The sequence below is a fragment of the Talpa occidentalis genome, unplaced genomic scaffold (genome assembly GCF_014898055.3).
Source record: "Talpa occidentalis isolate TD23 unplaced genomic scaffold, MPIMG_talOcc4v2.1 talOcc4.4, whole genome shotgun sequence".
Lineage (NCBI taxonomy): Eukaryota > Metazoa > Chordata > Mammalia > Eulipotyphla > Talpidae > Talpa > Talpa occidentalis.
The window spans coordinates 101,264,549-101,336,637 of NW_023604295.1; positions in this window are offsets into that span (position 1 = coordinate 101,264,549).

Here is a 72,089-nt window from a genome sequence, read left to right on the forward strand (position 1 = left end):
GGTGGCAGGCCAGATTTGGCCCAAAGGTCATAGTTCATGACCCCTGGTCAAAATAGTCAATAAACAGTGATGTTCCCCCTCTGTTTTCAAGGCTATGTTCCTTCAGATATCTGCCTCTAAATAGCTCTGAAACCTTATATGGGTCATGGTTGCTATATGGGTCATGCATACCCTTAAGAACCTTCCTTCAGACTACAAAAGCTGACATCACTTCTACCGGAAAGGAGGAGCCAGGAAAGGCTTCTCCATGTTGGGTGGGTGCTGAATGTACTCAGGGCACTCAGACCCAGCCAGCAAAGTACAGGACTGCAGCCCATTGTGCTCAGAACTCACCTGAGCTTCTGTGGGAGCACCTCCCTTCCAGGTGCAAGCCTTCCTCTCCATCCCCACTCCCTGTCTTTTGTCCCACTACATAATGATTCTGACCTCTGACATCTCCAGGGTCTGCTGTTTAAAAATGTGGTACTCTAATTCATCCATTGTTGAAATTCTGGAAAGAAAAATAAATAACTTAAGGCACATGGTGGATTCATCTAGGAAAGCCCTGGGAGACAAGGGGCAGAGAGACAGCAGTGGAAATGGGAAAATAGTCCCATGGAATTATTTATCTCTTTGCTCCTCTTCCTGAGAGGGCTGGGGTGGGGATGGGAGGCCTGGACAGCAGGTTTGGGGAAGCTCTGAGACAGACCAGATGTGGGTTGACCTCATGCTTGTTTCTAGCTCCAGCTGTCTAGGATGTTTAACATTCCTGATGTTTAGATTTATATAATGCTGTTCCCCTGCAGAGTTCAAGGCATTCGGTGTGATTTATTGGAAAAATGCTGCGTTAATTGTTGGGGGATCTGGGACTTCATCCTGGTTCTGCTGGGTATTTGAGGTTGGGCTGCATGAGTGTTCTGAACATGCGCTGAAGATGCTGTAAGAGCAGTGTGGTGTCTGGAAAGCTTGTGAAAACCTCTGCTAAGCCAAATTAAACAAATTACTGCATAACCTCTCACAGCCCTTAAAATGTGAATGGCCGCGTGTCACCACCACAATCATATTCCTGTGATATTGTCTCCCACCCTATCCTGCATGTACTTTTCCTCTTCCAAGGTTTTAGTAGCTCAGCACAACAGGGTGAGCTACTCTCTCAGTGTACATTTGGACTGTCCTCTTCCTCCTCTCTCCTCTATGGATGGGATGACAGGTCTGAGTAAGGTGCTCTGCCCTTTTGTGGGTGAACTCTGGTGCTCACCATCCTCAGGCCTTCACCATGAATTCCAGCTTACTTGGTATCTCTGGACTTTATTTCTTGCTGGACCCTAGATCTGTGAAGAACAGGCACTGTGTAAACCTTCCACTGTTTCAACGGCGACATGCTTAAGCACAGTCCATCCTCTGCTCCCTTCCTCTCCATCTCTCCATCTTCTCCTGGGACTCAGTCACAGGCCCATCCACTTCATCCCACATGTCTGCTTCTGTCAGGTGAGCCCCTTGTTTCTAGACTTTCTAGCACATGACTGTTAAAATTCTTGTGAAAAATCCTCACAAAATTTCTTCAAAATATACACTCTCTACCCTTTGCCTATGGAAGTGCAGGCTTTATGCTCAGTCTCGCCTGGTCCAGGACTCTCATCAGCTGAAACTCTGCATGCCCCCCAGACTGAGGTAAGACCGCTTCAGTGTAGGACTTTAAACTCATTGGAAACCCCTCTTCACTGGGGGGTTCATGTGAGTGTTGCTTTTTCTTTGACTTTCCCCAGTAGGTTAGCACCACCCCAAATTGGACACATCCATTGTCACTCCGTGCTCACAGCCCCTATCTGCCTGACTAGGGTGGGTACTTGGGGGAAGGGCACAGATCTCTCATGTCTGCTATGGCGCCTAGTAAGGACAGGGCTCATCTTAGTCATTCAGTACATATTTTGAGGTTGATTTTTTTTTTACATGGCTAAATAGCAGCAAGAGCTGCAAAATAGGTAACATACAACAGCATACAGGGCACAAGAAATTGCTGGGCAAAGTACTGCCTGTGCCCTTAAGAAGAGTGCTGTAATAAAGTTTATCAGAGAAACAAAACCAATGTTATCTATCTATCTATCTATCTATCTATCTATCTATCTATCTATCTATCTATCTATCTATCTATCTATCTATCCATCCATCCATCCATCTTTTTTATCTATCTATCAACCTATCATCTACATAGAAAGATTAATTTTAAGGGATTGGCTTATGCCATTGTGGAGGCTGGCAAGCCTGAAATCTACAGGACAGGTCTGCAGGCTAGAAGTTCCCATAAGGACTGATGTAGTCTTGAATCCGACTTCGGCAGGGCAGCAGGCTGGAATCTCAGGCAAGGTTTCTATGTTTCAGTCTTTTTTTTTTTTTAAGATTTGTTTATTTATGCATACAAGAGATGGGGTACAGGCCAGAGGTGCTGGGGGTGAGAGGATTCACCAGAGACAGAGTGGGGAACAGAACAGGCAGAGCGACTGACACACACTGCTGAGGGGAGCAGCAGGCAAGACAGGAGAGGTCTGCTGCGCCATGTGGGTTGCTCCCTGGCTGGCTGGGGATCGAACTCATGCTGCAGAGGCTGCAGACAGCTACAGAGACTGCAGACAGCTTCACAGGCTGCATACAGCTTCACAGGCTGTGTCTTAACCCCTTGAGCCACCAGGGAGGCCACTATGTTTCAGTCTTGAGGAAAATTTCTTTTCAGGCAACCTTTGTCTTTGCTCTTAGGGCCTTTACTGGTTGGATGAGGCCCACCCACATTAAGACAGATAACCTGTTTCATTCAAACTCTGCTGATTTACATGTTAATCTTTATCTAAACTAAACCATCATAGCATCACTTAAACTGGCATTTCACCAAACAATTGGGATCATAGTTAAGATGACACATAGAATGAATTATTACAGGTACTTTTGAGAGTCTACCTGCTAGGCTAGTCCAAACTTCAGAACACCCACAGTGTAGCAGATGAGGGCTCGAGGCCGCCTGCCTGCCACCCTGAGGAGCATGGCATTGGCTTGAACTGATACCCCTGATAAATGATGTGCCTTTGTTTCTTTGTCCATAAAAGATGACAACTAAGTTTCCTTTAGTTTTAACATTCTACCCTGAGCATCAAGTATTCCCCACATCTATAACATGGGAATAGTAATAACTAACACTTCACTGAAGTTGACCATGTGCCCAGTACTGTTCAACATATTTTTTTGTGAAATAACTAACTTAATCTTCTCAACAATCCTATGAGATAGCCATTTTTGTCCCCATTTTATAGACTAGAAAACTGAAGCATCACTCTCTAAGTAACATTGGCCAAGGTTACATAGCTAGTCAGTGGTAGAACCTGGCTTTGAATCCACACAGTTTGGATCCAGAGTCTGAACTCTAAACTCCACATGTTGTTCTCCCTCCAGACCACCTCCTAATTCTGGGGTGTAGAATGAATGGGGTAATGGGTCTGTAAGCACTTTCTTTTTTGTTTTTTTTTTAATAGAGGCATGTTTTATTTATTTGTTTGTTTGTTTGTTTTTGTTTATACATGCACTTGGTACAGTCAGAAGCGCGGGAAGGTGAGAGAATTCACCAGAGCCAGAGCGGGGAGCAGAGCAGGCAGAAAGACCGAAGCACACTGCTGAGGGGAGCAGCGGGCAGCAGGAGAGGTCTGCGCGCCATGTGGGACCCTCCTCCGGTGGCCGGGGAGCAGCCAGGGATCGAACCGGCGCCGCAGAGGTTGCCGGCAGCTTCGCAACCCAGCGCTCAACCACTGCGCCACCGGGGAGGCCAGGGTCTGTAAGCACTTTGTGCACACCGGAGACATATAGGTCCCTGGTATCATCACTATTAATGGTTTATTCCTTGGATAATGGCATGAGTAACCTCTCTGTGATGGAATCTTCCATCTGACAGCTGACTCAATTGATGTTCTGTGAATGCTGGGGTGGAGGAAAGAATAAAAGATGTGTGAACAAGCACTGCTTCATGAGATCTTAGTTTAGAACCCAATTTTCTGGTGAGTGTGGATGGAAGAAGTCAACCTTATGTCCATTCTCCTTTTTTTTGGTGAATAATCAGAGCATTTCCAAGCAGTTCATACTTGCCTGTTTATGCCCCCTTTTCAATTTCTTGCAAAAGGAAGCACTACGTGAGCTTTCTTTTTTCAATGTGGTGGTTCAGGCAGCAGGCCTCCCTAGCTTCAGGAGGTCCAGGTGCTGTGTGAGCTGCTACATGACAATGCGTGGACGTAGCACAGAGGGGAGATGAGAGAGCCGCTGTCCTTGAGGAGGTCTCCTGCAGTCACCTTCACAACTACAAGTTCACAATGAGGAACCCATTCATGGACCAGTAGACCCTCAGTTTCAGACCTTTTTTCTGGCCAAACGAGTGCTATTGATGCAAAGGACTATGGAGGCCAAGGCTAGGTTGAGGGAAATTTGAAGACCTCTGTTTAATGACTTTCTCTGCTTTGGTTTTACTGTCTGCTTTTTACTATTGTTCATATCCTTCCAGGCCTACAGCATACTCTAGGGAAAGAAGTTTCTGCAGGCCTGGTCTGTTGCTGATGTTCCAGCTCAGTCAGCCTTCACCATCTTTGCTTTCTTTCATTGATCTAGAAAGGCCTGAATATATTGCTATGACTGGGTGGAGAACTGAACACCAGGATACATTCTATGTTGTTTGTGTTCAGGGTAGACCTGTATGCAAGGAAGAATCAGTTCAAACTTCCAGAATGCAGAGTTTCTATGGCTTTTGGTTTTCTTATGGATCACTGGCTCCTAGCTGGCATGTGCTGGAAGCTTACTTATGCCCTGACTGACCTATTTTGTTGTTTTTCTTATTTCTCATTTCCCTTGGCATCCCTGACTGCTCCTCTCTGGCAGGCACTGTTAGTTATCTGCTCAACATCCACACTTTTCTTTCTCCTTACTGACAGATCCCCAATCAGGGCAGAGTAGCAATGTGTCTAGTTAGACACAGCCCTTGAAGTTAGGGGTGACTGTGGCACCCAGATCTAGTTAATGGAACATCAGCAGGTCTTCTGGCTGGGGGGTGTCAGGAAAGCTATTTTATTTCTGATCCATGGGCCAAACAATTCACCTTCTCCTTTGTCCTTCCCTTTCTTTCTGCCATGTTCAGAGAGGTGCCCATGAGGGAGAAAGGAAATCACTAGTTGAACTGGAGGAGCAGGAGCTGGGAGGAGCCTGGGTCCTTGAAAGCTTCCTAGAGCAGTTACAGCAGCATTGGGCTACCTCTGGGATCCATGTTGACATAAAACACGAAGAGAGTCCAAACACAAGAGGAGGGTTTCCATCACATGCAGCCAAAGGCAATCTGAACCAATACAACCTCTTAAGGAGGCATTTACGAAGAACTCTTATCTTTTTTGATCATAATGGTGATTCTTTGCCTGTCTGTCCTTGGCTAGCTCCTATTCTCTCTGCACTGTTCTCCCACCAGCCCTGACCAGGCCAAGCTCAGCAATCCTGACACCCTTGCAGGCAAGCTGGCTCTTAATATCATAGTCACTTTTCTGGACTTATGTATCTTACCCTAATTTGGGAGGTGATTTGCTGTGTTCTGAATGTGCAGGGAATGATTACATTCTGTGAAGGGAAATAGCAACTTAGTCACATGAATGGCAGATCCTCAGCACAGTTTACCTGGCTACCTTGATTTACCCATAATGGAAAAGCAAAGAGGAGAGTCTTTTTAAAATTTGCTAAACTTTGAGTTTTGAAGACATCTGTTCCATGTCATTCTCCAATGATTTGTTTACTTGGGCCATAAATCTGGCTGCCTTAGAACAGAAATGGCAATTTCCTAGTTCTTTTGACTCCCTGCTCCGTTCTACTCCTGATGGAAATCATGATGATCACATTATTCTTTGCTTTTTTTTTTTTTTTTTTTTGAGGCCAAAGCATTTGAGAATGCTCTAGGAATGTGGCTCATACAGGAAGCCATTCCCGTATCTCTGCACATGCAAAAAGGACAATTGAGCTCTAGTTTCTGAACATCTTCTAAAAGGTTTTGGACTCCTTTATGTCTGGAATGCAAGGGTGCTAACTAAGCCCTTGAGACTCCCAAAGCACTTCTGCGATAAGATGGAGGCAAAAGTTGTTTAGGCAGACCAAAGGGAATGAGGGATAATGACATTTTCTTTTCCAACTGCCTCTTTTAATCTTTGTATCTAATCCTCCTAAACCCCCAAATTAAAGTGTCTGTGTCTACCGTCCTGGAGGGAGATGAGTGAGGACTGGAGCAGAGGGGCGGCTCGTCAGAGACAGCACATTCTGAAGATCCTCGAAAGGAAAGTGTGACAGCAAACTTCTTGGAAGGGGACGGCAGAACTGTAATTAAATTTTCTGATCTTGTTAGCCAATTTCTTCACTCACTGCCCCTGAACCAGAGCACGGGGAGGGAGGAAGGACACTGTTGCCTCAGTGGCGGCTGGGAGGGAAATGAGCTTTTCACGGATTATTGGGTTAGTTCCACTTCTCCCACTTTTTAATTTATTTGTCTGCATGTTCTCCAGAGCTGAAAAGGCTCCAAGTCCTTTTCCATTTTCTTTTAATTAGATCTGATTTTGGAGTCTGGAAACTTGGGAGGGGCTCAGGTTACAATAGAAGGATGACAACAGTTGGAAAGTCCTTTTCTTCCTGTTAGATCTTTTTGAACCCTTTTTTTTCAGAATTTAAGATTCCCAGTGATGGGCTTCCCTCCCTCCCTCCCTCCCTCCCTCCCTTCTTCCTTCCTTCCTTCCTCTCTTTTCTCTCTCCCCTCTTACCTCCTCTCTTTTGTAGTAGTTTAGTACTGTTTGCATTGCTTATCACTTTATCCTATTTTGCCATCTTATAGTTGAAAATCATGAATTTCTGACAAATTAAAAAAAAAGAGTATGCATTTGTTTCCACACTTTTTATTTATATTCTTATTTGTTGTTGTTGTTGTTGTTGTTGATGAAGTACAGACCAGGAGAGTTGGTCGCGGTCCCTTTGAACACTGGCAATACTGTTAATGTATTCTCTTTTCTTTGAAACACAAAGAAAGAAAGAAAGAAAAAATGACCAGGAAAAAAAAAAATCAAATGAGGCCACAGTGGGTAACTTGGTTTGTCACTACAAATTATTAGTGCCTGTATCCCGGGGTTAACAGCATCTAAGGCCCTAGGTGAGAAAGTTGAACATGAAATATTCGGTGACTTGTGAAGTGGTGAGCACCCATTTCTTTGCTGCAACCTGGACGTACTGGATAGCAGCAGATTGTCTTTCAGCTTTGCGTGGGTGCCAAGATAATATGCCTGCCTGCTGTCCACTCAGGCCTCTTATGGGCTGTCTCACTGGAAAGAATTTCTGTTACAATTCACCCAGGGCAAGAGGCACAATCCAAAATTCTGCTTGGTAGGTTAGTCCTTATGATGCTACAGGCTTGTTTAGGACGATCTGACCTAGTTGGGGCCCCCCTGGTGGCGCAAGGGGTTAAGTCTCAGTACTATGAAGCTATGGGCAGGCACTGCAGCACTAGTTCAATCCCCGGCCAGAGAGCTAACTCACCTGGCGCAGCAGACCTCTCCTGTCTCACCCACTGATCCCTACAGCAGTGTATTTCAGTAGAGCTGCCTGTTCTGTTCCCCACTCTGCCTCTGGTCATCCTCTCACCTCCCCCACCACCTCCCATTGCACCTCTGGCCTGCACCCCAGCTCTTTTCTAGCATGGATAAATGATGGATAAATAAATAAAAATAAATCTTGAAAAAATAAGGATGGTCTGACTTAGCATTTAGGGTATACAAAATACACAAGAATTCTTTGGGAAGCCAGATTTAAGACTTAAAATCATTGGGCAGCCATTCTCCAGAGAAGTTGAAATTGAAGGTCCAAAAAGGCCTTTATAATACATCTGCACCCCTATGTTTATAGCAGCACTATTTACAATAGCTAAGCTATGGAAACAACCCAAATGCCCAAAAATAGATGACTGGATCAAGAAGATGTGGTACATATACACAATGGAATACTACTCAGCAATCAAAAAAGATAAACTCATGCAATTTGCAGCAAATGGATGGATCTGGAAGGGATCATGCTCAGTTAACTAAGCCAGAAAGTAAAAGAAAAATACCAGATGGTCTCACTCATAGCAGGAATTCAGAAAACCTAAATAAGGGACCAGGAAAAGACCAATTATAATAAAGTAAAAATAAAAATCAACAAGCAACTATAAACCAGAGACACACTACGGGGCGGGGGGTGGGATTAGGGTCAAAATAAGGAGGGGTGGGAATTTTATGGGGAATATAACCAAGATGAAAATGCATACATTGTGCAAAAATGAATAATGATGTTAAAAAAAAAGGCCTTTATAAAAATTTAGCTCTGAATCTACAGATCCAGCACTGGGCCTGATGGGTTGAAGGAAGAGATGTGATTTTCCCAGGGAGTCTGGAGGCATCACAGACGGCCTGAGGAAGACATTGCCTTTGACTTGGATCTTGAGGGATGAATGAAGTTGAAGTGATGAAACAGGAAAGTTCTTTCAGCAGAAAGAACTCTATAAACAGTGCCATGGGAGGAGAAAAATATGGTAGAAACACAAGCAATGGAAAGGAATTTCACTTGGGAAACATAAGGGCACCTGATGAGACATAGTCGGGAGAAGGACCGGGTAGGGGGATCAGAGCTGAGCCACAGGAAGCCCCACAGGTGTGACTGGCAACTGCACTTTGTAGAGCAGGAAATGTGAACACGGAAGGCTGGTGAGTAGGGAAGGATGGGAGCAGTCCTTATGGAGGAATAAACTTGTGAACTCCAGTTTCTTTGGAAAATGATGGTGTGAGTGAAATTTTTCTCAGACTCTTTTCTCTAAACTTCTAGTCAGCTACTACAGAAAGAGTAAAAAAAAAGGTTTAAAAATTCTGGCGTCCCTTGTTCTAAAAAAGCTCTCTGTTCTTTTCCCATACCCCAGGATGATGAGGGGTAGTTGAGAGAGAGAGAGAAAACAACAAAAATTTCTACAGAAAAATGAATTCTTAATTACTATTGTTGTTATCACCTTTGCTGATAAAAATGATGCTGCTTCGGTATTCTTGCTGAAAGAAATCAAAAGGTTTCATGGTATTGTGAAGTAAGCTTTTGGAGAGCTCTTAGAGTTAGAAAACAGTTGGAAATCAGACCTTCTGAAACTCCGATTCACAGAAACATCTGATGCAGCTTGGCGAAGATGAGCATGAAGTAACATTGGAGCACAAGCTGCATGCCGAGCTCCTCTCTGCTCCTCCCTCACCACAGCTGCCTCTGGTCTCCAGGGCACTGTAGGCTCTGTCTGTTCTCATCTGCCCTTACTTCCCCGAGAGGGAAAGAAAATGACAGAAAAACCTCTTCATCCCCACCTTGAATTACAGAATCATATCATTTTAAGGCTAAAAGGAAACTTAGAGAAAGCCTTCAGCTATTTTACAGATAATGAAATTTCCTATGAATTCCAACTGCACCAGGAAAACTGGGACAATGAGATCATCTATGGGGGTTATGTAACCAATGTATGAAGCAGGAGTAATGTCCAGATGTTATTAAAGATGGATCAACTTTCCCCAGAGTATTTTTCCATGAGATGCTCACCCCATCCCTCTACACCTCCGTGGTCACAAATGAGCACCAGGATTTGAATGGACTTGAGACTCTGACCTGGGCTGAGGTGGGAAGAACTTTGAGAGGGAGATGCCATAAGGCTGCTCTCAGGACTTAACTATGGTGAGGGCAAAGGAATTGAAGGACAGCCCCTCTTTTCTTAGAACCTAAACTCCTCCAGGTGTCCTCATTAGCCTTGACCCCAATTCTCTGCCTGCCCTGTACTTGGTTGCCCCTATGGACAAAGATCAGGGAGGAAACGACCAGAACTTTGTGTCAGATAAAACATGGCAATGGAGAGATGGCTACGCAGAATCCCAGGGCATCCTATCTATGGCTGCAGCCTTTACAACACCAGCCACAAAACAGCGGAGAAAAAACTCATTGAAACCAACATGTGATATTGACTATTGTGGCTATCAATCATTTATTACGGACATTAAGCCAAATGAAAGCACAAATAATGACAACAAAGATTTTTGAGCAAATATTAAACATGTAGTTTCTGATTTCAGAATTATATATTACAAAAGCAAGGCTCAAATACCCCAGAGCTAATAAAGACATATCAGGCTTTCATTAGAACAGATATTAGAATGAAAGTACACCTTCAATATATTTTTATATAGTGAAATATAGTATGAACAGTTCTTTCATTAGGAAAGGGAAATCAAATTTTAAAACCAATGTCGACTGAGAAGTTTTTTTACTGATCATCAATTCAGCACTCATTTCCAATATTAATAACTCAGCTAAGCACCTGGCAGGAGACTTTTCTCTCCTGAGTTAATAAATTTTCTGTGAGCTTCCTTTGATTGATTGCATCATAGTAAGTGTGACCACATGAGGAGTTAGTCTGGAAATAGGATTCTCTGAAGAAATGGTTAAAGAACAAGGCCTTGCTGAGAATGAGCAGGTTTGATTTTAGAAGTGTTTGAGACAATTCCAAGAAAAAAAAATTGATATAGGAAAAATGAAATTGTTGGCAATATTTAATAATTTAAATGGCCTCCAAATGATAACTCAGGGCAGGGCGCCATCTTCATACATTGTGAAGAATTTCAAGAAGGCCACACAACATTAAATCAAGTATGGGGAACTTCTGAGCATGGGGGGCACTGCACAGGTCATGTGTCCATGAAGCAGGGACCACAGTGGCGCCAAGTCATCCTTCAGTAGGTCCCTTTACTCTTTTTCCTGGTTACTACCAGCCCTTGGGTGCCAAAACTGCTGGGCACAAGGAGAAAGGAGGAGAAAACATAGGCAGAAAGCACATGTCAGTCCCTCCTGGTCATTCCTTGATCTGCTGTACATACAGGAGTCTCCTGTGACCCTGGTTCTTTTATTTCTTCTTGTAATCCCAAACTTTGAATGTCTATGGTGCCAGGTGTCATGAGAGGGACGGAAACACAGTGATGAACAAGGTGAGGTATTTGTTCTTGAGAAACTCCATCTGGCAATGAGAAAACTTTCATCTGAGAGAGACAAAATTGCATTACATGAAAGGGGTAGGAGAAGGTGAGGTGTCATTTCATACAGAGACAGAGAGCGTTCACTTGGTATCAGCTTATTATTTTTCAGTGAGAAAGCTCACATGGAGAGACAAGAACCTGTTGGTAAACGAGTCGATAGTTACTTCTGGTCTTGGATGGAAAGGGAAAGTGAATTCCTCTTAACTAGTCTAGATTATAGGAGCTTCAGAGGGAGTTAAAATCTGCTGAGGAATGGGTTTAGCATCTTTTGGGGTAAATACCTTGACTCTTAGCAGTTGTGCATGATGCCATTTGTGAGACAATGCCAAGGGGTCTGTGGGATGTTTTCCATGGGGCAGTTTCTTGGCAAGGTGGGTAGGCATAGGAGGGGATAGTTTTAGGTATTTAAGTCTATATAGAGAAATGACCCACAAAATGGATTTTATCAGAGCCTATGTTTATCAGACACATTCCAGAAGGAAAAATGAGTCTGCATAATATCTTGGATGATGGCTTTAGTTCCTGTTTGCTCCAGAATGCTTTCCTGAGGAGGGGATGTTTCTCCAAGTCCTCGAGGAATGAACTCATGGTTTCTGGCTTCAGAACACAGTGTTTTTTGCTTTGTATTTAATTGTGACAGACTTTTCCTTTCCCCTTCTGTGAATCTTAACTAGAACACAACAGATTTCTTTTGGATTTGGTGAAAACATTCTGATTTTCATCTTTTCTGTAAATATTTTGAAGGTGGGTAAAGACAATCTTTAGATGCTACTCTTGGAAATAGTTTTTTTTTCTCAAACTATGATTATAACATATCAAATTAGACTGTCTATAGGCAAAGATGTTGGCTTTGCTATCTGAATAATGTCAAATAAATAGCCCAAGTTGCAGGTTGGAAAATAGTGTACATGGTTGGTTTGCTGCATGACCAGGACTCAGTAAGGTTCTAGCAGAACTTTCCATCCACCAATGCATTTCAATATGATATGCATATTTAGTTTAGTCTTGGTCTTAGATGGACTTTTGGGTGAATTCATGTGTTTTTAGGTCACTGTCAGATAACAAAATGTCCCCTGGCTAGTGTTAGTCTGAAGAAAGAAATTGTTTCAAGATTAAAAATGTCCTACCCAGTGCCCTCTAAGCACTCCCAGATTTCTTTGGGTTGGGAAGCCTGGGTGGGGTTGGGGATGTCAACTGCTTCTTGTCTTTTTGGATTATTGGGTTGTTATTATGATTATTTAGACTGGTTCTTGATCACAATTCTATATTCCTTCCCTCTTCCATGTGCTCTTTCACTGCATTGGAATGACATGAGTGTAATTTGCACCCCTCTAATTTTGGACTTGGAGAATGGAACAGAAGTAGTTGTGACATGACAACTTGATAAATTCCTGAGTGGTTGGACTTGTTCTCTTGTCTTACTGGGATTGCAGGGAGAAGGTCATGTGTCAGGTAGACATTGTCCCTTCCACCAGACTCATTTAATGATAACTTAGCACATCTTACAAAAGCACTGGACTCATCTTCAGGAATGTGAGGATAACTGGTATTACAGGCTTTTCTTTCCCATCTTTGGAACCTCACGAGGAAGGGAGACTGAAAACAATTTCACTTTTACATCTTGATGTAAGGTTTTCTGCTGTGAAATTGAGAAGATGCATAGAGGCACAATCTGTAACACTTAACAGAGTGAAGCACATTGCACTGTGCCAGGCACATGGTAAATTCACAATAAGTAGAAACTTATTATGGTTACTAGTCAAAAATATTTCTGCAGGAATCAAATTACTCAAGAACTTCAAAATTACTGTTTGTGAGTAAAGACGTTTCCTAGCTTTGAAAACTATTCTGGGGCCTCCCTGGTGGTGCAAGGGGTTAAGCACAGCACCGCAGCCTCTGCAGTACCAGTTCGGAGTTTGATCCCGGGCCGGCCAGGGAGCTACCCACTTGGTGCAGCAGACCTCTCCAGTCTCACCCATTGCTCCCCTCAGCAGTGTATTTCAGTCAGTCTGCCTGTTCTGTTCCCCATTCTGTCTCTGATGAATCTTCTCCCCCTCTGCACCTCTGGCCTATACCCCATTTCTGTATGCATAAATAAATAAATCTTTTTTTTTAAAAAAGAAAACTATTCTGGGCATCTCAAATACTATTGATTTACATTTCTCACTAGATATTAATCCAGAGCTCAGGATTAAAGAGATGAAAGTTGTACAGCTTACCTGTAGTCATTGCTACTTCTGTAAATGTCTGTGATTCATCTGCAGCTCTTTATTTTCAGCACATTTATTTAGTGCCTGAGTTAGATATCTTACACTTGCCCCATCAGATCAACTCTCTACCCTTTTATTCTTGCTCTGGCCCCTGGGCAGCTGACCTGGATGGGTTACATCAACTGGATTCCCCAGTTGGCTGCCAGTTGGGTTCAGCTAATGGAGATTACAAACAGGGCATCAAAGGTAGGAGGAGAGAGGGATCTAGGTGTTAATTTCCTTTGCTTCCTCCCTACTGAACTTTAGTCTACTTTATCCCTCTACTAAAGACCTCAACTCCTGCCAGGCATTTCTCTTCATAGGGCTACTCTCCTTCTGTTCCATGACTACTCAGCTGTTAATAGGCACAGGTTACTGTATTATTTCTTATGATTTTTCTAGACCAGTTCTTCTCAGTCTTGGGTGCACATTAGAATCATCTGGGGACTTAAAAAAAATTCCATCAGATGTCCAGGCTGTGATCAGTACCAGTGCTGTGTTTCAGAAATATATTTCAAATCATATATGTAATAACTTTTTAGTGGCCATATTATTAAAAGTAAAAAGAAATAGATGAATTTTTTTTATTTCTGTCTATATATTTTACGTCATTATTCATTTTTGTACAGTTGCTTTCTCCTCTCAGGTGTAGTTCCCATAAAGTTTCTACCCCCTAGTCACCCATGAGCCATCACCATAGTCTCAAAGTCTCTTGTGCTCTTCCTGCTCCTGTTTTAATCCCTCTCCCTCCCCCCACCCCAATGCCTCCGATTTATAGTTGCCTGTTAATTTTGCCTTCCCCCCCTCCCCCATCCCTTATTTGGTTCCCATATATTCCTCCTATATGTGAAACCTTCTGATATTTTTCTTTTTCCTTCTGACTTATTTCACTGAGCATAATCTCCTCCAGTTCCATCCATGTTGCTTCAAATGGCTTGAGTTTATCTTTTTGATTGCTGAATAGCATTCCATTGTGTATATATACCACATTTTTTTTTTATAGAGGCATGTTTTATTTATTTATTTATTTATTTATTTATTTGTTTGTTTGTTTGTTTGTTTTTTGTTTATACATGCACTGGGCACAGTCAGAAGCACGGGAGGGTGAGAGAATTCACCAGAGCCAGAGCGGGGAGCAGAGCAAGAAGATGGACCGAAGTACACTGCTGAGGGGAGCAGCGGGTGGCAGGAGAGGTCTGCGTGCCATGTGGGACCCTCCTCTGGTGGCTGGGGAGCATCCAGGGATCGAACTGGTGCTACAGAGGCTGCGGGCAGCTTTGCAACCCAGCGCTCAACTGCTGCGCCACCGGGGAGGCCCTATACCACATTTTTTTTTTTGATCCAGTCACAGAAACAGATGAAAGTGATTTCTATAAAATATTTTATCTAACCTAGCAGGATCAAGATATTATCATTTCATTAAGAAGTCATTCTAAAAATTATTGATGTGCTATTTTATGTCCTTCTTTGGGGGGCTACTATGTCTTCAAAATCTGGTGCACATCTCATACTTAAAATACATCTCAAATCGGACTATCCATATAATGCAAATGCTCAGCAGCCACACATGGCTACCTTATTGGACAATGCATCTCTAGACAACTGGAATAGATTTTCTGGGGATGTGACCCAGAGAGCGGTAATATCTCCAAGACGTTTAATGTGTAGCAAGGTTGAGAATCACTGTCAGAAACCCTGCCCACATTTTTGTAACTGGTGCTTTACTAAACTCTCTTCAAATTGCTAAATTTGAGAAAGTCATTGATTTGGTGCTTTGTGCCCTGGCTGGGAATGTGGAGATGATTTAGGAAGAATTCTTGCCCTCTGGGAGCTTCCAGTGTTGAATAGAAGACATTACAGCATAGGGCCACCCTAGTGGCTCTTGGGTTAAAGCTCAGTGTTATGATCTCTATGGTCGCCTGTGTGTGATCCTGGGCAGAACTTTCCTGTCTCATCTGATGCTCCCCTTAGCAGTGTATTTCAGTAGATCCACCTATTCTGCTCTTCACTCTGTTTCTGGTGAATCCTCTCACCCCCTGCATCTCCATCCTACACCCCAGTTCTTCTACACAATTAAAAAAAAAAAAGACCACATGAGGAACAGGGCTGGATGACCCTACAGGTAGATCAAGTTCACCAGAGGAAGCAGCCACCCACTAAGGAGGAAATGTGAATTTTATTGGAATTTTTTTAAAGATTTATTTATTTATAAAGCATTGGGTATAGTCAGAAGCATGGGAGGGTGAGAGAATTCACCAGAGCCAGAGCGGGGAACAGAACAGGCAGACCGACGAAATACCCTGCTGAGGGGCAGGCGGCAGGAGAGGTCTGTACGACTTTATTGGAATTTTTTACATATTTATTTGGTGTGTACATGTGTATAGAGGGGGGATGGGTACCATAATGATTTTAGTGCCTAAGTCCTCTGAGAAAGAAGGAATACTACCAAATATGTTCTACGAAGCCAACATTACACTAATACCAAAACCAAACAAAGACAGCCCCCCCCCAAAAAAAAATTACAGGCCAATCTCCCTAATGAACACCAATGCAAAAATCCTCAACAAAATCCTTGCCAACAGAATCCAACAATGCATCAAAGGGATAATACACCACAATCAAGTGGGATTCATCCCAGGGGCACGAGGATGGTTCAACATATGAAAATCCATCAGTGTAATCCAACACATCAACAAAAAGAAAAGTAAAAACTGTATGATCATAGCAATAGATGCTGAGAAAGTGTTCGACAAAGTCCAACATCCATTTATGATGAAGGCACTTGAAATTCTTGGGATAGAAGGAACATACCTTAACATGATAAAAGCCATAGATGACAAACCCACAGCCAATATTATTCTCAATGGCGAAAGCTGAAGGCCTTTCCTTTAAGATCAGGAACAATACAAGGGTGTCCTCTCTCACCACTGCTCTTCAGTATAATGCTGGAAGTCCTAGCCAGGGAAATAACAAGAGAAAGACATGCAAGGAATCCAAACAGGGAAAGAAGAAGTAAAACTATCACTATTTGCAGACGATATGATAATATACATAGAGAACCCTAGAAGCTCCACAGAAAAACTACTCAAAATAAACCAGTTTACTAAAGTAGCAGGATACAAAATCAACACACAAAAATCAGTAGCCATCCTATACACAAACAATAAATATGAAGAAGAAGAAATTAAGAAAATTATCCCTTTTATTATTGAAACAAAATAATCAAATACTTGGGAATAAACCTAACAAAAGAGGTGAAGGAACTATACAGATTCAACACTATTCCAATAAAAATCTCAATGACATTCTTCAAAGAAATAGAAAAAGTACTGATGAAATTCATACGAAACAACAAAAAACCATGAATAACCAAAGTCCTACTGATGAAAACAAAAGAGAAAGGAGGTATCATACTTCCAAACTTCAAGCTATACTATAAAGCCATAATAATTAAAACAGTGTGGTACTGGAACAAAAACAGACACACAAACCAATGGAACCAAATAGAGAGCCCAGAAATAAAGACACACTTATATGGACGACTAATCCTTGACAAAGGAGCAAAGAATATGCAATGGAACATGGACAATTTGTTCAATAAATGGTGCTAGGAAAACTGGACCACCACATGCAAAAAAATGAAACTAGACCACTGCCTCTCACCATGCCCAAAAATCAACTCAAAATGGATAAAAGACCTGGACATAAGACCTGAAACAATAAAATATATGGAAGAAAACACAGATAAAACACTACAGAGCATACATCTCAGTAACATCTTTAAAGATTCATCACCCAAAGCAAAGAAAGTCAAGGAAACGATAAACACCTGGGATTACAACAAACTGAAAAGCTTCTGTACAGCAAAAGAGACATTAACCAAAACAGAGAGACACCCCACTGATTGGGAAAAATTTTTGCACTTCATACAACTGATAAGGGACTGATCACAAAGATATACAAAGAACTCACATGACTCAACAAAAACAAAGTAAACAATCCAGTCAAGAAATGGGCAGAAGAACTTTAAACACATTTCGTCAGAGAAGAAATACAAATGGCCTACAGGCATATGTAAAAATGTACACTGCTGAGGGGAGCAGCGGGCGTGGCAGGAGAGGTCTGTGTGCCATGTGGGACCCTCGCTGGGGGCTGGGGATTGAACCGGCACTGCAGAGGCTGAGGGCAGCTTTGCAGCCCAGCGCTCAACTGCTGTGCCACCAAGGAGGTCCAGTCTGGACTAATTTGAATATGGCATATCACATTCTCCTCCCAAAGTGATTGGTTCAGGGATAGGCAATAAGAAGAATGGAGATTTGACTGAAATAGTTACCAGTGGTGACTGAAGAAGTTCTGATACACCTTCTGGTTCTGATTTGTGTTCTCACATCTCTGTTTATAGGAAAAGAACACTGGCCAGTTGGCTACATGTTGTATGTAAGTGGATAGACTGGCATTTGGCTGGTAAGAACTGAGGCTCTTGTAAGTTGATTGGTGTCAGCCAGGCCCAGGATTACCTTTGCAGTGCTGACAAGATTAAGATTCTGGTCCAGTAACAGGCACAGACTCTGGGATATGAGAATTAAGACTCATGGTTGAATGACATGATGGGAGACCATGAGTTGCCTTCTCTACGGGTATCTTGAGAGGACATCATTACCTTGGAATATACAGATGGTCTGTAGACTGAGGCCAGACTACCTGTACCACGCTCACCAGGGGAGATATGTGGCAGATTGATAACAAAACTGTTCCGTATCTTCAGCCCTCCCCACACCCACGCCTCCTGCAGTGGGACTTTACAGCTCTTCCCATTAAGAGGGGGAGTCCATTCCCTTTCTCCCATGAATCTGGGCATGAGTGATGGCTGGCTTTGGCCAATGAGGTAGAGTCATTCTACCATTTCCACAGTGTGCCCTTTCCAAGTTTATATGACAAGGGGTCTTGCTTGCTTTAGGTCTCTCAGGTCAACCTGTTGGAGAAGAGAGACCACATAGATGGGATCCCAGTAGTCCCACATAAGCTCATCATAAAGCAGACTTCAGCCAACCAATCTATGAAAAGGGAGAGTCCACCTAGGTCAGCAACCCCCATACATGAGCAACAGAGGACCACGGATAGATGAATGAGCCCAACTGAGACCAAGAAACCTGCTCAACTGACCTGTAGTTTCCTGGGATATGAAAAGTGCTTACTGATTTAAGCCATAGGGTTTTGGGGGTGGTTTGTACATAGTAATAGCTAACTAATATTACTTGATAAAATCTCTCATTTTCAGGTCCTAGCTAAGATACTAATTCCATCACTCTGGCAGCAGGGTTTTGAATCTGTATTTTTAATATATTTCAATGTTGTTGCCCACACAGGCTCTGGAAACAATTATGAAAACTCCCCTTGACTGGTAGTTTGCAGGTGTTTTCCATATACAGGCTCCCAGGATTTTCATACAACCTCTCAGCAGTTTGTCTTAGGCAATGTTTTAAAACAATGGGTAAGCTCAGTAGTGGCACACTTCTCAGGTGAGGAGGTCCTGAGATGTGGGCAGGAAGGGGGCCCAGTTAATCTTTGCAGCTGCCATGGAAGACATTGAGGAAATAAAAATAAAATCAAGGTTTCTGGACACTCAATTTGAACTCTATAAAATGAAACACAGGCCCTTTGAGAGAGGTGATTGTTCTGGATTCAGCTGTACTCTGCTCAGAGAATGACCTTTGGGGACAGATATGTCAGAAGCTCAGGTTTCTGGTTTGAGACAGAGAACTCCCTGTAGCCAACCATTCCTGTAATTGAAGGTGAGCCTGCCCTGAGCACCCTAAGCTTGGTGGAGAAGGCCACTCAGTTTGGCCTTTGAGTGAGCTACCATCGACAGTATGTCTGCTGCCTGCATGTAGGCGGTGCTGATTCTATTTTGGCCCCTTCTATTTGGCCCAATGGCCAGGGAATGGAATGATGACATGGTTCCCCTTACCAAGTGCAGTGAGAAATAAGCAACAAGCTGAAACACTAGTCCACAGAGTCTCTCTGCCTAGCTCTCCAAGTGGCCTATTTCATCCTGAGACAGTTCTGGACGTGCAAAAGTTCTTTATGCATTTAAGGGTGAAATGCTACAAAAGGCGATCCATGAAACGTGCAAGAAAAAAGATTATCACTGTTATTTTAGCATTGATCTAGAAGCAACAGCCAATGCAATTATAAGAAAAAAGAAATAAGTATCAATACTAGAAAGGAGAAAACAAAATTATCATTATGTGCAGTTGATACTATCATATATAAGCCAAGAGAATTGATGCAGAAATGATTGGAAACAATAAAAGAATAATAAGGTGGCTAGTTATAAAATCAATACATAAAAATCAATAGTTTTTTATCTCTAACTTTTTATTGCAAAATGTATCATTTACACAGAAGTATATATAAATGTATACATATAATTAAAAAATTTATAAATATTAAGGAGTAACCAACATTCTGATCACGTCCCCTTCATCTCTGGTTACCTTGCTTTATTTACTTTACAGAGTTGCCAAAATTGTATATATCTCTACTATACTGTTAGTTTTGCTATTTTTGTTTCTTTCACTAATCACTAGGTTTCTGAATCATCCATGTTGATCATGTAGCCATAGTTTATTCATTTTCTTTCTTCTCTATATTTCACAATCCTTTCCCTGAAATTCTGAAAGTAAAAATCTTGACCTAATGTTTAGAGTGTTAATTGATACATTGTAGTGTAAAAATTCATAATTTACCTCCAGAAAATGTTATGTGTTTGAAGATATGTATATGTAAGTGCATATATATGTTTATACACATATATTTCATTGTCCTTATAAAATATGAAAAAGACTTCACTATGAGTGTTTTGTACAAGGATTATTATCTGTACTGTCATTTATTTATTTTTTTAATTAGATAATAAATTTTATTGTTATATTCCCCATACAATTGCAGCCCCCCCATTCTGACCCCAATCCCTCCCCTCCCGCCCCTGCCCCCTAAAAGTGTCTCTGGTTCATAGTTTTTTGTTGATTTTGATTTTCACTTTCTTATAGTTATTCATTTTCCTGGTCCCTTATTTAAGTTTTCTAGATTCCTGCTATGAGTGAGACCATCCGGTATTTTTCTTTTTCTTTTTGGCTTATTTCGCTGAGCATGATCCCTTCCAGCGCCATCCATGTTGCTGCAAATTGCATGTGTTTATCTTTTTTGAATGCTGAGTAATATTCCATGGTATATATGTACCACATCTTCTTGATCCAGTCATCTATTTTTGGGCATTTGGGTTGTTTCCAAAGCTTAGCTATTGTAAACAGTGCTGCTATAAACATAGGGGTGCAGGTGTTCTTTGGAATTGATGTTTCTGTGTCCTTTGGGTAAATACCTAGGAGTGGAATTGCTGGATCATATGGAAGCTCTATGTTTAGTAGGTCCAGAAATCTCCACACAGCTTTCCACAGTGGTTGGACCAGTTTGCACTCCCACCAACAGTGCAGAAGAGTTCCTTTTTCTCCACACCCTCGCCAACATTTGTTGTTGCTAGTTTTTTTAATATGTGCCGTTCTCACTGGTGTAAGATGGTATCTCATGGTAGTTTTGATTTGCATTTCCCTGATGACAAGTGATGTTGAACATTTTTTCATATGCCTGTTGGCCATTTGCATTTCCTCTTCAGAGAAGTTTCTTTTTAGCTCTTCTGCCCATTTTTTGACGGGATTATTTTCTTTCTTGTTGTTGAGTCTCATCAGCTCTTTGCAGATTTTTGTGATCAGTCCTTTATCATTAGTGTTGGGTGCAAAAATGTTCTCCCAGTTGGTGGGGTTTCTCTTTGTTTTTGTTATTGTCTCTTTTGCTGTGCAGAAGCTCTTTAATTTGATGTAGTCCCAGCTGTTTATCTTCGTCTTCACTATCACTGCTTTGGGTGATGTGTCTGTAAAGATGTCTTTGATGTGCAAATCACGTAGTGTTTCGCCTATATTTCCTTCTATATATTTTATGGTTTCAGGTCTTATGTCTAATTCTTTAATCCATTTTGAGTTGATTTTTGTGTATGGTGTGAGGTAGTGGTCAAGCTTCATTCTTTTGCATGTAGCGACCCAGTTTTCCCAGCAACATTTATTGAACAAACTTTCTTTGCTCCAATGCATATTCTTTGCTCCTTTGTCAAAGATTAGTTGACCATAAATCTGTGGGTTTATTTCTGGATTTTCTATTCGATTCCATTGGTCTGTATGTCTGTTCTTGTTCCAATACCATGCAGTTTTGATGATTATGGCTTTGTAGTATAGTTTGAAGTCTGGGAGTGTGATGCCTCCATTCCCTTCTTTTTTTTTCAGGAGAGCTTTGGCTATTCGGGGTTTTTTGTGATTCCATATGAATTTCATCAATAATGTTCTATTTCTTTGAAGAATGACATTGAAATTTTGATTGGAATAGCATTGAATCTGTATATTGCTTTTGGAAGGATGGCCATTTTAATAATGTTTATTCTTCCAATCCATGAGCAGGGGATATCTCTCCATTTCTTTGTGTCTTCTTCTATTTCTTTTAACAGTGTTTTATAGTTTTCTTTGTATAGGTCCTTTACCTCTTTTGTTAGATTTATTCCCAAATATTTGATTTTTTTTGTTTCAATAACGAAAGGGATGGTTTTTTTGATTTCTTCTTCTTCAGATTTATTGTTTGTGTATAGGAAGGCTACTGACTTTTGCATGTTGATTTTGTATCCTGCCACTTTACTGAACTGATTGATGAGTTGAATTAGCTTTTCTGTGGAGTTTTTGGGGTTCTCTATGTATAATATCATATCGTCTGCAAATAGTGATAGTTTGACTTCTTCTTTTCCTATTTGGATTCCTTGGATGTCTTTCTCTTGTCTTATTGCCCTGGCTAGGACTTCCAGTATTATATTGAAAAGCAGTGGTGAGAGTGGACATCCTTGTCTTGTTCCAGATCTTAATGGAATTGCTTTCAGCTTTTCACCATTGAGAATGATACTGGCTGTTGGCTTGTCATAGATGGCCTTTATGATGTTAAGGTATGTTCCTTGTATCCCAAGAATTTCAAGGGCTTTTATCATGAATGGGTGTTGCACTTTGTCGAAAGCTTTCTCAGCATCTATTGATATTATCATATGGTTTTTATATTTCTTTTTGTTGATGTGTTGGATAACGTTGATTGATTTTCGGATGTTAAACCATCCTTGTGTCCCTGGAATGAATCCTACTTGGTCGTGGTGAATTATCTTATGGATACATTGTTGGATTCTGATGGCTAAAATTTTATTGAGGATTTTTGCATCAGCGTTCATTAGGGAGATTGGCCTGTAGTTTTCCTTTTTTGCGTTGTCCTTGTTCGGTTTTGGTATTAGTGTAATGTTGGCTTCATAGAACGTGTTTGGTATTGTCCCTTCCTTCTCAATTTTTTGGAAGAGTTTGTGAAGGATAGGCACTAATTCGTCTCTGAATGTTTGGTAGAATTCATTTGTAAATCCATCAGGTCCTGGGCTTTTGTTTTTGGGGAGGTTTTTGATTACCATTTCAATTTCGCTAATTGTAATTGGTCTGTTTAGGTGTTCTATTTTTTCTTTATCTAGCTTTGGGTGATTGTAGAGTTGTAGGAATTTGTCCATCTCCTCTAGATTGTTAAACTTGTTTCCATATAACTGTTCATAGTAGTTACTGATTATTCTTTTGATTTCTGCTGTGTCCGTTGTGATTTCTCCTCTTTCATTGATGATCCTGTTTATTTGTGCTTTCTCCCTTTTTCCTTTGTGAGCCTGGCTAGGGGTTTGTCTATTCTATTGATTTTTTCAAAGAACCAGCTCTTGGTTTCATTGATCTTTTGGATTGTTTTTTTAGTTTCAATTTCATTTATTTCTGCTTTGGTTTTTATTATTTCTTTTCTTCTACTGGTTTTGAGTTTTTTTGTTGTTCTTTTTCTAGATCTTTGAGCTTCGAGATTAGGTTGTTTCTTTGAGTTCTTTCTTGTTTCTTGATGTGAGCTTCTATTGCTATATATTTTCCTCTTATTACTGCTTTTGCTGCATCCCATACATTTAGGATATTGGTGTCCTCCTTGTCGTTCAATTCAAAAAATTTTTAATTTCTTCTTTGATCTCCTTGTTAGTCCAGTGGTCTTCCAGTAGTGTGGTTTTTAATCTCCATGAGGTAGGAAAGTTCCTTGCCTTCTTTTTATGGTTTATTTCTAGTTTGATGCCTTCATGGTCAGAAAAGATGGTTGATATGATTTCAATCTTGGTGTATCTGTTGATGTTTGTCTTGTGCCCCAGTATGTGATCGATCCTGGAGAATGATCCGTGTGCGCTTGAGAAAAATGTGTACTCCGTTTTTTTGGGGTTTAGTGTTCTATAGATGTCTGTTAAGCCCAATTGCTCTAGGTCCTTATTTAGAGCTTTGTTTCTTTACTTATTTTTTGTCTTGTTGATCTATCCATTGTTGATAGTGGTGTGTTGAAGTCTCCCACTACGTATGTGTTTTCTCTGATGTCTGTTTTCAGAGAGGACAACAGTTGTCTGATATATTTTGGTGCTCCTTCGTTTGGTGAGTATATGTTAATGAGTGTTATTTCTTCTTGAAGTATTGTCCCCTTGATCATAATGTAGTGACCATTGGGGTCTCTTTTTGAGTTTGAAATCTGTTTTATCTGATATAAGTATAGCTGTTCCTGCTTTCTTTTTTGGTCCATTTGCTTGTAGGATTGTTTTCCATCCTTTAACTTTGAGCCTATTTTTATCTTTTGTAGCTAAATGTGTTTCCTGGAGACAGCAAAAGGTTGGGTTTTGTTTCTTAATCCAGGCTGCCACTCTGTGTCTTTTTATTGAAGAGTTTAGTCCATTTCATTTAGAGTTAATATTGATATGTTAACATCTGTATTTGCCATTGTGTTTGTCTTTCCTTTGATTTTATTTATTTATTCTTTTAATAACTTTTTTTTTTTTGGCCTTCTTTCATTGTTATTCGTCCCTCTGAGGTTCTGGCTTTAGGACTCCTTGTAGTATTTTTTGGAGTGGGGGTTTAGTTGCAATGAAATTCCGGAGTTTCTGTTTGTCTGGGAAAGTCCATATTCTTTCTTCAAAGAGGAAGGAGAGCTTTGCGGGATAGAGTATTCTTGGTTGGCATCTGTTTTCTTGGAGTCTGTTGACTATGTCCCTCCACTCTCTCCTTGCCCGTAGTGTTTCTTCGGAGAAGTCTGATGTCAGCCTGATTGGCTTTCCTTTGAATGTTATCTGTTTCTTCCCTCTTGCCAGCTTCAGTATTTTTTCCTTGTCCTGGATTCTTGGGAGCTTTACTATTATGTGTCTTGCTGTATTTTTCCTTTCGTCGTGGAAGTTTGGTGTTCTTCTTGCTTCTTGTATATCAATTTTCAGCTCCTCCTTCACATTTGGGAAGTTCTCTTCAATTATCTCTTTGAATATTTTCTCTGTTCCTACTTCTCTCTCCTCTCCTTCTGGTATTCCTATAACTCTTATATTTCCTTTCCTCATGGAGTCAGATAGTTCCCGAAGTCTTTCTTCAGTCTTTTTCCTTCGTACTTCTCTTTCCTTTTCTGTTTTGGTTCTTTTTATTTCTGTGTCTTCAAGAGTACTTATTCGTTCTTCCATTTCATCAATTCTGCTTTCATTGCTTTTCCCAGAATTCTTTAGTTCTTCCATTAATTCTTTGATCTCCTGCATTTCTTTTACTTCCCTCTTTAGGGACTCAATTTCATTCTTCTGATCGTTGATTATTTTTCCCTTATCATTGTTTTCCTTTATGACTTCTGTCAGTTTTTTAATCACGGCAATTTTAAATTCTCTTTCTGGAAGGCTCAGAATTTCTTCCAAGTTACTGTCGTTGCAATCTGGGGGCTGGTTTTCTTTTTGTGGTGTGCTTTTTCTCTGGAGAGTTGCTAGGTTGCGTGTGGTTCTTCTCCTCCCTACTGTCTGTTTTCTAATTTGCCGTATGCGTTGGGACACTGTGTTGTTGGGACTGGCCGGCATCTTGGGTGGGCTTCTTTGCTCCCCTCTGGTTCCTCCAGGAGTCATCTGTCAGTTTCAAGCAGTCTTTACTGGAGAAAGGTCCCTGTTCTAAAATGCCGATGTGGGGACACACTCCCCTGTGCGCCTGGTCTGCCCCGGCGGTAGGTTCCTGCTCCCCCTCTGGGCTTGGACTGCAGGCCAGAGGGGGTCTGGCGTGGGCGAACTTCCCCCGCTCACCTCTGGCTCCTGAGGAAGTCCTCTGCAGGTAGTCTTTACTGAAGAAATGTCCCTATTCTATAATGGTGATGTGGGACACACTCCCTGCGCGTCCGGTCTCAGGCACACTCTTCTGCGTGCTTGGTCTGCCCCGGCTGTGGGTGCTCGTTCTCCCTGTGGGCTCAGGCTACTTGTTCGGAAGGGGCCCGGCGTGGGCTAACTCCCCAGCTGGCCACTGGCTCCTTCAGGAGCCTGTGCTGGCTTCAAGTCGCTAGGTGGCACCAGAGATCTCTCCTAGAGCCCTTGGGGAGCTGATTTTCCACCCCGTGGGACAGGGAGCAGAGCGGGGATGGTAGGGTACACCTCAACGGCTTTGGGGTGCTGTGTCTGCCTTGTGCCCCACCGTCGTGGGGAACCCACCCCTAATTTCGTGTCCCGGGTCTCAGTTCCAAAGCCCTCAGTTCCAGGACGCGGGCTGTAGCCCAGATCAGTGGCGCGGGAATGGCGCCTTTTGAATCCCGCTCCCCTGCCTGGGCGCCTGGTTCCTGCTCACTCAGGGAGGGCCTCCGCGCGTCTCCCCGCAAGCCTAGGTCGCAGGCGCGGGGACCTGGGCAGCTGCGATCCGATCTGGATCCGCGTTTGCTTTTCAACCGCACTGCTTTTCAGCGTGATCCGCGCCACTTTTCCGCGCAATCCCGATCCGCGTCTGCTTTTCCAGCGCACCGCTTTCCGCGCAGGCTTACCGGGCGGCCGGGGCTGTGTGCTGGTGCTGGCCTCCTCCTGGGCGGGGTCTCTCTTTAATGGCGCCTGGAGCTCACCTCCGCGGCGGATCCTGCGGGGGTTCTCCACAGCTCCCGTTCACGGGGTGTGGTGGCTGCAATAGTTCCTTTCCACTCACAGTCCCGCTTGCTGTGTCGTTTGTTCTTGTTGGCCGTTTTGGTTTGTTGTTTTCCTCCTCTCTGCCGGTCGGAGAGTGCCGCCTCTGTGGGCGGGGGAGGGGAGCAGGGTTCTGCGCTTCCCTCCCTTCTGGTCCTCTTTTATGGCCACTTTCTTCTTCGGGTAGTTTGCTGGAGTCACCCGTTTATCTTCCGTGTCCCGGTTCTCACTGGGACCTGCCGCTTTTCCTCCCTATTAACTTTTTTTAATGGGAGATCTTACTCGCAGCGTCTCCTCGCCGCCATGTTGCTCCGCCCCCCTCTGTACTGTCATTTATTCACACTTGTTTTGGTGGAAATTTGTGCTGTACACAGGCTATGGATATTCTTAGCACATTTTTGGTTCATGTGTAAAAGAGTTCCTTGAGGGTGTAGATCTAGGAGTGGAAATGCTGGGTCTTCAGTTACGCACATGTTCAGTTTTATAAGAAAACCCAGTTATCAGAATGTTAATGCAATTTTTATGTCTACTTACAAAAAGGAAACAAGAGTTCCCTTTTCCCACATCCTCCCAGCGTTTAGAGCTATTAGACTTTAAACATTTTTTTTAATCTGTTGAACAGATATTTGTATATCCTTGTGTTGTAAATTTTACTTCTCTGGTTACTAATGAAATTGGGCATCTTCCTAGATTTCACCCTTTGTGAAATGCCTAAAATATCTATTGCTCATTTTTTCTTTTTCTTATTTATTTGTAAGATTAATCTTTTGATTATTAGAATTTATTTTACTTTAGTTGAATTTATTTCACTTTAAATTTTGTTTCTTCTGTTGTCTTATAAAGTCCTATCCTTAGATCATAAAGACATTTTTTTCTACTAAAGCTTTATAGTTTTATATTTTATAGTTGGAAATTTACCTGGAAATAAGTTTTGTGTGTTTTGTACATTAGGTGATAAATTTCTTGTTTTTTATAAGGATAATGCATTGATCAAGCCCTATTTATTGAAAAATCTTTCCTTTGCCACTGGTTTACAACATCACCTCTGTCACAAAGAAGGCATGTCCATATAAGTGGGTCTATTTCAAGATTTTGGTGTTGTTTTCTTATTTTATTTGTCTCTCCCTGTCAATATTATATAGTTATAATTATCATAATTTCATAATAAATCTTCATATTTAATTCTCCTTTAACTGCATCTTAGATATCCTTAATTATTAGTAACTTTGTATAAACTTTAGAACCCTTTGTCTATTGCACACACAATACACACACACAATGGGGAGAATTGATATCTTAAAAACATTGAGTCTTCCAGAATATGAGCAAAGTAACTGTCTTCATTTATTTAAATCTTATTTCCTATCTTTCAATAAAGTTTTATAATTTTCAACACAGAGGTTTTAACAGATTTTGTTAGGTACCTGATTTTTTTAATGCTGTTGTAAATGGCTGGCATCATTTAACAAATTCGATTTCAGCTGTTATTGCTGGTGTACAGAAACACAATTGATTTTGCAAATTGTATTTTAAACACAATTCACAGGGTTGATTTAATATAGATATATTTAGAAATCTTTACCAATTAATTATAGAGTGCATATTTTTCTCAAGCACACATGGAATATTTACTACTAGTGACCATATTCTCTGTTGCAAAACAGCTCTGAAATATCAAGAATCTGTTTCATATATACCACATTATATGTCTATAATTTAAGTATAATTATGAAAAAAAGTTGGGATGAAAACTCTGTGAATTTGGAAAATGTTAGAAATTTTCTTCCTGAATTGATCAGATGAAATGCCACGATGAGAAACAAAACAATACTTTATCATAAATAGTGAAAATACTACATTCCAAACCTTGTTACAACTCAAACAGCACTCAAAGAGAAATTATGTAAGTATTTATATATAAAGTTTATAATAGAAGAAAGACTGAAATTTAATGATCTGAATATCAAATTTAAGGATTTAGAAAAAAGAACAACAATAGCTGAAAATATAAAAGCAATGAGATAATAAAAATAAGAACAGAAACTGAAGAACCAGAAAGTAGATATATGATAAGTGTAGGGTAAGAGATTTTCAGGCTTTTCTGCCCTCCACCATTAGGATTGCGCTGCCTGATGGGGCACTGCATTTTGTTACATTGTTATAAGTTGTGTTGTTCACTTCTGTGGGCCATGACTGCAATAATGAGATATTGGCCAAGGGAACAGAGGCAGGAGAGAGGCAGGAGAGAGCGGGGAGAGAGAACAAGAGAGATGCCCAGAGAGAAGACTTGCAGAGGGCTTGGAGGCCTGCCAGCCTCCTGCCTATCCCCCCACCCCTCCCTGTGGTATACCTGGTTTCTGCGTTATATGTAAAAAGCTCAATAAAAGCCTGAGAAAGCCACTGAGGGCTCCAGGACTCTCTTTTACTGGTCTGCTCCAATTATAGATATCCTGCTCTGTGCCCTTCTTGGCACTACAATAAGGAAGATCAACACAACTAATAGCTGGCTCTTTGAAGTAGATCAAGGAAATGATAAAGGACACACACAGAGAGAACAGATTTAGTATTGAAAATTTAAAAAATACAGAATATATGCTAAAAGATAATGAGAGTAATATAGATATGATACCTATAATATTAAAAATTTTCTTAAAGTATTTAGAAAATATCATTAAATAAAATTAGATCAATGAGAAAAGAAAATAATCTTTCATAAATAGGTAAATAGGCAATTTTATAGGTGAGTTTCTATAAACCTTTACATATCAAGTATGCAAAATCATCTAGGCAACTGAAGACAATTGATGATTCCCTAACTCAATTTATAATATTAAAATAACTCTTTCCAAAATTAGACTTAGACAGGTTAAGACAAAATTAGACTTGTTTTTGCTGAGAAAAAGAACGGCAAGTTATATGACAATAGGTTTATAAAACAAAGCAAAACAATATAAATATTGGCAGATTGAATGTGCAATATACCAAAAATATAATACATCGTATCAAAAGTTATAGTCTAGAAATTCAAGGTTGGTTTAACGTTATAAATTCCACCAATGACTTCACTATGTTAATTGTTCAAGGAGGTAGGGACAATATGAGAGCTCCAAAAAATGGAGAAAATACATTTGGTAAGAATTCAATATCCACTTATCATAAAAATTTTACATGAATTAAGAATAGTTTCCCTAGATAGTGCAATCTGCATCTTTAATTTACAGAAATATAATATTGATTAGCATTTTTTGCCATCCAAATAATGTAAGAAACTTAATACACAGTGATTTTTAATTACCTGCTCTGATTTTTATGAATATTTAAATTTAAATATATTTTAACCCCCTGTGCCTTTATTATTCTTGATTTATACTCAATATTCATGTGGGTCTGCCCCCCACTTTTGTTGATCTTCATTCTGTTTTGTACTTCAAACCTTTCACTAAAGATGATTTTTTGCCTCTACATAACCTTTAGTATTTTCTTCAATGAGCATCTGCTGGTGATGAATCCTCTTAGTTTTTTTCTGCAAGTCCTTTTTCAACTTTCATTTTGGAGGATATTTTCACTAAAATTCTAGGTTGGCAGTTTTTTTTTTTCCTTACAGTACTTTTAATAGACCATTCAACTGAATTTTGGCTTGTATTGTTTTAGCTGAGAAATTAACTTTCAGTTTTATTGCTGCTCTTTGGAAGTTATTTAACTTTTTTCTCCACTTCTTTTAAGATTTTCTCATTGTCTTTGAGATAGTTTTATGATGATGTGTCTAGTGTTTTCTTTATGCCTTTTGTTTGTGGTTTATAGAGCTTATTGAAATTATTGATTAATGTCTTTTTGTATGTTTCACAAAGTTCTCAGCCATTATCACTTCAAGTATTACTGTCTATCTTGGTCTATACTCCTTCTGAGAGTCCATTTAAATATAAATTAGGCTTGGTGGAATCTTTAATATCTTTTATCCTCTTTCCAGTGTTTTCAATGCTTTATTCTGGATATTTCTTAATAACTTCCAAGTCACAAATTCACTTTTCAGTTGTTTACAGACTGTACTTAAATCCATTCAATGAGTGGATGGATTTATTCTTGTTTTATTATAGTTGTTAGTGTTGAGACTTACATTTGGTTCTTTTTATAGTTTCTAGTTCTGCTCTAATCTCATTTTTTTCCTTGAGTGTAGTTATTTCAACTCTGTGTCTAATAACCCCAATTTTTGTGTCTCTTACTATGCTATGAGAGAAAATTCAGTGTTGCAGTCTGAGTTAGCCTTCTTTGGGTTCTGTTCTTCCCCAAATCTTCCCCAATTGGTAATTCATTGCTATTTTGTAAGCCATCTAGTTTTTTAAAATAGTTAAAAAAATTGATTCAGTTCTTTTAAAATCTAAGAGGAGGATTGGTCTGAGTTATCTAGCCTTTTATTTCAGAAAGTCAGTCAGTCAGTAGGTTTTGACTATTTTGTTCCTTTGTTTTCTAACTGTGTGCATTTACTACTTTTATAATTTAAAAAAGGTTCACATTTGAAAATAAAGTAGGTCTATACTTGCTGACATGGGAAATTTTCTTAGGCAAGAAGTGTAAAATAAGCCACGGAATAAGAACATGCGTACAATATTCTTATCCAATATATAACATTTAATGAATACTTATTATGAACGGAAAATGTTCTAAGGGCTTTAAAAATCTTGGCTAATTCTCAAAATATTCCCAAGGCGTAGTTATTGTTATTAGCCCCATTTTACAGATAAGAAAACTGAGAGATTAATGAACTAGCTTTGGTCATACATCCAGTATGCTATGGACTCAGGATTTGAATCTAGCTATATAACTCCAGAGCCCATGCTGTAAACCATTTTATTCGTTATAAATGACATACAGCTTACTACTCGTCTCCTAATGTCCAAATAATATACCAACCGTTAACAATGGTTTCTTATGAACTTTAAAAATGACTGATTTTATTTTTGTATTCTATATTTGTGTTATCCAATATGGTAGTTATTTGTCTTATATAAGCATTTAAACTTAATTAAAATTAAAAAAAAATGAGAATCAGTTCCTCAGTCTCTGTAACTACACTTCTAGTGTGTTCCATAGCCACAGGTAGCTAATGGCTACCTCATTGAACAGTGCAAATATAGAACATTTCCATTATTATTAAAAGTTTTTGTGGGCAGCATGCTCTGTAGAGTTCAATAGTGTTTAATTTTTTTTTTAAGATTTATTTATTTATTTATACAAGCACTGAGTACAGCCAGAAGCACAGGAGGGTGAGAGAATTCACCAGAGCCAGAGCGGGGAGCAGAGCAGGCAGAAGGACCGAAGTACATTGCTGAGGGGAGCAGCGGGTGGCAGGAGAGGTCTGCGCATCATGTGGGACCCTCCTCCAGTGGCCGGGGAGCAGCCAGGGATTGAACCGGCGCTGCAGAGGCTGCGGGCAACTCTGCAACCCAGCGCTCAACCACTGTGCCACCGGGGAGGGCCAGTGTTTAAATTTTTTATAATAAGTAGGTATTCATGATTTACTTTTGTAATTAAATAAAGATCAATGATAGAAAAAGAAAACTCTTTATCTAAAGAAGAAATCTTTTTTTTCCCCTACAATTTTACCAATCTGTTGTTGTTTTCCCTCCACATTCTGGAGTCTCTCTGACAGTCTACTTCCCTTAACAATTGTCTCTGGATATTTAGAAGGAATATAATGCATAAATCAGTGAAAAGCTTATTAGAATAAAACCATGATGGGTTTCCAGGAAATGTGGTAGCCTCTACAAAGGGCTATAGTCCTCCTGATTTTTTTGAAGAACTTAAAACATGCTTTGTGTTCAAGAAATGTTAACCTAAATCATGTGCATTTTAAAAAGGTTTTCTTGGAAGCATGTTGGCAAAATATTGATCATTTATTTTAGTAAGGATCAAACTCATTGCTTATGTTTCTGAGAATTTTAAAGTTGTAAATGGGAGATTTATTTAAAGAACTCCATTTTCCTTTGTGGAATATACAAAGAATCATGATAAATATGCACTAGAAATATTTTTCTTTATCCTAAAGGGTCAGAATAACTTTAGTTTCTTTTTAAAAAATGAAGTATTTTATTTATTTTAAATTTATTTTTATTTTTTTTTAATTGAGGTAACATTGGCTTACAAAAAGGTACATGTTCACACCTTTTCAGATATATGTTACCACAATATACCATCCACCAAAGCACCCATAATCCTCCACTTGGATCCTCTACAATTGGGGTCCCTCCCCCCTTTACTCTCCATTCCCAATATCCCCATTCCCTCTGATAATCTCATTTTTATAGTCATATTTGTAGGGTTTGTTTTGGTTTAGCTTTGTCTGTTCCTTCACTTTGCTTCTCTATATTACACATATTAGTGAAATTTTCAGTATTTGTCTTTCTTCTTTTGATTTATTTCACTTAGCATCATCTCCTTATTTCCATCTTTTAAGTTTTCAAACAAAGTAAGAACTGACAGTCTTCATTCTGAACATGACTAAACTTCTAATAATTCGGGCTCTGTCCTGTGGAATAGAGTGGATTGATGTGGGTGGCTACAGGTTGCAGGACTAGAACCAGCAGGGGGGACAACCAACTGAAAAATATCCTTTCAATTGAATTCCAGCAATGAAATGAACTGACACACAATCTGATGAGCTCCCTTCCCTCACAACAAAGGAGTTCAAGCAGAATTTTAAAGACCCAGAGTGCTAGGCAGAGGATTTCTCTGTTGGATAGGGGGCTAATAGAATGACCTTTCAACTGTTATACTCTCAAATCCTATGGCTCATCTTGCATTGTATACCCATGGAACTGCCACCAGTTCCTATCATTCAGCTTAGGCTAAGTGACTGTCCAGTAATAAACAACCCTTCATCAGTGACTCACAATAACAAAAAGCTTATTTTTCCATCCACATGGAGGCCATCTCCAGTGTAAGTTAGTTATTGCTTTAGCCCATGTTGAGCATGTCAACAGCTATCGGGGATATCAATGACCTTGTGGCAAAAAATAAACAGAAATATGACTAAATCACACAAAAGCTTAGTTCTAAAGTGTCACATGTTACTTCCACTTCCACTCAAATGGGCAAAGCGAGTCACATGGTTAAATCTAATTCAGTGGGGTGGGAACTAGAATCCTTCTGTAAGGATAGCACCATATACTTGAGAGCGGTAATAAAACCTACCACATAGGTCAATGGAAAGGAGAAGTCACATGGGAGCTTAAAATGATGAAGGCACATTTCAAATTGAATTGAGTGCCAGGATTATGCTTCACATTTTTTCTAACTTCTCCCTCCCCACCTCTTTCTTTGTCTTTTTTTTTTTTTTTTTTTTGCATGCTACCTTTTCACTCTTTACTTCCCTCAAGTGTATCCAACTTTAGACACTGAGATAAGTTTTGAGGAGACAAATGTAAATAATATGAATTCTTGTCCCAGTTGAATTCATAGACTAGTGACAGAAAGAAATAAATAAACATGTATTTATAACCATTCAAGTGTTATAAAAGGTAAATTTATAATTTTCTGTGTACACAAAGGAAGGACATCAATCAAGAATACTCAAGAGGGATGAATAGTTTATAAGTAGCCTGCCTAGAAAAGACTTTAATCTCAAACTGTGAACAGGACATGTAGAAGTACATATGTGTCAAAGGGCAGGGCTCTATCTGGACATATCATTAAACATATGTGGCTAGTGGCTACCACATTGGACAACACAGATATGAGTTTAGAGTGGGTGGAATTTAAACCAGAGAAAGAAGATTTAAGGACGGTAAAGACAGAAGAGGTTTTAGATGATGCCAGTGTGAAGAGATGCATCAGTCATTCCACAAATGTTCCTTAAGTATTAATTTTGGGCCAGTCTACTATTTTCTAAGTAGCTGTTATGAGCAGAGTGGAATAAGGTTTGTTAGGAGACATTAATGATGTAGAGAAATGGATGTAATTCATAAATTTTATTTTGAGAAAAGATGGCAGATTAAACATAAGCACTTATTTGTAATCTATCTCAAAACATCATTTAACATCTACAACAATATGGCAGTTGGGAAGACTACATGAGGGAACAGTGATTTGGTGGTCACAATAAAGATAAATCTTAAGTCAGCAGATTTTCTTAAGTCAGAAAATCTTCATAACTGGTGGTCCCAGTTGGCTCTGAAAGTGGGGCTGACAGTACTTATAACCAAACTGGTTGAAAGTCTAGGTTAGGATGAGATTGGGAGCTGTATTTCTTCCCCCTTAAGCCTCTTCACCACTGCACAGAGTAAGACAGCAGACTGGAGGGTTGTAGACTTTTTCTTTGGAGACACTAGAAATAGTGGGTCCCTGGGCCAGGGCAGCACCAGCTACATTAGAAGGTGGGTGTGCCATTGTGAATACAGGGTGATTAAATGAATATTGATAACAGATAAAAAAAATCTCAATATCAAAACTATTGAGAGTTCTACCTTCCCTCCAGCCAGATTTATCCTTGACTTCTCTGTAAATCCCTTTCATTCCAAGAGAAAGACTAAAAGATGGCAACATTAGAGACACCCCAAGAAATCATTTAGCCAAATTATCCTATAAGCATGGCTGATTTCATCTACCCAGAACTTCCATTTGGCTTCTGATTGCTCCACTTTGGAACATGGACAGACAGTTAAGAAACATCAGTCCATTGAGGCAGTATCTAATATGATAGACTTGGGCCAAAATACACAAGCCTAAGACTAGTAGGAGGAAAACAAAATACTTGAGAAAGTGAAAACTTGGGGAAAATTATTATTAATATTCTCATAGATACAAGAAAAGAGCAGAAGGCTTCAGAGAACAGAACAACAACACAATGGCAGCTAAATTGAAGAGTTAGCAGAATTGGAAAATGAAATTGAGATCATTTTCTAGGACATAGAACAAAATCACAATAGGATGGGAAAAAAATAAGTTACAGTACACAAATAACTGGAGCTCCAGGAAGGAAGCAAAGATAATTAGGAGGGAAACCACAGAAGAAATGATTTTAAGATGTTCCAAAATTGAAGGAGTTGCGTTTCCAACATTAAAGGAATGGCTTGGTGCCTTGTTTACCAGACAGATATTGATCCAGGTCAAGGCACATTGTGAAATTTGATAACACTAGGAAAAATTAAGATGCCCCCAAGAGGAAAAAAAAAAAACATATACAACCTCAAAATGATAAAAAGTCAAAGTGGCATCATACTTTCCAGCAGTAAGACTGATAGAAGACACTGGGAAATGCCCTCAGACTTCCAAGGAAAAATAATTCCCATCTGTTAATTCTAATCAAGGGTAATAAATAAATAATTATAGGATAGAATAAATATTTTCAGATAAGCAAATTCTCAAAAATGTACTGCCTCTATTTTTTCTTGGGATAATAGTGGAGTATGTACTTCCGTAAAACTAGAGTAAATCAGAAAGTTGAGTGACATAGATCCTGGAAGTAGGAGGTTGAGCACAGTCTGGAAGAAAATGATCCCCTATTGCAGCTACTGGAAGGATGATGTCTGTAACAGATCTAGGGAGTAACCAGTTGAGAGTGCAGCAGGTCAGTAGGCTCCTAATACAACACGCTTAGGTGCATAAATTTTTTTTTAAAGATTTATTTATTTATGCATACAAGAACGGGGGTACAGCCAGAGCTGCAGGTATGTGAGAGGATTCACCAGAGACAGAGTGGGGAGCAGAACAAGCGATTGACTGAAAACGCTGCTGAGGGGAGCAGTGGATGAGACAGGAGGGGTCTGCTGCACCATGTGGGTAGCTCTCTGGCTGGCCAGGGATCAAACTCGTGCTGCAGAGGCTGCTGATTGCTTCATAGTGCCGTGCTTAACCCCGTGTGCCACCAGGGAGACCCTTAGGCACATAAAATTGATACCTTGCTATGACCTAACAGATTTTCACACCTGGGAAGAGTTTGTTGAGTTAGTAGTAAGATCACAGAACTTGAATAAAAAAAATTCCCCCCAAAACAAAAAAAAAAAAGACAATTATACATGTATGTGAAAACTAAATGTTCAGGAAAGGAAAATACCCATAGTGTACTACTTGGCTCAGTGAAGCACAGAATTTACATAGTTAGAATAATGGAAAACTTGGATGTTACTCTATAACAAAATTCACTGGAACTGTATAATAGGTTACAAGGACTGACAGAAATTTGCAAACTTTTTTTTATTAAGAGCCGTTAATAAATATTTTAGGCTTTATGGGTGATATATTCTCTGTTGCAATGACTCTGCTCTGCAGTTGGTATCACTGAAGCAGCCAGAAACAACATATAACCAAGTAGAAACAGCTCTATTCCAGTAACACTTTATTTGCAAAAACAGGTGGCTGGCCAAGGGTCACTGTTTGCTCAATCTAAACTATAAATATGTGTGTGTAGAGATAGAAATGAGGTGAAGAGAATTAAGCTTTCATATTTTATAGAGGGAAGCCAAGAGTTAATACCTGAAATTATAAAAGAAAAACCCAAAATAATAATCCTAGTATGTATTTTAAGATACAGAAATAAATACCAATGAATATGGGGGTGTTAGCAGTGGGAGACTGCTATTCATCATATGAACACAAACTCTGTGGAATTGTTTGCTCTTTAACCCATGTGTTTGTGTAACTTGGGTAAAAATAGCTAAATAAAAAATAAAGATAATTAAAATTCCTGTGGGCACCAAACCGGAGTCTGAGTTTGCTTAGGTGATAAAGAAAGATGAGCTCGGGGCCTCCCTGGTGGCACAAGGGGTTAAGCACTGCACTATGAAGCAATCCACAGCCTTTGCAGCATGAGTTCGATCCTCAGGTGGCCAGGGAGGTGACCTACATGGCACAGCAGACCTCTTCTGTCTCGCCCCATGTTCCCCTCAGCAGTGTATTTCAGTCATTCTGCCTGTTCTTGTCCCCTCTCTGTCTCGGCAAATCCTCTCACCCACCCCCTTCATCTCTGGCCTAAATAAATCTTAAAAAAAAAAAAAAAAAAAGGAAAGAAAGAAAGATGAGCTCACTGAGTGTCCTGGGAGAACAGGACTTAGGACACTGAAGCTCAGGCAGAGTTTTGCTATCTCCAGCCTCCCCCCAATTCCTCAGGCGGGATCCTGAGGCTCATGGACAGGGTGCATGTCTGCTCAGCAAGAATTTGTGTCTGGTGGCTGGAGAATGTTTGTGCCTATGAACTGCCTTGTGTCAGACTGTGTCAGCAAGCTTCCAAGTCTGTGATCTGTCTTGGTGCTGTGGTGACTGGCACAACCCCCAGCTTGGCTTTTCACTTGTGGGAAATTCCAATAGACGGTGGCAAGTCTAAAATAGCAGAGAGGGAGGGGATGGAAAGATGCTTCTGAAGACAGGAACATGAACTGAAGAAAGATCTGATGGAAGAAAAAAGTGATTTGTCCACACTGTTTATGATGAACATAACATGAAAATCTGTGGTCAAAACTCACAGGAAGGTTTGGCCTGGGTGTCCTTCCGTGTGTGTCACACACAGGTCAGCCATTTGCAGAGCGGGTTAGGAAGGTGACTGTCGAGGACGGCTGGGCAACCCAGAAGCCCAATGTGGAATGACCGCTAAGCATAACTAGTTGGGGAGACCCATCATACAAAGTGATTGTGCTGGATCCTCACCTGAACCAGGCTCAGGAGGAAAAAACAGAAATATGAGGAGATTTGTGGGTGTGAGGCGCTCTTGAGGCTCTAAATCAAAGCAGAAGACTCACAGCAAATTAATGAAGCTAATTTCTGAACGAAATCATCGTTTGTGAATCATCGTGTCTGTGCTCATTAAATAAATAATTGGTGTCTTCCCAGCTATTACAGATGCATTGTAAATGAGAGCTCTTCATAAATAATTTGTTTCTGCTTATGTTTAAAGGGAGCTGGGTTCAGGGAGATAAAAGGGAGAGACCAGTGGAGAGAAGAACCTGGAGGATGGAGCTGCTGACTGGGGTGACTGAGGAGGACAGAGCAGGAGTGAGGAGTCAGCCTGAGGAGAGGGTGTTTTGACTGACTGTTACAGGGCAGGGAGAGGGGAACCCCAGAACCCCTAAACTTGCCCACTCTAAATAGGTTCTGCCATCTGTCGCATCAAGAGAGAACATACTCTAGTGCATAAGACCTTCAATGGAAAGGAAATTCAATATAATTAGTTGCAACAAAGAAAAGACAAAGGATATAGTTTCCAAATCAAGCACCTGAATTTACCTGTCCCCTTGTGGGTAAATGCTCAGCCAAACAGGGTTGGCCAGAAGCAGGGCCACTGAGGCCTGAAAGCCTGCCACTAGTCTAAACTCCTTTGCGGGGGGGGGGGGACCCATGGAAAGGGGCAGAAGGGGCCAGACAAGTCTGGAAGGAAAAGAGCAAAATTAAAGTCAAGATAACACTTGCCATTGTTACCCTCTCCCCAGGTCTCTTACCCACGTCTGTTTCAACCAGTCCAAAGTCAAGAAACAAGGGAAGTTTCTTCATATGTCTCTGCTCGTGTGCCTCCTCCAGGTCTCCTTGCTCCCCATCCTTCGTTCTCCCTTCACAGTCCCCTCTCCAGCTTCTTCTCCTCCCTGCTCAGCAACACCTTCCCTTGGGTGAGGCAGGGAACCTGGAACTTCCCCTTTTCCTGGGAACCATATTATTAACTGACCATAGCCCCCAGGTAGGCAGGGTCCACTACTATAATTTAAAGGTCTTGCTGCTGAATTAAGTAATAGGAGTACATTAGGTCCTCTAGATCTTTCACCTGCCACCAAATGGGTACAGACCCCCCCAAAGTTTGGCCTAACACCCCACACCCATGTCTTCCTGACCCCTCCCTCCAAGTTCAAGAACACTGGCAGCTAGGGCTTGTAAGGTAATGTGACCCACAAGTCACAGGGGTTCAACCTGCTAATCTGAGTGGCCTGACAACAAAAAGACCAGAGGGGGCCAAAGGAGGGTGATGAGGAGGGAATTAAAAGTAAGTCCAAGCAAGCAGGGACAGAAGATGAAGAAGTAGTCTCTTAGACTAGTCACTGATGAGGAAAATTTGAAGCAGGGGTGAATATATAGAGGTATGAGAATTTAGAGGCGGGCACTTCCCAGGGATGGAGGGCCAGGTGCTGCGGCCAAGTACAGGATGATACCTTCTTGTTTTGTTTATATGTCTCTTCTCCTGCAACCTCCTTCTTGTGTTACTTTAGTTGGTATCCCAATAGATGGGGACAGGCCTAAAAGGTAGGGGGAGGGGCAGGGATAGGCAGACACCCTTCCAGAAGACAAGAGCCTGAAATGGAGAAAGATTGATAAAAAAGAAAAAGTGATTTGCCCATATTCTTTATGATGAAGGAAATTATGAAAATGAATGCTACAAAGGCTACTTAATGGGAAGAAATGAAGAAGAATTTCTATAGGGCTTCATTCTCTTAGATGCATTGCTAGTAGGTATGGTAAGAGTGCAGCAGCCCCTCAATTTGTCTTGACAATGGATTTTTTGGACCCAGAATAATAGTTCCATAGAAATATGATAGGTGGAGGATGGGTTCTTAGGCAGCTGTAAAAAAGTTCAGTGGTTCCACCAGTACTGAAGTATCTGCTCCTTGGGAGCCACAGCAAGGTGTTCCAGGGGCCTAGAAATGGGGGCACCAAGGTTATTCTTGGAGAGATGCCTGGGTCTTCAGTAGCAGGATCTTCAGTTAGCAGAGAAGCTCCCTGACCTCGTGTTTTGATTGAGTCTATTGAGACTGTGTCTAGACCATGACCCAAGTGGGCTCCTAGTTAACAGTGCAATTCCAGATGGAGAGGGTTCACAGGGGCCCACACACTGGGGCACAACCCAGTAGTGAGCAGTGCAGTCCCTGACAGTCATCCCATACACCAAGTGTGTGTGGGTGCATGTGCATGAGGGGGCATCATGTCCACCCCACTTAGTAAGCAGACTTGAAGTAATGTGGTCTCCTTAGGGGTCCATCAGACATCCACAGGCTGGTAAGAGTTTAGCACATTGGCACTTGGCAACTGTATGAATTTCTGGGGTATGATTGACCTCCCAAGTCAAATCTACTCTAGGACCTGCCATTGGTGGTGTTTTCACACCCTCACACCAGATTGCCTTTATGGGCACTCAGCAAACCTCTTCATACTGGAATATCCATAGTACAGATAGTAGCGCTGTATCCCGGGAGGGAACAAGGGACAGATTGCATTGTGTAGGGGCCCAAATAAGGAAGATGAAAGGTCTTTTTTTCCTTTTCAGGGTGCGGACATTGGGTGGTGGAGAACTTTGCCATGCAGTCAACTTCATTCACACATGTGCCTGCTGTATAGTGTTTATTGAGCACATACTCTGTCCAGGTATGACTCCAGGTGCTGACATGACCCCTGTTCTTGTGTGGGTCACATCTAGTTTGTGGCAATTGATGAGTGAGTGTGCTTGAGTTTACAGAAAATAAATAAGCAAATAAGTTAATCACGATATCGATATTTTCAAACAGTGAAGGTTACTATGAGGAAAAGAAAGATGATGTTGTGGAATGACTGTTTGTGTTTGGTCAGCACTGGCCTCTGTGAGAGGAGACAGACTGAAGAGGAGCTGGGCAAGGAAGATCCAGGTGCAGAGAGTTCCACTTTCAGGGAACAAGTACAGTACCTGGAGGCAGGGGAAACGTGGAGTGTCTGGCCCAGGAGAAAGGAATTGGGGCTTGGGAGAACAGGAAAGTGATTTGGGAAGGTTGGGGGAGATTTTCCTGGGCCTTTCAGTCCAGATCAGAATTTCAGATTTTATTCTATAAATGCAAAGGGAAGAGGATTTCAGGACCTGCTCTGCATTTTTCAGAGCTCCTCTAGCTGTTAAGTGCAGATTAGGCTGTAGGGAGGTGAAGGAGGAAGAAGAAAACAGAGTTAGAAGGTTATTACAGTGATCCTGGAGAGTCATTGAACTATCCCCCCTTTCACTTTGCCCTGTCTTTTCCAAATAAGACTTCCATTATGTAAACACTGTGTGGTTCAGGTAAAGGTTTGAAGGAAAGAAAGCAATCTCCTTGAACAAATTCTTTTAAGGACTGGGCCATTAACCTACTCAGAAGTATTTGCTTTTTTAAAGGCTTGTTAGCTACATGGATTTCCAAATAGTGGAATTTCAAGTGAAGATGTGGAAGATATTCTGACTCAAATATATTTTGGCTAAAGGTGGCATTTACAGCAAGGCTTGCATGGGGACTGAGATTTTGCTTTGCTGACACATTTCAGGTAATGCAAATGCTGATGACCCATGGAGCACACTTTGAGTTGTCATGTTTTAGAGGACTTTATTTCACATGTTAAAGAAAGTTCTGAGTATTAAGAATAGCTTTCTGAATATTCATATTCATTGGTTCATTCATTCTGAAGGGTATCACTCCAAAAGATGCCACTTTGGGGCCTCCCTGGTGGCGCAACGGTTGAGCGCTGGGTTTCGAAGCTGCCCACAGCCTCTGCAGCGCTTGTTCGATCCCCGGCTGCTCCCCGGCCACCAGAGGAGGGTCCCACATGGCGCGCAGAACTCTCCTGCCGCCCGCTGCTCCCCTCAGCAGTGTACTTCGGTCCTTCTGCCTGCTCTGCTCCCCGCTCTGGCTCTGGTGAATTCTCTCACCCTCCCGCGCTTCTGACTGTTCCCAGTGCTTGTATAAATAAATAAATAAATCTTTAAAAAAAAAAAAAAAGATGCCACTTTGGCATAAAGATTATTTTAAGCTGCAAGTTATTGAGAAAAAGACACCAGAAGATTTCTCTGTGCTCCCTTTCTCTGCCTAAAAAGAGCATAAATTTACCATTGTTCAGGTGGCATAAATTCTGACCCTCTCCCTGTATCAAGACAACATGGCAACCATTATCATTGGAGAGAGAGGGCCAGCACCAAGATGAGTCTGCATAAATAAACCTTTCTAAATAACTTCTATCTGCCATTAGTTTCCCCTATATATATATTAACCTTCTCACAGTTTACCTCCCCTAGAAGCCCAACCCCCTTTCCTTTGTGTATCACTTCTCCATAATTTATTGATCTTTGTTAAAATGGTATATAAGCCCCTAAGTCTAATCACTTCTTTAGGTTTTTCCTTTTCTTTTTTTTCTGTGAAATCCTGTGCATGTAAAAATACTAACATAAAATAAAATTTGTATGCTTTTCTTCTATTAATTTTTTCTTTGTCAACTTAATCTGTAATCTTTAGTTAAAGCCTCTAGGAGAGTAGAGGAAAAATTCTTTCTTCTCTACAATTCATTCATTCCATGTTTATTGCTTACTAGGGACTAATATACTTAAGAAGATGAGTTTTTCAAGGTGGATGATAAAATTGTGGGGTTTTTTTTTTTGAGTCTTTGGAAAATCACACATGTAGGTTTTGGTGTTCCTGATTCCCAGTCAGTGGTGTAGTCAGACTTTCTGAGAAAAAAGGTCCTGATTTATAAATTTGTTGATTTCTACAATGTAAATCTTCACCAAGATTGACTTCTGGATAACAACATGGCATCATTTAACACAGATATAGATAATAATAGATACAATAGATAATGTCCAGAACATAGATAATAGTCAAGTAATAAAGAAGAGATGAGCTTTTACTATTTTATGGTATTGTTTTTAATATAACTTATTTCATTGTAAGTTTTGTAACTTAAATTTTAATAATGGCCATGTTTAATAACTGGCTGAAAATTTCCAGAAATTTTGATGATTTCTTCTTCTTCCCTTCTTAGACTTAGGTTCCAAATAAAACCCCTGTCCTGTAAACACTGTGCATCTTAGGTAATGGTTTCTAAGATAAAGAATCAAACTTCTTGAACAAATTCTCCAGCACTGCCTCGGTTCCTACTAAGCACAAACTTTCTCTTGTTTTTGCCACAAGATCGGAATCTGATCTATTTCCAAATTCTTGCACTAAGTGCTGATAAGTGATGGAAAAGATATAAAGGATGAACCTAACAAATGAGGATAATGACACAGGTATATAGGGTAGGGAAAAGGAACTACCTGAGTTGCTCCAAAGCTTGTGCCCTTTGCCATCTTTACATTGTCTTGTTAAATCCTCATAACCCCATGAATTGGATGAGAGATCTGAGACCCAAAAAAGTGATGGTATTTGCATTAAGTCACACAGTTAGGAAATTAGAACTTAGATACAAATCCAGGTATCTCTAATACCTGACCTGCTGATGTTATCTTGTCTATCTATCTATCCGTCTATCTATCTATCTATCTATCTATCTATCTATCTATCTATCTATCTATCATCTGTCTACCTACCTACCTACCTATCATCTACCTATTTATCTGTATCTATTGGGTTGTCACAAGAGTCATGATGCGTTTTGCTTGAAAAACAGAAAAGGTATGTCATGACCTTTCCAACAATCCAATACATAAACATATGTAAACGCACACACATATATGTCTATATCTATAGTTTAAAAAGAAAATTAATTCTGAAGGAATATAAGAAAAGGAGTAATGCAGTGCACCATCCCTTTCCAACCTACTGCTACTCCTTAGGGGCAAGCATTTTAAATTATTTTTATTAGTCTGGATTTTGCTTCAAACCACTGAAATAAAATTGTTATACTACTATTTCTTGATTTTTCAGTTTTAGATATTGTCTATTGATTTCTAAGTATATAAAATAAAGATTTGACTTTTTTTATATTCAATTATTTTCTGTTTCCCTCCAACACACACACACACATACACACACTTACTTTTTTGTGTGCTCTGTTTTTTAATTGTTGCATTGTAACTATGTAAATATTAGTCACAACTGAGTCATGTGTATGCTATTATTAAATTTATTTTCAGGAGCAAGTATTTATTTTTCCCAGAGTTAAGAATCCTTTTGCTTTTCTTGTTTGCTTAGCTTTCTAGTATTTGTCTCTAATTCATTCCACAATTCTTTTAACAACTTCTTACTTTTCTAGGAGATGTTCACCTGTATCTATTTCTTTGCTTATATGTGGATTGATTGCTTGCTACCACTGTTGTAACTGTCATCTTGGGATGTCCTTTTACCATTTTCTGGGAATTCCCTTCACCTTTTTCGTGTGCTATATTCCTTGTTTCTCGGGTACTGTGATTTCCATTGGTTTATTCTCATTGTGCTGGAGTATATCCTCCAATATCTTCTGAAAAATAAACACATGGGAGATATGTTCTTTTGACACTTGGTTTGTCTGAAATGTTTTTTTATTCTATCTGCACACATAATTAATAATTTGGTTGGATATAGAATTCTAGGTTGGAGATAATTTTTCCTGAGGATTCTGAAGAATATGCCCTACTGTCTTCTAGCTTTGAGAAACTTAATGTCATTTAAATTTCTGGTATTTCACCACCATATCCCAAACCCCCCACTCTGTCGTCATCTCTCCCTTTCTATGAAATCTCTTAGAATCTCCTCTTTCCCTCAATGACTTTTTTGTTTAAATTTCCACTCCTTGGTGATGTCCATCACTTATAGTCCAATAATCTGTTAAATATTTTATTTATGAATCATATTTATAATTGCCAAGAATACATTTTTTGTTCTGACAGCATTTCTTATTAGGGCATGTTCTTGTTTAATGGATGCAGCATATTCTTTTTTTTTTTACTTTTAGAATCTTAATTAATTGATTTTCACCCTCCTTGCATTCTTTCTACTTGCTTCAACTTTTTACTTCTGGACAATGTATCTTATCCAAATGTTTACCATCTTTAAGAATGGGCCATTGAAAAATTGGCCAGAAGCTGTGTTTGCCTGGACTGTATGTGTTGGTGGTGACTTCATTGTAGGGAGAACTGGATTAGCCTTTTCACTGAAGAGACAATGATCAGTGTCTGTATGTCTGTTGTACTGGTTGAATTTTTCAGTGATTTTTTTTCTTCCAACTTTTTGCCCAGGAGGCACAATCTAAGTTGTTTGGTTACTGCAAGCCAAGTTTGGATAAGAGGCCTGGGAGCTTATGATTTAACAAACCAACTATTACTTAATTCCTCTTTTGCTGGCATTCTGATTCTCAATTCTTCTAGTCCCTCAGTTTAAAAGCATTCTGAGTTTGATCTCAGCAAAAAGTAAATCTATGTTTCTATTGTGTGGAGGTAGGTGGATGGAAATGTCAAAATGTTTTTTATAAAGATATTTAGCTCATTCTATTGTTCCTGTTCCACTTGCATCCTTACTCTCAGATGTAACTGAGCCTTCCTAAGGTTCTATATTGGAGCCAGCTGTTCTTCAGCTTTTATTTTCCTACTGGCACACATTCCAACCTTCTCAATTACCACTCATTTGTCTCTTCTCCGGCTCTGAGAGGTGAAGCAGGTCCTGAAGAAGTCTCTCTTCAGTTCCAGTATTTCTGAGGATCATCCTCATTTCTGAGCTCGTGAAGATTAACAACATTGTAGGATTCCCAGAATCCTCCATAAACTCACTGTTTTTTTTTTTTTTTTCCTTAGGTTGGTTTAGACTTGGACTTCTACCACAATTTTCAGAGACTTAACTAATACAATGGGCTGGTGGGAACAATTATTTGATTAAATAAATTATCTAATATCCTTTGATCTTTTCCTTTAGAGTAAATATAGCAAGGCTGCAGTAGAGACTGTCTCCAGAACTGGACTTTGAGGGCTCTGGGTTGACCTTTGACTTGGAGACCCTCTGACAAGTCCAAAAAAAGCCCCACCCTGGGCTCAGTTTTCAGCCTACATTCTGCCTCTTCCCACTTACTACCTTGCCATTTACTTTGCCGTGTTAACTTTTAATATGAGAATATCTCAACCTCTGGCTTATTCCTCCTTGGGCCCAGTATAGTGCTGCAAATATATAGATAGTTTAGAATAAAGGAATGAATGAGGTCATTATTTGTGGTTTTCTACCCCACATATAGACACATTAATCTAGCTTATTGTTTTTAGAGTATAGTTTTAGCATCTAAGCTATTATTATATTTTATAGTATATACTATATAGCATAGTATACATTACAGTAAAATAATAATAATTACAGAGTGCTACTATGTGCTTGATCCATGATCTTTCACCTAGTCTTTCCAACAATGTTCTGAGGTGGGATATAATATACTATTTTATAGTATATAAGACAAGGACAGGTATTAGTTCATCTTTGAAGGTTTGGCAAACCTCCGCAGGGAAGGCAGATAATAGTTCTGACTTTCCATACTGGTGACCCAGCACTAGGAAGCCCTTTGCAGATTCTGTTCATTGTGGTTACTGATAGTTTCTAACTATACACTCTGGCTGTAGATCCAGAAGTCCTGCAGTGGGGAAGTTTGGATGAGTACTCAGGCTTTAGGAAACCCATGGTCCAGAAGTCCCCTGAAGAAAAAATAATGCCCAGAGGTGCTGTAATCTCCTGCACTATGCAGATAAGCAGGCGCCAGAGATGGCATCAGTTCCAGGACAGCCCTTTAGTTGCCTCCCTATGGTAGGCACCGAAAATGCCACTGGAAAGATCAAATTCATGGTGGCCATTTGCAGCTTATTTCTAGGCACTGGTTGGAGATCAAAGGGTGGGAGGAGCAGGTGTATACTCAGGTTCCATAGTCCCTGGTCTAGATGCCCCCTGCCAAAAAGCCTATGTGTGTGATATGCCTGGAGGTGCTACACTCTATACTACTAGCCAGCAAAGCCTACCTGCTGCATTTCATCCCTTTACTTTGGATTGGTTTTACCACAAAGAAAGATTTTGTTATACTGTACATAGTTTAACTATATAGGCACTTAGCAAATTCTAAATCTATTATCCAGCCTCTCTTCAAAATAAGAAAGGGTTATGAACTACATGAAGACCAGGCTGCTGCAGCAAGAGCTGTTGGAGTCATTTTGGATGGTACAAGGAGCAGCTTATGAAATGGAGAAATTAGGATGGATCTTGGGTACACTTCCAAAGATTGAGATCCATTAGTATGGTCTCTCCCAGGGAGTTCTGTGATGAAAAGCTCATTGCTGGAGTTACTTAAAAATGAACTATCAAAACTCTTCAGGGACCAATCCTGTGCTGATAGGGGGTGGACAAGATACCTCAATAGGTCATTTTAGTCTCTTATTTCTGTAAAAACCACTGTTCTTATGGTACATTGAGATTTCTGATGAATTCCAATTTCTGTTTAAGAGCCCAAAACTGAGCTGAAAGTAAATGATGTGTCAGACTCTGAGATGCCTGGAAGAAGCATCTCCTGTGTATGTGTACCTGTGTGCTTTTCTTCATGGTTTTGCTGGCAGTCAGCCTTGAGGAGCCCAAGTCCTGGTCAGGGCACTTTCTGGGTGTGCAGTGCCATGAAAGCAGCCCAGTGCCACCTGACTTAGACTGCTGTCACTTGAGTATTCAAGTCTGTGGTCCCCAGCCAAGGCCCCAAGGCAGCTGGGAACAGTGACATATGCTAAATTGCCTGGTTCCCAAAGAGCTGGAGCAGGCCTGCTGAGAGGCCCATAAAATCCCTGCCTGCAATTCCCTTCTTCCATATGCTCCAAGAGGTGTTTGTTCGGCTTATGGCTGGTGGGTACAGAGGGAGCTCTGCTAATGGCATTGTTTGCTGAGTTAATTGTTCTGTTTGATCTGAGGCTCTTCTAGGAGCAGAGGGAAATGAGGTGTTTGGTCAGGGTTTTCCTCAAGCAAACTTTACCTCACAACTTAGAAAGGGAGAGAAAGAAAAAGGGAGTTGGAGGGAAGGGAAGAAAGGAAGTCAATGTAAGGCTCTGTACAGGGATGGGATCTCCCTTGTTTGGAACAAATTAGCCAAGGCAATGGCAGGGTTGGAACCAACTAAAAGCTGAGGTCTCTAACTGGAGAATAAAGGAAACATAGAGCATCAAATACCTCAATTTCCTTATAATATTTACTTATTTCCAAAGATTTTTTATAGATTATATAACAAAGAATACAATTAAATTAGCACTAGTAAAAGAAAAGATCAGACACCACATTGAGGATGGGGAAAAATAACCATACCAAAATCCTAACCTAATTTGGCTACGAAATCTAAGTGTTAAATTAGTCCTGGATATTAGGAAATTAAGCTAAGTCATAAACGGGAATACCTAGGAGACCTAATTTTCACTGTCTAATAAACGGATGCATATCAGATTAGGAGGAGAGAGAAATTGTTTCCCAGTGCTAATTTCTGAGGAGCTATATCAAGGGGATAATTTTCCTACCATCCCCACCGCCTGGTGTTGTTTTAAAATAAATAAAATTATTCAGAAGAAGATATTTTGTAAAATATTGGCCACATGAATGGGGATCTCATTAATGTTGGTGACAATTCATTCAACAACTATTTTGTTTTTGGATTCACTTCCCTAGGTAAATGAGGCAGGGTAAGATATGCCTGGAACATCCCTACCACACACCAAATTCCATCAGAAAATCTGTTTTCATTTGTTTTCAAATTAAATATTTGGGGGTTGGGGAAATGAAGACTTTTGTATAGATGGTAAGATCAAGGAATATGCTCGTGGAAGAACACTAGGGGGAATTTCAAGAGAGGAGGAGGAAGTGAACCAAGATAGGCAAACTCTGACTCTATTAATAGCTGCTGTGACCAAATGCTTTATCATTTATAACCTATCAAATACTCATCACTTTTCTTTGGTTCACATCTGTTTTCCAGAATAAATGGGAGTCAATGAATCATTTTGCCGATCGCATTTGTACTTTCGGTACTCCTGCCAATTTTACCAAACTGTGGGTCATGGGTTCTTGACATGGCTACTCTAATTCTGCATCCACAGAAGGCAGAGTGTGGTATTTACGCTTCTACTCCTGTGTTTCTGAGGCACACAGGTATGTTGAAGACCATTACCTAGGTTCTGCTGTGTATGAGCAAGTTTTGGGCTGAGGGGTTGGGATGCTACATGGGAAGTCAGAGACTAGGATTAAAAAAAGAGATGTAGCTAAGCTTTGGGTTTTATATACTTTCATATACTTTTTCAGGTGGAAAATCGAGTTTCTGGGCTGTTCCTACTTAGGGTAGACACCTTAGGATTCTGCTTCTCCCATGGATGCAGGTAACCTTCATCACCAATTATAAAGTTGGTATTTAAGAAGGAGGCTTTTCACCATCTCTGAACTCCCCTTAGGAATATTCTATTGACTCAATGTGATTTCTTTAATAAAAAAATCTGCTGTCCAGATGTAACACACAAATTACTCCAGATATCTCTAGTTTAGCATGAAAATCAATTGTTTTTTAATTCACAGAATCCACTGGATTAAGAATCCAGTAGGAAAACACCCTGAATAAAGTTACAGGGCTTTGGATACTCAGCAAATGAATTTGAATGTCAAATTTATTAGAGTCCCCCCAGGGAAGAAGCCAGGAATCCCAACCCACTTAGCAATTCAAAGGAATGCTATCTGACAGGTCAATTTCAGTCCTTTCTCCAGGGATCCAAACCAAAAGGCTAGGATATAGAACTCCATCTTCTTTAGGAAGCTTGGGCAAGGCCAGCATGATGGTGTGGTTATTTGGAAGCTGACCAGGCCAAATCTGCAAAGGGGTACCCAGTGCCTTTGCTCTCTGTGCTCTCTATTTCTTTCCAAATAGTGAAAATGAAAAATATGGGCTCTTATGAGGCCAACCTGAGGAGAACAAAGCTGATGGAGCAATGTCCCACCCACCAAGTGGAAACGGTGGTCTGGCCCTATTCAGCGAGAAGGCAGTCTCCACTTAAGTCAGAGTGAAAAGGATGGAGAATTCTATAGCTCTCTCTTGGCTTCCTTTGCAGTTTCAATTAATCTTAGTGGTCCGTGGTTGTTCATAAAAGCTCTGATGTTATTTTTGTTGTGACCTGACCCTCCTCAAAGCCCACATCACTCCCCAATGCCCAGTGCTAGCTGTCCTACAGCTGGAGCCGATTAGGGGCCTATCAGTGCTGTGGCTGTGGGAGAGCATGCAGTCCCACAAACAACCTTCTAATATGTGCCTCATGTCCAGTCACATGGGCCCATGTGAGACCTGTGATCACAGGCAAGTGTTCTGCCACACACCATCTGCTTCCTGCTGTTGTCTGCCCTATCTGGGCCTTTATGGAAAATGGGTTCCTCGGAGCACAGGCATTTGGTGAGATGAGCAGCTGCTGGCATCTGAGCTTAGTGATGACAGAAAACATTAATGCCAGGCCCGGGACCCTTTCTCTCAGCACTCTGGGCGTCCCTCACGAGAGGAGGGCAGGCTGCTGAGAGTGAGAACCAGAATGCACCAGCCACACTGTTTGCTCAGACTGGGAAGTCAGGAACCCCACTCACACCCTGCCAGGTTACAGATTCTCCCCTGACCTAGCACAGACAGCTCTGACCCCCCCAAACAGCACTTTCCCTTGGTAGTTTACTTTTACTAGTTGATTTTTGCTAAAATTTTGTCTTCCTGTTACTGTGATGCTTTGTAGCTTTCATACCATTGGCCACCTTATTCCTCCTAATAGTCTTTTTCTTTGCTCTTGGCTTTTATTTTGTCCTTGTTCTGGGTGGCTGGACTGGGTGACCCCAGCATCTGTTCTTGCACCTAATCTCTTCATTCTCACCATTGCTTTCACCATCCCCTTCCTACTTCAGTGTCTTGTCTCTAATCCCAACAGTCAATGGACTATCACTGTCCTCACAGGCAACTGTCTGAAGCCAAAGAGTCCCCTTTCACCCTCAAGCTACCCCTGGTCCCCAAAGCCCCAGACCTGACCTGGGAGTCACAGCAACTTCTCTATCTCCCTTCCCAGCTCTCTGGGGCTCTGCCTTCCGAAGGTGACCTCAGAGTGCTGCTGGCATTCACGTCTTCTCTCTCGCTCGCAATTTGCCTGCTTGCTGAGGCCACGCTTTCCTCATCTAGGCTACTGGCCGTTACAAACCTTCCAGCTGATTTCTCTGACTGGGGTCTCCTCTGTCTTACTCCCCCCTTCATGTTGTTAACAGGTTTATTTTTCTAATATACAACTTTGAGCATGTCTCATACCCAACATTCCAATGCCAACAGAATAAGATTAAAAATTCTGTGGATTGCCATTGCAAACTCCCATAAGCCCATTGAAGAGTTGTATCTCACATTGGTTTTCCTGCTTCCTATGCTCTAGCAGTGAGGTTCTTAAAGATATTAGTCCCTAACTAGCAATGTCAGAGACCCTGGAAATTTTTGGGTTCAATCCCAGACCTTCTGTGTCAAAAAATCTGGGGGGTGGTATCCAGTGATTTATGTTTCAACATCTTCCAGGTGATTCTGATGCAGACACAGGCCTAACCAGGAGGTTTTTAAAAGTAGCTGGAGTTTTGCCTGGGGGACTTTAAAAAAATCATTAATGCCCAGGTGTCACCTAAGACCACACACCTTCAGAATCTCTTGGGGTGGGGTCTGGGTATCAGTAATTTTTATGTGTTGCCCAGATGATTATATTGTACAATAAAATGTAGAACTTTTACTGAAGCCTAACTTAACAGCTGGAGGGTCCCAGAACATGTCCTGTTGGCAGGACCTCCCCATGTCTGCACTTACATGGTTCTCTCTGCCTCTGATCCCACCAGTGCAAATCTTATTCCTCTTTCAAGGCCTAGGGTAAATATCACTTTCTGTATGAATTTCCCTGGATAGGAAGAGATCACTGCTTTGTGGTCCCTTGGCACTTTCAGTAAATAAACGTGTGAATGCTCTGTAAACTATCAAATATCAATTACTATAATCATATGTAATATAGTAGAAGGAGTTCTAAGGAATAGAATTATGAAATGTTTGAGTTCCCTCAAAACTCATTATGTTGAAACCCTGCCCTTCAGTGTGATTGGTGTTTGGAGGTGGGAGTCTTTGGAAAGTGACTAGGTCATGTAAGTAGAGACCCATAAAGGGACTGATTTTTATACAAGAAACCTCAGAGAGCTCTCTGCCATGTGATGATATAATAAGAAAATTACTAGGTGCAACTAGGGAGAGTATCCTAACTAGAACTTGACCATGCTGCCTTGGACTTTCAGTCTCCAGGATAAGAAATAAATTTCTGTTATTTTTAAGTCATCTAGTTTATGGTATGCTGTTATAGTGGCCCAAACCAACTAAGGCAATGATATCACCATCTTTTGAATCCTATACTAGTCATAGCGGGCATTTATGGAATGTGACTCTGTTCCTGGCACCATTCCAAGCACTCTAAGTGGGTTAACTTAGTTAGTTTTCCCAAATTATTATAGATGAAGAAACTAAATGTAGACACAGAGCGGTTACTTAACTAGCCCAATGTCACACAGTTTATTAGTAATAAAGCTAGGATTTGAGCCCTGCCTCTCTTGGCTCTAGAACTCATGTCTTAACCTTTGAACTTTACCATCTCAATATATTTTTTAAAAATATTTATTTATTTATACACACAAGAGTGGGGGTGTAGGCCAGAGGTGTGGTGAGATTCACCAGAGATAGAGTGGGGAGCAGAACAGGCAGATTGAATGCAATACACTGCTGAGGGGAGCAGCAGGTGAGACAGGAAAGGTCTGCTGCGCCATGTGGGTCAGCTCCCTGGCTGGGGATCGAACTCGTGCTGCATTTGCTGCCAATAGCTTCATAGTGCTGAGACTTAACCTCTTGAGCCACCAGGGAGGCCCCTACCATCTCAATATATTTGATTATGTGGAATAAAATAGCTGTGTGAGTATCTTAAATATGCACACAGTGCCACTTTCCATCAACAAAGCTTTTTTTTTGACACAGGCTGTATACCTCATTTTCCTCAGCAATCTTGTGAAGTAGGAGCTATTGGAGTTGTTCCAATGTTCCAGATGAGGAGGTCTGTCCCTCACCAAGGGCACATGCCAGGAGGGGCTGGAGCTGGGGTCTGATCATAGGCAGCTGGCTCCAAATCCACTTATGCACGACTAAGAGAGTTCTCCAAGGGCTCCACTCTGGGGCTTTTCTACTTGGGCCTGTGCCTTTTCCCCTGCTGCACTAAGTGGTGGAGGAGGATGATGGGAAGAACAGGGTCTTAATCTAATGCCAAACAAGGCTGCAGACAGCTTGGACCCAGCAGGGTGTGTGGTGGATGGGTTTCTGTTCATGGCCAGTCCTAGCTGGGCTGTCTGGGCTGTCATCCAGACACCAGGTGCGGTCTGCTCTGTGGTTCAGGTGGCTGAGGGACCCTCCCAAAATGGTCAAGGATACAGGCTAGGGGCTGTGGCTTGCCGAGGGATTTAGGGCTGTGGTCACGGCCCTGGGAATCATTAGGGCCCTCTTAGTTCTGTGCAGGCAACTCAAGTCCAGCATCATTTCCCATCACCACGTGGAGACTTCTGTGACAGCCTCACCTAGGTGGCAAATACCCTGCATGATCCATTCCTCGGGCCCATATGTCACAATATGGCAGAGGGGAGGAGTGTCTCTGTGGCTTCCTCACAGGACTATGGTCCCTTTCAGGACTGTGCTGAGGATTAAATGAGTTAATAATCATGAAGGGTTAACATAATGACCAGCACAGAGGAATTGCTCAAAAATATTTACTGTTGTTAAGGAAGTGGGGGAGGAAAGGAGAAAAGGGGAAGGAAAGAGGGCGGAAAGAAAGGAAAAAGGAAAGAATAAAGGAGTCTGGTGGGGTGAGGCAGGCAGTTGAAGAAGGCTGCACAGAGTTGACATTTGAGCAGGGTGTTGCAGGGTGGATAGGAGTTTGCTGCTGGACAAGGAGGCAAGAAATGGAATGGTGTTTCATATACAAATGTATCAATGACCTATAAACTCTCAAATATTAGCTACTAGGATCATTAGGTAAGAGCACAACTTCATTGTGATGATTTGCCTACAGGCTGTGTTCACTGCGTTACACCATAAGCACCTCAAATGACAGCCTATCTTTTTTCCTCTAGAAGTTTGTCTAGTACCTTACACGTAGTAAGTACTCAATAAATATTTGTTGGAGAAATAAATTACTTTCTTTGAAAGGTAACATCCTTGACTGCGGGATGTGATGCGCATAAAATAGACTGTGTAAATTACTTCTCATCATAAACAGTTAGTGGGGGCTCAACCTTCTCTTAGAAAGATAGGAGGCTGCCTCCTTCGTACTGATGTTACTTCTTTACTGTTCTCTTAACCCATTAAATACCTCTCTGCTACTCCAAGCATCACAAATGCAGTGAAGACAAATATTATCAAAGAAGAGGTTAGTTGTCCACTCTAGGACATGAATCTGGCAATTTTTTTTCCCTGACAATGAAGATGGGTAGTAGCATTAAGGTCAAAGGAGATGAATTTCTATAGAGCTGTGACTCTATGGTCCTGTCTTCTGCCTCCTGCTGTCTGTGTATTTGGAGCAGTTCCTTTTATTCTATGCTATTGCCTCCTTTCAAGTTTAGGTCCTAATAGTGAGACACCTAACCATAGAGATTTGACCCTCCCACCCTGGCATCAGACAAACTACTTGGGTTTGAATCTTGTTCTTGCCATGAAGTGGCTATCTAACCTCAGACAAGTGACTTCACCTCTCTGAGCTTCAGCCTTTTTATTTTTAAAATGGGGAGAAATAGTAGTCTTTGTCTCATAGGGTTACTGTGGGACTTACATGACCCATTACAGTGCTTAGAACAGTGTCTGGATGTGGTAAGTGTGATAGTGTAGTGTAATAAAAGTCTTAGCTCTTTTTATTTTTTATTTTTAGTGAGCACTTGAGGATGGAGGGAGACTGGGGAGCTCTTGGAAGAATAGCATTCCACCTACATGGAGGTGGGAGAACGCCACTGGCATCTTCACTTGCCTGATGTTCCTTGGAGAAATGGGAGCCAAATCACTTCTGCAGCCAGGACTTGGTTTGCCTGGGGTAGTGGCTGAAATGGAGAAAGAGATCCTTCCTTCTAGAAGGGGAAGGAGGCATTTGAGAAGATAAGAAATAAATTTCTATTGAGATGGTTCAAACATTCACTAAAAAGAGACATCGTGGAATAATATTTCCAGAGTTAACTAGGTGGGTTCCTCCCATATGCCCTTTGTCCAGAAGGCCTTTTCCCAGTCAACAATGGGCTATTCTGAGTTTACTCCTAAGGGGCAGGGGGTGGGGATGGTGGTTCATAGTATAAAGACAGAAAACAAAGTTTGCTTTTAGTTTGGGGTTTAAAAAGTGTAGTTCTTAAAGCACCCAGAAAGAAGTCTAGATTATGAGGTGATTCACTGCAAGTTTTTCCCTGCACTGAGGGCAGGCTAAGCTTCCCCTTCTTGGACTAGGTGGAGGCTGAGGGAGAGTGAAGAGCACACAGGCATGGAGGCTTTTGTGGCGCCATGGGGGTGAACTTTGGATGCTCCCTCTGGAAAGAATGGACAATTTGACTGGGAGCAGTGCAGCTGGCTGAGGACTTCTAGCTCCCAGCCTTTAGGATTTGCCACCATGACAGGGCCAAGCCCACTCTCTTCCTGGGCAGTTCAAGTGCCATGACTGAGCCATGGTGCTAAAGCCTATCACTTGTGCCCAAAGCAAGACCCCTCTGGAGCTCCCCAGTGGGTTTTGTTGGCTTTCCATGGCAGTGGATGCTCTCCTACTCCATCCCATCTCCTCTCCTCTTGTCTTCACAGGTGTTCACGCCAATAAACTTCCTATACTCAAAACTCTGCCTCAGTGTCTGTTTCCCGAGGGCCCGACTGACACAGGTATGTTCAAAAGAGGGAAACTTTCACCACCTCAGATAAATTTGGGGAATCCATAGCAGAGGGAACTTGTACTCCATGTCCAGGCAGGGCCCTGTTGAGGCAGCCAGACCTCAGAGGTCACAAAGCTTCCTGATATACCCTGATACTTAGGGACTTAACTTCATACAGAATTTCTCACCCTCATGTGGTCCAGTATAGACAGGCGTGGCCACAGCTGAGGGAGGCTTTAGTTAGGATTATAAACAGGTAGACTTGCAGCAACCTGCATGAACAAATGATCAAAGATCAGATGGCAGGAGGCTAGCTGAGCAGTTGCCAGCAATGACCCAGGAAGATTTCTCCCCCCATCATGACTCCACAGTCCTGCTAAGGTAAGGTCAAATGGGGCCCCCATTTTAAGACTGTTTCTACCTGTCAGGGGGTTGGGGGCTTGAAATAGTCATGAAGTTCTATTTTAGGAAAATAAAGGAGATTTATGAGATTAGCTATCTTGCCCACATGAAAACGTGGCTTGACATTTTCACTCACTCCAAGTAACATCATCTGAAGGGCAAGAGGCAGAATCTGAAGCTCCAGGAAGATTTTCAAGGCCAAAGCACACACATCTCCCCTCTCTTACCTATTCAGGGCACATGACACCCCACAGGTTCTTCCCAAGCAGCTCCAAACACTGCTGCTGGCTCTGGAGAGCCCCTCCTCTCTGCCCGCCATGGGGCCTGTGCTGGAAATGGAGGCTGCTGGGATGAAGTTTATGCCACAGCAGATTGTGAGCAGACGAGCCAAAACCCAGGCCGGCAGGAGACTCAAGGACACAGCAGCAGGACCCCAAGTGCTGTGACTTTCTCCAAGAATCAGGTAGCGGCAGCGGCAGGGACTGGGAAGCAGCTTCAGCAGGTCTTGTCTGCTGGCCAGAGAGAGTGGTGACAACCAACCACTGATGGGCAGGGTGTGAGGTCCTGGCTTGCGTTCTGTTGGCTCTGCTCTTCCTCTTAACACAGGTGGAAAACATCTGGATGCAGAAGGAGTAGATGGAGGACAAATGTTCATCTCTTGACCTTTGGACCAGAACAGCAGTTTTGGAATGAAAATATAAAAGGTGAATACATGAACAATTTGCCTTCCAATTTATCCTTCTCATTTAGCCACATAGATAATCTTTCTCCGTCTCTACATTCATTGTGTCACACTCTGTTTCAATCATCCTCATGTTCCTTTGGCTTCAAAGGTAACAGTCCAGGTTTTCTCAGGCTAGTAGTCAAGGGCCTCTAGGGTCTGGTGCCTGCCTCCTTTTCCACCGTGACTGTTCTCCACCTGCTGTCAAAGTGATCTATGTGTCAGTCTGCATATAGGCCTCACCCTTTCCTCATCTTGTGTTCTTTTTTTTATAAAAGATTTATTTATTTATGCATACAAGAACTGGGGTATAAACCACAGGTGTGGTGGGTGAGAGGATTCACCAGAGACAGAGTAGGGAGCAGAACAGGCAGACTGACTGAAATACACTGCTGAGGGGAGCGTGGGCAAGACAGGAGAGGTCTGCGGTACCATGTGGGTAGCTCCCTGGCTGGGCATGGAACTTGTGCTTCAGAGGCTGCAGATAGATTGAGAGTGCTGTACTTTACACTTTTTGCCACCAGGGTGACCCTCATCCTGTGTTCTTGGTCAAGGCTTTTTCTGAAAGCTGTCTTCTGCCTCCACTGAACCAATTGTCTCTGATATTTGTAATCATCTGGGGTTTCATTTCTGTGAAGCTCTCTGCTTTCATCTGCCTTCTCATTCTCCCTCCACCACATCTCCTCCCTACCTCCACTCGTGCTTGAGCAAGCTGCTTCTCTTCATGGAACCCAAAGGAACAGGAAAGGACTCATCTATTTCCTCCATACAGCACTAGACTGCCTTGGTTTTTGGCCAAAATGAGTAAGAATATAATAGCTACCAAGCTTTAATCTTTGATCAATAATGAAATAAAATCAAATTTGAAGATTTAAGAATTTTAAAAATAGAAATTCTAACCACAGGGATAAAGTCACCTTCACCAAGAATCAGAGTGCATTTGGTCATTTTTCCTGGTCTCATTTGCGAACACGCACTTCTAAATGGGGAGAGGAGATTTTCTTTGCACTTATGCTGCACGGGCTGGCCATTTGTAACATCTGCAAAGACATCTGGATAATTTCATTTTCATAAGCATTGAGATGCTTGCGGCTCTTTAGGCACATTCAAGGTGAGGGAGGAAGGCTATCACTGCGAGTTCATATAAAAACAATTTGCATGAGTACGAAGTGTGGGGGAAGGGTTCAGTGCTGTTCTTCTGGATCCCTGAGTCAGGACTGTGCAGAGTGCAAAGCCTAAGGCCTGGGAGTTGGGGTGCTAGAGAACAAAGTTCTGATTAGAGGGGAAGCATTCATTCTGAATCCTATTTTATGAATTTTGCTGGATGTGTAAGAAACCTAGGCCCACATCTTACAAAAGTGGGGCTGAGCTGGAAGGACAGGGGTTTGCAGAAGACCTCTTCTCCTGACAAGGAGGTGATAGCAGGCCGGGCCTACCCTCTACAGCAGCACTGTGGCTTCCAGAAAGGATGCTACCTGGCTGAGTGGAAAGCGTGTAGGTTTGGAAATGGAGAGATCTGGGTTCAAGATAGAATCTGCCAGTGGGGTGGTTTGAGGAAAGCTCCTCTTTTGGAGTACCAGTTCAGTCTCCTTGATTCTAAGATGATATGAATAATGATGTCTTCCACCATGCCTAGCATGGCACCTGACACTTAGAGGAGACTTGGGAAAGATCCAGTCTCTGGTAGCTGAACAGCATCACCACAGGGGCTTCCAAAAGAAAGCCACACCCACATCCCCCCCCCCCCAGCATGCCCCAGCCTTGGCAGGCAGGCTGTTTGCTGATGGAAAGGGGGGCTTGGTGGGAGCAGCTAGGAAAACATGAGTGCCCATCCAGGCAGGGGGATGTTGGGCCTCTGGCTCTGACAAAACTTTGTTATTTGGAAATCAGAACCTTCCTGCCATTCTGCCAAGAGACACGCTGGGCTCCTAGATAGAATTGTCTAGTTCCTTGCCTATTAGTGTGTTGTTTGTCAGTGTGGGGCTGAGATAGTAGAATCCAATGACAGCTTCTGCCTCCAGACTGCCAGGAAAGGCAGCCACTTCACCTGTGTGTGCTCTATAGCCAGCTCTCAGGCGAGCTCTAACCTTCGCTGGAGAGACATTGGAATCTTTACCAAGAATCCACAGACTGAAACATTCCCAGCACTAGTCAGGAAAAACTACTTACATTTCCTTCGGGGGAGAAGGGAAAAAATTCCCATTTAATCCATATGTAGACTAAGTGCTTTAAGCCTCTAAATTATTGCGTTTTTATGATATAACTTTAATCCAGAAAAGTTGAATCTGAAAAGTCCATATTTTAAATTCAGAATGTTGATTCATTTTTTAATTATAAAACTAGAAGAGTTCCTTTGGGGAATATGACCCTAAGGCATAATAAAAACACATTAAAAATGTAGTAAATCTAGAGAAATTAATCTAATTAAAATGAAAATTTCAGTCTTCCATAAAATATCAATGAAACGATTTATTGTTCCTGGAATCAGTATTGTTCAATATGGATTCTGATATATCTGATTATTTGATGTGTGGTTAGATAATAAGAGCCTTCTCTGGCTCTGAGCACAGCACGACTTGCTCACCCATGATCCCTGTCCCCTGTTCCCAAAGCATTCTTCCATAGCTTAAATCTTTATTCATTCAATGTTATGAACTTTGGGCTCTATAACTTATCTCTGTTCCAATTTGTTTGGGCCTTTTTTCCACCAAATTCAAAGTTTGGCCCTCATATTTCCATGAGACTTGCCTTATTGCTGAACTTCTTGCTCTCCTTGCAGTCAGGAGAGGACCTCCCGACATCTGTACTGCCCTTGGGAGCTCAACACTCACCCTAACCTCTGTGATGTCCTCATACTGATACCGTGGAAGAATTTGAAGAGAATGGAAGAGTCCACCAAGGTAGGAAATCTTCCTTCTTCCTCTGTGCTCTGTGATCACCTTAGGTGATAGGGCCTCAGGTGTTAACCAGGTGGAGTAAAGGAGAAGGACAGAATTGAGGTTAGAGTCATGGTAGGAAGGGGCAAAATAGGGAAGACATAAAGAGAAGGAGGAAGATAACTCCTTCCTGAAGTGTCACTCCTGAGAAATGAACCTGCCCAGGTCTCATAGGGATTGTTGGTGGAGGGAATGAGTTGTCAGGGTACAAATGGATGGAACGTGTGGGATATGGGGAAGAGAAAGAAAAAAGAAATTTAAGAAAAGCATTTATTTTTAATATTCCAAAATAAGGTTGGAACCTATATCACATAGAATAAAGAAATGAAAAACAATAATAAAAATATAGCTCCTTCAATCCTATTTTTCTTCTTGCTTATCTTCTTTTTCATTCAAGTTTCTAGAAAGAAGAACCTGAAATTTTATATCCACTGCCATATTTTCCATTTATTCATGGGCCAATTGCAATCTGTCTTTTGCCCCTGTCTTGACAGGAAACCACTTTTTTGATTACCTCCATGATGCCTACTTCTAGGGACTCTCCCTTCAACTTACTTGACCTCTGAGTGTGATGGATGACATTGACTATTCTTTTGTATTTGGCCCATGTGATATCAACCTCTCTTCATCTTCATCCTTTCATGGCGGTACCCTTTTGTTCTCTTCCATAAGTAACTATTTCACTCTCTGACTTGTTGAAATTTGGTGCTTAAAGGAATCATGCCTGACTCTCTTCTCTCCATTCTCCCTATTTTTCTCTTCTATGCCTGTGTAGATTTCATCTACCACATCTGGATTGTCTTCAAAGTCTCTTTCCTGAACTCTGGGTCATTATAAATCTCCTTCAGATGTGCCCAACCTCTCAAAGTTACTTCTTCCTCCCCTGTTAATTTTTATTGTTAGATCATAGAAAGTAATCATCTGTATCAGGTGGAGGGTAGAGAGAGAAGAGCAGCAGCATGTATGGTTGTTTCCAAAGCAAGAAATACCTAGAATGATAAGAAATAAGTTTCAGGAAGATTTCAGTAAAAAACATAGCCCAAACATATCTAAGGGTCCTACCACTTCTATTAATATTCATTCTCAGTACATAAGGTAGATAGATGCAAGGATAGAGAAGCAGAATAGGGAGACTTAATTTCCAGCAAAAAATGTTGCTTCAATTCAGTGAGGGAAAAGGATAGTCTTTCAGGGCCTCTCTGGTGGTGCAGGCGGTTGAGCTCTACACTGTGAATCTGTCCTCAGCCTCTGCAGCACTGGTTTGATCCCGGCTGGCGGGTGAGAATCCCACATGGCACGGGAGACCTCTGTCTTGCCCACTACCCCCCTCAGCAGTGTATTTCATTAGTCTGCTTGTTCTGTTCCCTGCTCTGTCTCTGGTGAATCCTCTCACCTTCTTGTGCATCTGGCCTGTACCACGGTTCTTGTATAAATAAATAGATCTTTTTAAAAAAAAAACTTAAAAAAATAAGAAAAGGATAGTCTTTCAGAGAATATTGCTGCATTCGTTGGATATCTACAAAGAAAGCAATGAAACTTCAAGTCTACTTCACATCATACAGAAACTGATTCACATTAGATCATAGACCTGAACATGGAAGATAAAATAGTAAGGCTCCTAAATGGAAACATAGAATACCTTCATGACTTTGCATTTCCTGAATAGAATATAAAAAGAAGTAGCCATAAAAAATATAAATTAGATTTGATTAAAATGAAAAAAAAAAGTTCATCAAAACGTACCATTACATGAAAAAAAAGGTAATAAACATATTTGGATGATATATTTACAATAAAAATATCTAACCAAAGACTCATAATCAGGATATATAAAGAATTTTTAAATGTAATATATTTTTATTTATTTATTTATTTTTTAAAGATTTATTTATTATTTTTTACAAGCACTGGGTACAGTCAGAAGCGCGGGAGGGTGAGAGAATTCACCAGAGCCAGAGCGGGGAGCAGAACAGGCAGACTGATGAAATACACTGCTGAGGGGAGCAGCGGGCGGCAGAAGAGGTCTGCGCGCCATGTGGGACTCTCGCCGGCAGCTGGGGATCGAACCGGCGCTGCAGAGGCTGCGGGCAGCTTCGCAGCCCAGCGCTCAATCGCTGCGCCACCAGGGGAGGCCCTAAATATAATATATTTTTAAAGACTTATTTTATTTATTTATGCATACAAGAGCTGAGGAGCAGGCCAGAGGTGGGGACGGGAAGAAGGGGTGAGAGGATTCACCAGAGACAGAGTGGGGAGCAGAACTGGCAGATTGACTGAAATACACTGCTGAGGGGAGCAGCGGACAAGATAGGAGAAGTCTGCTGGGTATTGTGGGTTAGCTCCCTGGTGATAACGTCAGAGTGCTGAGACTTAACCCCTTGTGTCACCAGGGAGGCCCACTTAAAAGTAACAGTTAAAGAACACACAACTAGAAAAGAGCCAAAAGAGTTGAACATGCATTTCACAAGTTTTTCAAATGGCCAATAAATGTGTGAAAAGTTCCTCAACATTGTTATACATCAGGGAAATTCGAGGTAATATTTAATTAATTTCTGCCACATAAGCTCCTGAATGGATAAGATTAGAGCAATAGATCAAGTGCAGACAAGGATGTAGAACAACGGGACCTCTCAAATACTGCAGCTGGGCGTGTGAACTGGTACTGGTATTACCACTTTAAAAAAAAAACAAAACAGTTTGGTAGTATCTACTGAAGCAAAACAAATATTTATTCTATGATCCAGCAACTCTGGTCCTGAGTGTATAAACAAGGAAAATAAGTTTTAAGTCCATTGAAATGCAGGCATGAGGCTTCTTATAGTAGTAGTATCTATATTAGCACAAAACTGGAAACTATCCAAATACCTATCAATAGTAAAATAAACTGCACAGTATTTGCTCAATGGAACACTATACAGAAGTATAAAATAACAAATGATTGATTTTTAAAATAAATAAATGAATCTGATTGATATAATAATAAGAAACCAGATACAGGGCCTCCCCAGTGGCACAGCGGTTGAGCGCTGGGTTGTGAAGCTGCCTGCAGCCTCTGCAGCGCAGGTTTGATCCCAGGCCGCCGGGCGAGAGTCCCACATGGCGCACAGACCTCTCCTGCCGCCTGCTGCTCCCCTCAGCAGTGTACTTCATCAGTCTGTCTGCTCTGTTCTCCCCTCTGGCTCTCATGAATTCTCTCATTCTCCTGCGCTTCTGACTTGTATAAAAAAAAAAATCTTAAAAAAAAAAAAACAGATACAAAAATTATATAGTATATGATTCCATTTATATCTATAATGTCCAAAAGAGAAAATTAACCTCTGGTGATATAGGTCAGAATGGCAGTTTTCTTTGGGAGATTTTGAAAGATGAGGGCATGAGGAAGCCTTTGGGACTTCTAGAAATATACTTCATGATCCTGGTGGTAGTTACAGAAGTATACACATAAGTTAAAATCCATTGAGTTGAATTTTAGTATTTCTGAAAGTCATGTCATTAGTGTTTAAGCTATATACTTCAACTAAAAAAAACAAAATAAAAACAAGTGTTCAGGTCTATGAAAGGGCTGTTGATGAAAAAGAATCAAGGAATACCACTATTTTGCTTTGAATTTATTTACATATATATTTAAATGGAACAGATGGGATGTATATATGGGATAAGTTGAAAGTTATCTTAAACATAAGTGCATTAAGACAAAACCCCATTGGATAAATTATAGTTTCTTGGTCACTATAACTGGCATCAGCATCTAGTGGATGGCAGGGGTCAAATTCAAGGAAAAAGGGCTAGTAGATGCTCAGGGATTAATGGGGGACAGTGACTGGCAGGCATAGGTTCAATATGAGAAACAAGTACCATCCTTTGGCAGATAAACAGACCGCAGGGTGCCAGCAGGTCTGTGAGTCTAGGAGGCTGTGACCCTAGACTAAGGGGTGTGATAAGGGATACATATCTCAAAAGAATAAAGAAGGGGCCAAAAAGGTAAGAGTAGATCCCTGGGTTAAACTTAGGCTTCTATTTTAGGTTCTTCTCCTAATTTGGGCTGAGAATTGTTCTAGAAGGACAGTTTGCGCTAAGCACTGGAAACAACCTACATGATTTGGGAAGGGGACCCTGAGCCACAGGTTGACCTTAAGTTACTTTTGGTGACACCTAAGTTGCCCAAGGAATGTAACAAAACCAATGGACAAGCTTTAACATTAAGATGTGCATTATTGTTGTGGGCCAAAATAGGTAAATCAGATTGTTCAAAGACTTTTAGGTATACAACACAATCCTAAAAGCCCAGACAATATCAAGCCCTCAGAATTCCATATGAAAATTTTAAAAATAAACTTTAGTTTCTCTAGATACCTCTATAAGGCTAAACAGAGGATCAGACAAAGACAAACTGTAAGACTGACCTTGAAAGCAGACAGTAGATCTGAGATACTCAGGGGAGGGGGAACAGAGGGACAGTAGAAACAGGACAGGAGGAGAGAATGGTGGGGTGTGGTAGAGGACTGTGGGTACTTTGGTGGTAGGAAAACAATGGTGACCACACCTGAGTGGAGAAATCCTATATTGTGAAAAAATAAACAAAACATAAAAATAAAAAAAAGTAAACTTTATAAATTTATGCTGATGCAATGCACAGAGAATTTCTTGTAATCTGAAATAAATCACTAGAGAACCAAGAGTAGAAGAACATGGGACTGGCTGTGAAGAAATAATTTTATGTCTCAGCGCTCATCTTATTCATTTCTGACTTCTAAAATTCTAATATTTATCATTACTTGAAGATTCTTTGAAGATAAATAGTCCATAAGTCAGATCAGCAAAAGCATGTGACAAGGTTTAAAGCAACATTTTGGGGAACAAGCATGGACTAAAAGCTCAAACACTGATAGCATTTCTTAGAAATCATTTTATTTCTGTAAGAAATAAAATTATTCTCAACTACTCCCCTGGTAACCTATAAAAATCACCCTTAGTGTTCTGGTTTGGGGTGAAAACCCACGAAAGGAAAACATTTTAAATCTATCTATCTATGGAGTGTACATCTTGATGTCATAAAAGTGCCCTATACAACTCTCCAATTTTTCCTGTGCTGTCATGGAGCCAGCCCTGGGGGAAAAGGCTGTGTGGTAGAATAAACCTTCCACACAAATGGGAAGATTATCAGAAGGATGGGAGATCACTCTGCTTCTGGTGCCTCCATATTGTTAGGAAGGAAATGACAAGCCATGAACTTCAACTGCCTTTGTTTTCATTTAATTGCATATCAAATGTTAAGGAGAAATTCCAGTTTAAGAATTAGCAGCCCCTGTCTAATAAATTCTAGGATTTAAAGTAACAGAAAGTAGCAAAATTTGTAAAATAGAATTGATGTGCATTTTACCAAGATGGCTTCCAAAAGGAGGGTCAGCATGAAAAGTAGCTGTCATGGGGACAAATATATTGGGAAGAGACCACCATGGGGTGTTGCTATGCTAGAGGCTCAGAGTGTACTTTATTTTTTCCTGCCAGCAGAAATGGAGTAAATGGATCATGAAAGAGAGTAAATGCGAAACTCTTCTCACTAAAAGTCAGCTCTAATGGAGACAAGGCTCCAACTGACCTTGTCTTTGTCTTAGTGCCAGAGTTAGCTTCAGTTCACTGAAATGGTTGCCTAGTTCTGAATAGCAGAATCTGGCCTTTGGGCAAAATGCAGAGGGCTGCATGAGGCTTTTAAATCCCCAGAGGAAGGCAGGGGAGTTACCTATGCATATGAAACTATCAATTCCTGCAGACCATCCCTGCTGACCACTCTCTCTGACATCTGACTTCTACAGATGTGCTAGATTATTTGAATTCAGAGTGTTCTTTCTCCTCCCTTTATACTCTCTGCTTTGATCTCTGGCCTATACCAAGAATGTTATCACACTCAGCACGAGGGTCTCACCTCTAGCTACAATTTTGAACTGAATGATTTGAGGATTACATTTCCGTTTATTTCTTTGGGCTCAAAATCTAACTGTAAGACACTGAGATATTTTTGAATCTTAATTCTAAGCTCCAATTATCATATATGCCTCTTAGCTCTGTATTACCCACAAATGTGGTAAGTGTGCCTGCTCTTGCTTCAAATAGGAGTCATTTGGTAAAGAAGGGAAACCAAGCATGACTCCTTCTCATGGCAGGGTCCATGATGAAATGGATCTGTCGCTGGGATGATTTCACCTAGCTGCTATTAGCCAAACTTCATATCACCATGTTTACTGCAGGAGTCTTTGGGAGTACTTGAAGCAAAGTGTACAACATTGTTGATGTTTGCTTAATTTTTGTACTCCATGAGTCACTCTTGACCCCTTGATTGGTCTTGTAACAGTGTAATAATCATAGAAAGGGGAGGTTCTAGTTCCCTGCCCCACCTAAGGAAGGGTGGAGCTGAGTATTGAGTTGCAGACTGGGACAAGGACTGGGACAAGGGGGACAAAGACTGGAAGGAGACTAGAGGAGGCACATGGGACAGAGACACATGTGAAGAAGCTGCGCTTGCTTCTAGGCCTTGGTCTGTACCGGGGACTTGATGGCATGGAAGGAGACATTTGAAAGAGACAGAGACGTGGGTGAGAGGCCCATGGGGTGGCTGACAATGGCAGCCTTTATCTTGACTTGGATTTTGATTTTGCTCTTTTCCTTCCAGATTTGCCTGGCTCTTTCTTCCCCTTTCCTGTGGGTCTCCACCAGAAGGTGCCTTTGGCTTGTGGCAGGCTTTTGCACCTCAGCGGCCCTGCTTTGGTCCAACCCTGTTTGGCTGGGCATTTACCTAGGAGGGGATGAATAACTTTGGGTGCTTGATTTGAAAACTATATTCTTTCTCTTTCTCTTTTCTTTTCTCTGTTGCACACTAATTCTATTATAGTTTTTTTTTTCCTATTAGAGGTCTTATATACTAAGAGTTTGTTTGTCTTGATATGGCATATGGCAGATTCCACTTAGAGCAGAAAGATTTGGGGTTCCCAGTATTCCCCTTAGTCTATCTGCTAAGAGTCTCACTGGGGATAATCATGAAGTTCCTCAGTCCCCTAGCCTTTGGGTGTTGTTTTCTGGCTCCTCTTTATTGCATGTCAGATACTTCTAGACAGTTACCACACTTATCTCTAATCCTCCCACCAACTGGCAAGAAAAATGCTAAGTCCCCCTCTAGCTGTACTCCTATCTTTATACCTAAATTTCCATGCTAGGAGACAGATTTAAAGTGGTGCAATAACTCCTAAACCAAGATTTGAACCAAGTACTTACACGTTCCAACACATTAGTACCTGCCATTTTCTGTTAGTACCTTCCATTTTCTGTTTTTACCCAAACTTAGAGGAAGCTTTATGGTCTCATCTACATGTTCTTCCAGGGCCTTTGGGTGAGATACATCTGCTCCTGGACACCCGACCTCATATGCTAGAGAGAGCTGCTACTTGAGCCATCTCTGTTTGTGACTTTAAGCCCCTTTGACCATTAAACATGTGCTCTGGGTCTGAGGGCAGCCCAGGGCTGCTGAGTGCCTGTGGCCTGGGGTGTTCCTGGGTGGGCATCCCAGAGCCTGGAGCAAAGATTGCAGCAGAGGCTGTGGGGGAGGTGCTGAAGGGTGAGAGGTCCTGCCCCATCCTACCTAACTAGTGCTCTCGGCTCTAGAGGCCTTCTCACCCATGCTTCTCCCTGGCACACTCTTCTTTGTCCTTCCAAGTGGAAGGCTCACATCAAAAGCTATTGCAACTAAGTCATAGCCTCATGAGGGTTTTCCCTCTGAGTCAGTGACTGAAATTATTCACAGCTCTACTTTAAGTGGATGAAACCTAGTTTCAAATTTCTTAGCTGTTTCCAGAGTTCCAGCATATTTTACTGCTGGGAGGACAGATGCCTGCTCAAGTGTCTGATGAAGACACTTAAGCTTTATTGTTATTTGACATTCATTAGGGAACCATCTTCCGTAGGCAAAACACAAACCGTCTCTTTAGACAGAAGGCATAAAAGGCCTAATGGTGGGTCATAGGCCAGATGGTACAGAAACAAGATGAAGCAAGCCCTCGAGCCATGCCAGCACAGACCTGCATTGCCTCTGAGACCTGAGAGGACTGCAGAGAATGAAACACCATCCCAGAGCACCAGTGGGGGTGACTTTGCACAAACAGGGAGCCCCATGTGTTGTGAGGACAGGAACTGCATTACCCAAACCCCTTTCCAAGCTGAAGTGCTGAAGAAATGCTTATTGAGTTAACGATCAGGAGTAAGAGGTGCTTACTGGGGACCAATCTTATGTCACAAACTCCTTGGATTCTCAGGGAGGTGAGACTGAGAGAAATGAGCTTTACCAAGGACACATGGCTTATTGATGGTGCTGCAGTATTTGAGCCCAAGTCTATTTGAATCTGGAGTTCATGTTTTCCTACACCTCTAGAATCCTGAATCCAAATATTCATTTTACCTCCAAAGGAGAAGTAGAAAGGTGGAGAGAGCTTGAAGGCGGGGGATGATTGAAAGATTCAGGACTGTAGGGCAGGGAAGGGGAATCTAAAGTGGCCCTCCCTTTGCTTTAGGGAGACGTCCTCTTTCTAACTGAGACACAGGTTGAGGACAAACGTGGAGAAGAAGAGGAGGAGGAAGAGGAGAGATGTAGGCAAGCCCTGGTTCAGCACCCAGGTGGGCACTTACCCCTCCACAGCTTTCACATAGATGAAAGCAATGAGAAATGAGATTGACTTGCCCCAAGAAGCTTTTAAGATTAAGTATATGGATGGAGGACTGTACAGTGTGATTTGTTCCTGATTAGCTGTTGCTGCTTCCTATAATCACATCTCTTTGGAAAGTTCCTCTTGCTACCCCAAATGAGGCCATGGAATTTTGCAAGAGGAAGCTATTTATCAGCCTAATGTAACTTTGGGGAAATTTGGGTTGGAGGTAGGGGTTTCTCTGCAAGATTTTTCCAGGCATGCCCATACAGTGATGCTAACATTTTCTCTACAGACCCAAGTCTTTTCTAACCATCTTCACTTAAATGCTGCTGTCCACTTTTACTGCCTTTATCTGAACTTTCTTTTCCCCTCCCATCCCAGGAGCTGCATACTCAGTTCCTTCCTTTGACCTTATTATATGCCCTTATATGAAAGGACAATTCCTCATGTCTAGAAATTCATTTCAAATTGCTGGGCTCACTCCACTTCTTTTATTGGGAAAAAGTAAAGAAAGTGCCCTCTCTGGTTCCCTTCCAGAGAGAAGACTGCTCTATTCTAAGACTCGACTCATTACTCCATCTGGTGGGTTTGTCTTGATGAGTTTTTCCTACAGGAGAGTTTTACCTTGATGTTAGTTGAGGGTTTCCTGGGTTTTGGGGGTACAAATCTTGCATTATAGAAACGTAGGAATCACCTGCTGCTCTCCATCTATAAAGCCATGCTGTCAAATTAAGGAAATAAGCAAAGCAGATGTGAGTGAACCCACAACCTCAGCATGGTTTCATTTTAATGCTAACTGTCCTATTTGGAGCAAGAGTAATTAGAAAATCAGCAGCAAGTTAGGGGAAAAAAATTGCTGAGCTTTATAATTACTTGGGGTAGAGAGAGAATCCGGGATCCATTTACTGAAGGTCTCATTAAATTCTCCATTAGGAGAGCCAGGCTGCAGCAGTGAGAGCTGTGAAGAAGGGGGAGCAGGCAGCTGTGAAGGAAGGAAACCAGGCACGGGGCCTGCGGTCACTTTCACTTTGCCATAGGAAGTTGGAGACTTTTTGTATTTTTCCTGTGTCCTGCCAACAGTCACTTTCATGCTGCACTTGGCCAGAGACTGAGGGAAAGTTTCCGGTAGATGTTCCCATTCAGTGACTCTCCTCCCTGTTACTTTTCTCATTGAGTCTCTCCTCACAGATCCCACTGATGGACTCTGCTTCATCTCCCTCCCGCTCCTTCCCCCAGGCTTTGGCTGGGCTTGTGTGTGTGTTTTGGATTGGATTTTGGTTTCTCTCATTTAGTCCTCAGGGATGCACTGCCCTTTCCACATACACCCTGTTGTACGTTGGTACCGTGTTCCTCAGAAAGGCATGTTGCAGTTCTGATATCTAGAACTTCAGAAAGTGACCTTATTTGGAAATAGGGTCATTTGCAGATGTAATGTAAAGATACACCTGCATTCAGCTAGGGTGGGGCCTTAATCCAATGATTGGTGTTCTTATAAGAATAGATGCAGGGCCTCCCCGGTGGCGCAGCGGTTGAGCGCTGGGTTGCGAAGCTGCGCGCGGCCTCTGCGGCGCCGGTTCGATCCCCGGCTGCTCCCCGGCCACCAGAGGAGGGTCCCACATGGCGCGCAGACCTCTCCTGCCGCCCGCTGCTCCCCTCAGCAGTGTGCTTCGGTCCTTCTGCCTGCTCTGCTCCCCGCTCTGGCTCTGGTGAATTCTCTCGCCCTCCCGCGCTTCTGACTGTACCCAGTGCATGTATAAACAAAACAAACAAACAAACCAGCAAACAAATAAATAAAGCATGCCTCTATAAAAAAAAAAAAAAAAAAAAAGAATAGATGCAGACACAATAGGGGAGAAAGTCATGTGATGATGGAGGCAGAGACTAAAGTGCTACAGCTTCAAATCAAGGAACACCAAAGAGGAACAACTGATGCCAGAAGGAAGAGGCAAGGAAAGATTCTCCCACAGCCTTCAGTTTCAGACTGAGCATGGTGCTGCTGATACCTTGACTTTCACCTTGTATCCTCCAGAGCTGGGAGAAAATAAATGGTTGCTTTGAGCCACCCCATTTGCGGTGCTTTGTTAGAGTAGCCAAAGGTCTCTAATATGTGACACTTCTGGAAAGATCCAAAGAAGGACTCAGTGTTAGCTGCTGTGGAGATACAAGGACAAGCCAGGTAAGGTTCCTGCCCTTTCAGTGACTATCAGTTTCATGGGGGAAACCAACAATCATAGTTAATAGTCATCTACAGGAGATGTGAACATACATTGTATCAGAGGAACAAATAGTGAAGAAGGCCTTGGGGAGAAGTTTTAGTTTGAATTAGTCTTTGAGGACACATGGGCTTTATCTCAAAGGTGTGAACAGATAGATCCCAGTTGAAAGTGCAATAGCTTGTGCAAAAGACTATAGTCTTGGAGGAATGGAGAATGTATAGAAAAAGCAAACAGGGTGCTGCTGTGTGGGGTGGGGTAAATGGGACGATTGGTTATAGATTTAAGCAAAAAAGTGAACAAGGCAAGGACAATAAGGGCTTGGAGCACAGTGTCCATTTGCTTTTGTGGTAAGAAATATGAGGGACTCATTCATGACTCTAAGGACTCCCAGGATTATCTACCCAGAGAAGAAGAGAAAAGCCCAGATCTTTTGGGATGCTGTCCAGATCTCCAAGGGTGAGTCAAGTAGAATGGACCAGAAGGTAAGCTCAGGATCCAGACACTGCATCTCTGTTGCCTCATCACTTGACCCACCCCTGGGAAGGATGACCTCGCTTCATCAGAGTCTAGCCATCTATCCCAAGCCATGATTTTACACTGAAGGTCACCTTAGAGCAGGAGTGGCAGTGTTCTGACACCCACTCTCTACCCAGGTACCACCAAGTTCCTATAGAGACCTTACCCTTCTAACCCTGTCCTGCACTTACTTTCTGGTTGGCAATTAAATGGTGGTCTTGATTGACCCACACTTTCCTGTCACTTTGGAATTCCTGTATAATCTCCTGTTTCTGCTCTGTAGCTGTCTTGACTAGCTCTTTTGTCCAAAAGGCTTTTCATCCAAAACAAACCCAGGTCTTGTTTCCCCCTTAAGGCACAACCTATTTTTCACTCATTTATTCATTTATTCAATGTGAATGATATACTTACTGTGATATACTTGCTATGCCAAGAACTGGGAATACAATGGTAAACACAACAGCTGTCTCAGCTTGAGTATATCTTACAATCCACTGGGGAGACAAAGAGTCGATTGTCTCCTGCATAATTAAGAATTATGTTAAGTGCCAAGAAGGAGAAGAGCAGGAAACTCCGTGAAAGAATGGTAAGGAAGATTTAGATGGACCCTCAGAG